The 72089-nt window shown below is 34.9% G+C and overlaps 1 protein-coding gene, 2 long non-coding RNA genes and 1 pseudogene across 3 annotated transcripts; 1 reads left to right on the forward strand and 3 right to left on the reverse strand.

The window, feature by feature from the left end:
* Window positions 1–12561: 12561 nt before the first annotated feature.
* On the reverse strand, window positions 12562–17209 carry LOC110811488 (uncharacterized; annotated as a pseudogene).
* An 11239-nt stretch (window positions 17210–28448) lies between these two features.
* On the reverse strand, window positions 28449–29578 carry LOC148270365 (uncharacterized). Its single transcript, XR_015819366.1, has 2 exons — window positions 29453–29578; window positions 28449–29345 (listed from the first exon to the last, which is right to left on the reverse strand). It is a non-coding gene; the product is annotated as an uncharacterized LOC148270365 (long non-coding RNA).
* On the forward strand, window positions 28563–32086 carry LOC110811477 (uncharacterized). Its single transcript, XR_002539155.2, has 2 exons — window positions 28563–29315; window positions 29530–32086. It is a non-coding gene; the product is annotated as an uncharacterized LOC110811477 (long non-coding RNA).
* Window positions 32087–57066: 24980 nt separating this feature from the next.
* On the reverse strand, window positions 57067–60968 carry KOR2 (Six-hairpin glycosidases superfamily protein). Its single transcript, XM_022038004.2, has 5 exons — window positions 60390–60968; window positions 58717–59024; window positions 58050–58647; window positions 57791–57963; window positions 57067–57701 (listed from the first exon to the last, which is right to left on the reverse strand). Exons 1-5 carry the CDS (start codon window positions 60781–60783, stop codon window positions 57300–57302), a joined length of 1875 nt encoding a protein of 624 aa, XP_021893696.1. The 5' UTR covers window positions 60784–60968; the 3' UTR covers window positions 57067–57299.
* Window positions 60969–72089: the final 11121 nt, after the last annotated feature.

Here is a 72089-nt window from a genome sequence, read left to right on the forward strand (position 1 = left end):
ACTTAGATAACATCATAAGATTTAAAAGGTGAATAATTATATCATAAACACTTACCATTAGGTCACATCAGAGTCCTATCATACCTTATGAAAATAATTTATTTATTAAAGAAACATCATGTCATAGTCATAATAATAAAAAACAAACAGCATACTTGACAATAGAAAAAATCAAACAAATCATGAATGATCAGATTTTCATGTTATGCTTCGCGAAGTCATTCCGACTTTTATCTCTTAGGGCAGATACAGATTTCTAACATCCTTGTGGAATGACTAGATAAGATACAGATAACGATAATTTGATCAGGCACATTTTCGGCTTGTAAAATCATGGTATGATCTATGACCACGGTCGTACCGACCATAGCAATCCTATCAGATATTCTATAGTCATGAAAGTACTTAGTCAAAGGTGACCCCTAACAGATATTTGCATCACCGCTCTTGTCAGAGGGTACACCGTCATTCGTAGGGAGCGGTCTTCTCATGTCTTTCCAGACTAGATGGGGGTGGAGAAAACAGATACTCCTCAGAGATAAAAAGCCTAACGAGATACATGATGCATTATGCATGTCAATACAGATACATACATACTTCGGACTATTCAAGCTTCATTCTACTTTTTTTTTTTGTTTTTATTTTTCAGATAACCTTACTAGTTTCATATTATTTTATTTACATGCAAATCATCAAGTGCCTACAAATCACATAGCATGCTTGAAATCAAGAACAATTCATTTTATTAAAACTATTAAACATAGAACATGCAAATTATACAAAATCATAGATTCATTATTTTAATTTCTAGAAATACTCCTTAACACGTTTAAAGAAATACCAAATTCCTTACCAAAACTTCGATAGTTTTTCCTACAACGTTCTTCTTCTCCTCCTCTCCTTTTCTCTCTAGATCACTTTTTCTCTCTCTCTCTCTAAACTCTTGGAAGGTGGAAGAATAGAAGTGATGAGAAAATGAGATGAAGGGCCCCTATTTATAAAAAATAGGGGTCGTTGGATTTGCGTCAAGTGGAAAAATTTAGTGAAAAGAAATAGTGTTAAAAATGAAATAGATGATTAATTTGACACGGTACAAATGAAAGAGATGTTTAATTTGACATCGGCGGTGACACACCCCAAGCAACAGCACGCCACCTAACGTGGGCGGCAGCACACTGCCCGAGGCAGCAGTGTGCCTCACCCACTCAGCGCACGCTGGAGGCCTAGCCTGCAGGCATCAGGCTACCCTCCCACACGCAGGGCCTACGACGCGATGGGCCGCCATACGCAGGCCTACTGCGCACAGGCCTATTCGCAGAGATCTGTTGTGCGGACGGTGTCTGCATAGTGAGTGGTACCAGCCCTGTCCGTGCACGATGTGATGTGCGCGAAAGGGCCTGCCTACGCGTGATAAGCCGCGAGCACAGGTTTGGTTCTGTGCCTCGCGTGGATGAGATGTTAGCACTGTGGGCATGTCTTGTGCTTGTCATGCACGCATGGGCACGCACAGCACCCGGTGACTGTGTGGGCAATCCTCTCCCACGGGTGTTCTCTCGCAGGATTTTCTCCCCTGGGATTTTTTCCCTTTTTTTGTTTTCTCCTGAAAATCATTTATTTAAAAAAATAATAATAATAAAATAATAAATCAAAACAAAATTAGGTAAAATAAAATAAAATCAAATCAAAATCAAAATAAAATATTAAAATTGGCAAAATTTACGAAAGCTGCGAAATAAAATTAAATGAGTTCAGTTCGGCCTTAAGGCCCAAATAAATAGGGTTTTCCGAATACAATTTAGTACAGCAGTGAGTGGGGTGTTACACATCATGTCATAGTCACAACAATCAAATCAAAATCATATTTAATAATAGTAAAAATAAAACAAATCATAAAATGCTCAGATTTTTGTATCATTCTTTGCGAAATCGTTCCGACTTTCATCTTTGAGGAAAAATACAGATTTCTGACCGCCCATGTGGAATGACCATATCAGATATATAATGGTAATTTATTCAAGTACATTTTCGGCTTACCAAACTATAGTACGATCTATGACCACAGTCGTACCAACACAATAGTCTTATCAAATATTCTATAACTACGGCAGTACTTAGCCAAATGTGACCCCTAATAGATATTTGCATCACTACTCTCATCAGAGGGTACATCGTCATCCATGGGGAATAGTTCTCTCATATCTTTTTAGACTAGACAAGGGAGGGAAAACAGAAATCCTTCAAAGATAAAAAGCTTAACAAGACATTTGATGCATTATGCATCTCAATACAGATATATATATTTTTCGGACCATTCAGGCTCATTCCCCTTTTTGTTTTTTTTATATTTTTTAGACAAATATCACCAAATTCATGTTATTTAATATACATGCAAATTATCAAGTGCCTATAAATCACATAGCATTGTTGAAATCAAGAACAAATCATTTTATTGGAAATATTAAATATAAAACATGCAAGCACAAAACACAAACTTCATAATTTTTTATTTTTCTAAAACTGCTCCTTAAGATATTTAAGGAAATACTAAATTCCTTATCGGAACCTCAAAATTTTCCTACAACTTTCTTCTTCTTCTTTTCTCCTTCTCTCTCTAAGCTATTGGAGGATGGAAGAATGAAATGGAAGTGACGAGAAAATGGAAGAAAAGGGTTTCTATTTATAGAAAATAGGGACTGTTGAATTTGTGCCAAGTGGCAATATTCAGTGAGAGAAAGAGAGAGTTGAATGGAAGATGAACGATTTGATACGACGCGATGGCGGCATAAAAAATAGAGGAAGAATCCTCCACCAGTGGCAGCTTTCCACCCAAGGTGGTGCATGGTGCCCAAGAGGGTGGCGGCCCACTGCCCAAGGTGATAGCGCATCTCACCAGGACGATCGCACACTGCAGGCGCCGGCCTACCCTACTACACCTAGGAGATATCCTGCGCACGTGCAGGACTATCCGTGTAGGCTTACCGAGTAGACGGTGCGCGCACAGGGTTTCCAGCGCTTGACATTGCCCACGCACAGATTAGCCTGTCTGCGTGCGATAAGATGTGCGCGCTGACTGGGCCCATACCCAGTGCAGATCGGAGGTGCACACAGTGCGCACTTCCTGCACTTGCTCTCTTGTGCACACACATGCACAGCACGCGGTGCCCGCACGAGCGAGCCTTTCCCATAGGCGTTTTCCTACGGGATTTCTCCCACTTTTTTTATTTTCTCTTGAAAATTATTTTTAGATAAAAAAAAGAAAGTATAATATATAAAATCAAATAAAAATAAATAAAATAAAGATAAAATAATGAAATCAGTATAAAATTAAAATTACCAATTAAAATCACTAATTACGATATAAAGCTACGGGATAAATTTAAATGAGTTCAGATGGCCTTAAGGCCCGAATAAATAAGGGTTTCCAGGTATAAATTTAGCGCGGTGGTGAGCGGGGTGTTACAGCACCCCATAGAGAGGTATTTGAACTGATGAAACCCTTATCCAAAAGTTCTTGTAATTAGTTATCCAACTCTTTGAGCTAAGTACAACTTATACGAAAAAGAGCTTTAGATATAGGAGGAGTCCCTTCTAGCAAATTGAAAGAGAACTCAATCTCTCTTTCGGGAGGCATCTTGGAAGATCGTCAGAAAATACATTTGAAAAGTCTTTCATTACCGTTATAGTCTGGAGTGTAATCTCTATATTCATTTTCCTTATTTTATAAATGAGCAATTACAGTTAAGAAGACTAAAAATATTTGGAATTTATGGAATAACTTTACTATTTACCAACTTTGGAAATAAAATAAAAGAAAAGAGGAAGAGATTATGAAATTAAAGATAAAGTTTTTTAAAAGGCAGTTTTCCACTCATCTCCAGATTTCATCCTAATCTGATGTTATCCACTCTTAAGATCCATCTTAGTGAAAATAGTAGATTCATTTAACTCATCCAACATATCATCTAACCTAGATGTCTATACTTTACTATAATCTTGTTGATGGCTCGGCAATCCACATACATCCTCCAAGAACCATCCTTTTTAGGTACAAGTACACCGGAATAGCATAAGGGCTCAAACTCTCTCTCACATGCCCCTTACCTAACAACTCCTCCACTTGCTGCTGAAATTCTTTTGTCTCATCGAGATTACTTCGATAGGTTGGGTGGTTGGTAATTGAAGCTCTAGGGATAAAGTTAATTTAATGTTCGGTCCCTTATAGTAGTGATAGACCATTTGGAATCTCCTTCAGAAACACATCTTCATATTCCTACAAAATAGAGAAAATAGAACTAGACAAAGAAGTGTCAAAGTTAGAAAATCTTAAATAGGCTTCCTTGTACTGAAGTACAATTAAGCTTTTCTTCTCACAGATCGCTCTTCTCACTTCTCTCTCCCTCAAATATAAACACTTTTTTCTTTTCTCTCTCTCACTTTCTCTCATTGGACCTTCTTTATTTTTCTTTTGGGTATTTATTATACTCAGTGGGCTTTCTTTATTATTTTTTCAACCTCTTTTCCTCTCAGTGGGCCATTCTTTTTTTCTCGGCCTCTTCTCTTTCTTTCTCTCTTTATTTTCTTTTTCTGAATGTTCTTCAAAAGATTTCTTGATTTTGATCTGATCAGCATAAACCTCTTTTGGGGATAAAGGTGTCAAAATGTGCTGGAAATCACCTAGACGTAAAGAGTATTGATTTTTAAACTCATGGTGATGGGTGTCTATCATACTGTCATAATGGTTTAAATAGGATATGACTAGCGTGCATGGGAACGACATCACAGCATACCTCATTTTTATATTTACTTATGGAGAAGGGAATCTTGACTTGCTTGTTTACCCTGACTTCTCCACACTCATTGAGCCAATGTAATCTATAAGGATTATGATGTTTAATACATGACAACCCTAACTTGTCAACTGATACGGTATTGGAAACATTGGCACAACTGCCCCTATCTATAATCAAACTGAATACCTTCCCATTCACATGACATCTGGTATGGAAGATGTTCTCTCTTTGATCATTATTCATTTCTTTGGATTGCATATTCAATGCTCTCTTGATAACTAGGATCTCACCTTGTACTAGGGCTGCTAAAGTTTCTTCATAGTCATTTGGTGATATTCTACTATCACCATCACTACTGTACTCATTGCACTTTCTATCTTACCATTGTCTCGCAATAACATGATCTTTTTATTGGAACATTACGAAGCGATGTGTCCAACTCCAAGGCACTTAAAACACTTAATAGAACTTTGTTTTTGAGTAATAGTAGGGGTTGAGGGTTACCTTTATATTTAATAGAGTTAGACTTGTCCCTCTTTTCTGCAAACCTCTTCCTATCCTCCTTTCTGTGCTATCTAGAACTATACTGAAGAGTAGAATGGTAATTTCCTTTAGAGGAACTCCTGTTCTTCAACTGCCTCTCAATCTTCATAGGTATGTGTATCATCTTTTTTAGATCTATGTAGTGGTGTAGCTCCACAGCATTAGCAATTTTAAACATTCAGCCCACTAAAAAATCTAGCCATGGTGGCATCTAGACTTTCATAAACTCTGGCCCTTATCTCTATCATCTCTATCTCCTTGTGGTAGTCTTCCACAAACATAGATCCTCGGTCAATCTTTGGAGCTTCTAGTGCAATTTCCTATGATAAAAAGATGGAACAAACCTTTTTCTCATGATAGACTTCATCTCTCTCTAGGTGGATATAGGTTGGTCTCCATCTCTTCTCCTGAGGGCTATCACTTGATCCCACCATACAAGTTTATAATCTGTAAACTCGACTACTATGAGCTTTACTTTCTTCACTTCACTATAGTTGTGGCAGTCAAATATTAACTCTACCTTTCGTTCCCACTCGAGATAAAACTTTGCATCATTCCTACTTCTGAACGGGAGTATCTATGTAACATCCCAAGTGCTAATTAAGGCAAATAGGTATCAGATACAAATTCATAATAATAAGTGCATGATAAAATTTATGCAGCATAACAAAATTATTACAAATCCCTTGCAAATACATATGAATTCCAATACATACATATATTGAGGCCATAAGTGGCTGCAAAATACAAAACAAAACATAAGGGTCACTTCTTTCATTATGCTATTGGACTCACCAGAGTGCGGGAACAGTCATGCACTCAGACTTGTACATCCACAAGATCCTCATAAATTTCCAAGGGTAGGTCAGCCTGCGGTTCCTCACTTTTTTTCTCATCTTGGGGAGGGGGGGCATGGAAATGGTAAGTTTCATATGCTCAGTAAGAAAAATAGTATTAAATTAACATCATAAGATTTCAAAAGTTAATTATTTTGACTTAAGAGCTTACCATTTAACCTCCTCGTTTACCAATCTCATATTATGAAAAATCATTTATTTATTAGGAAAATGGTATGTTAATACAAACAACCAAACATACATCATGCCAGATAATAGAAAAAATCAAATAAATCATGAAATACTTAGATTTTCATGTAATGCTTTGCGAAGTCGTTAAAACTTCCATCTCTGAGGGCAAATACAGATTTCTAACTACCCTAGTGGAATGACTATATTAGATATAGATACAACAATTAGCTCAAGCCCATTTTCGGCTGGCCAAACCATAGTACGATCTATGACTACAGTCGTACCAGCCATAGTGCCTATAATAGATATCTATTGTCACGACATTATTTAGCCATGGGTGACCCTTACAGATAGTGCGATACCGCTCTCGTCAGAGGGTACACCGTCATCCACTGGGAGTGGTCCTTTTACGTCTTTCCAGACCAGATACGAGAGAGAAAAATAGATACCTCGAAGGGTAAGGGGAACAGATACCCCTCAAAGATAAAAAGCCTAATGAGACACTTGATGCAATATGTATGTCAATATAGATACACTTCAGACCGTACAAGCTTTATTCTACTTTTCTCTTTTTCTTTTCTTTTATACTTTTTACTTTTACCGATTACATATTATATTTATTACATGTAAATTCATCAAGTATTTGCAATTCATATAGTATGCTTGAAAACAAGAACAATTCGACTTATCTGAAGACAGAGGCATACAAAACAGACAAAATTACAATCATATTAAATTAGCTTATTTAAACATACTCCTTAAGATGTCGAAAGAAATACTAGATTTCTTATCGAAACCTCGATATTTTCTCCTTCATAATTATCCGTTCTTTCTCTTCTTTTTTCACTAGACTACTATCTCTCTCTCTAAATCTTGAAAATGGAAGAATGAAAGTGCGGAGAGGAAGGGAATGGGAATGCCAATTTATAGAGTTTTGGAACCGTCGAATTCACACCAAGTGGCAAAATTTGATGAAAAGAGAGGACAAAAAGATGCTCAGCATGAAAAATAAGGAAGGAGGGCCTCCTCCACCGGCGGCAGCTACGCACTGTCTGAGGCAACGGTGGTGCATAGCTTGAGGTGGCAGTCCCCAAGCCAGTGCACTGCAGGCTAGCCTGCAGGTACACAGTCTTCCTGCCACGCGCGTAGGGGCTAGCCTACACATGCGCAGGGCGCCTCGTGCAGGGCCTAAGTGCACTGGGCCCCACACGCAAACCCTATGTGCATAGGGCCTATCCACGTAAACCTACTACACGAACGGAGCATGCATAGGGTGCAGCGCTTGTCTGCGCGTGAGGTGACGTACGAATGGCCCGCAAGTGCACGACAGGACTCAAGCAGGTTTTAACCCTGCACCGTACGCGCAGACGGGACGTGGGCATTGTGCGCACGTCCCGCGCGTGCGTGCGTGCGTGCGGACGGGACGTGCACGTTGGGTGCATTTCCCACAGCTACTATACATGAATGCGCGCGCACACAGTGCTCAGCACCTGCACGGGCAACTTGTCTCCCCGCAGAATTTTTCCCTATGAGATTTTCTTCTCGATTCGCCATTTTTTTTTACTTTTTTCAAATTTTCTATAATAAATTAAATGAGTTAAACTTAAAATTTAAATAATAATAAAATAAATTAGATAAAATCAAATAAAAGTAAAATAAATAAAAATTAATCAAAATTATGAAATATGATAAATATTAAGCAGAGTTATTTAATTAAGTTTAATGTGGCCAAAGGCCTGAATAAACAGAGTTTCTAAATCATTTAAGTACAGTGATGGGCGGGGCATTACATCCTCCCCCCCCCCCCCCTTTTAAAAAATTTTGTCCCCAAATTTGGCTTGAATAAATTTGGGTGCTTTTCCCTCATTTCGCCCTCCAACTCCCACGTCGCTTCATCCAGGGTATGATACTGTTGTTGTATCTTTACCATGGGAAATGTGTTGTTATGCAAGACCTTATCAGTCCACCCAAGAATCTCCACAGGAATCTTCTCATAAGTCATGTCAGCCTGTACCTGCACCTTATCACGAGGAATAATATGAAAAGCATCATGGTGCTACCTCTTGAGCATCGAGACATGAAAGACATCATGCAAACCCGTGAATTCTTGGGATAGAGTAAGGTGGTATGCCACGGGTCCAATGCACTCGATGATCGAAAAAAGTCCCGCATATCGATGGCTCAATTTCCCTCTCTTTCCAAACTGCATCTTACCTTTTTAGGGATAAACTTTTAAGAAAACTTGATCTCCCATGGCAAACTCAAAAGGTCGCCTACGATTATCGGTGTAACTCTTTTTACAGCTCTGGGCAATTGATAAGTTCTTGCAGATGATTGCGACCCTCTCAATGGTCTCCTGAATGAAGTCTTATCCTAAGTGTTGTTGGTTCCTGACTTCACTCCAGCAAGTAGGGGAACGGCATGGCCTTCTATACAAAGCTTCATACGGGGCCATACCGATGCTAGAATGATAACTGTTATTATAAGCGAATTCACAAAGAGAAAGATACTCATACTAGTTATCACCAAAGTCAAGAATGCAAGCAAGTAACATGTTTTTAAAAATCTGAATCGTACACTCTGACTGACAATTCGTCTGGGGATGATAAGCGGTGCAACCTAGACCTTATAGCTTCTTGGAAGTTGTCCCAAAAGTGAGAAGTGAACCGAGGATCGCAGTTGGACACAATGGATTAGGGAACTCCATGAAGTTGAACAATCTCATCAACATAGAGGCAGGCTAACTTACTAATGGAGTCTATGGTTCGAATAGGCAGGAAATGGGCAATCTTGGTTAGCCTATCCACGATGACTCAAATGGTGTTTCGACCAAAACAGGTCCTGGGCAATCCGGTGATAAAGTCCATAATCACATGCTCCCATTTTCATTCGGGAATCGAAAGACCTTGTAACAAGGCACCAGGTATCTGATGTTCTGTCTTTATCCATTGACAAGTGAGGCATCGGAAGACGTAGTCAACTATATTCTTCTTCATTCTTGGCCACCAATATTGTCACTTCAAGTCCTAATACATTTTCATACTCCCAAGATGAATGGATAACTTGGAAGCATAGACGATCTTGAGTACATTCGTACGTACAGTAATGGGGACCCAAATTCGGTTTTAGAATCTGAACAGTCCATCATCAGAGATCCTGAAATCAAAGGATTCATCAGAAGTGAACTTACCTAGATTCTTAGTGAGTTCTGGGTCCATGGCCTAGGCTTCCCAAATCTTCATAAAGAGATCTGGTATGGCTCGGATCTGGGCAAGATAGGTGCCCTTGCCATAGTAGCTTAGGCAGAGTGATTGTACAGCGTCCATCATTTTCCAACTAGAGACCATGGTTTGAGTCAACACGACAGACTCCTTTTGGCTTAATGCATCTACGACTACATTCCCTCTCCTGGGATGATAAATGATATGGCAATCATAATCCTTCAGAAGATCCATCCAGCGCTTCTGCCTCATGTTTAACTCCCGCGGTGAAAAGATATACTTGAGACTCTTATGGTCAGTGTAGATTCAAAAGTCTTATCATACAAGTAGTGCCCCTATATCTTCAGGGCAAAAATAATGGCTGTCAACTCCAGGTCATGGGTAGGGTAGTTCTGCTCATGAATTTTGAGATGTCAGGACTCAAAGGCGACTACTCTATCATATTGTATCAGGATACACCCCAACCCAATATGAGATGCGTCATAATAAACTTGGAATCTCCAAACATCCTCAATGAGGATTAACATAGGGGCAGAGGTGAGGTGACATTTAAGTTCCATGAAACTTTCACTGCACTCATAGTTCCAAACGAAGGGCACGCGCTTTCGGGTGAGTCGAGTCATAACGGCAGCAATCTTGGCGAATCCGTCAATAAACTGTTGGTAGTAGACTACTAAGCCAAGAAAACTAGTACCTCGGCCACATTGGTGGGCGGATTCCAGCTGAACACCATTTTCACCTTTTATGGGTCCACGAAAACTCCTTCACTTAAAATTACATGACCGAGAAAAGAAACTCGATCCAACCAAAAGAAGCACTTGCTTAGTTTTACATATAGTTAGTTTTAGCGGACAAATGTATAGTGTATTCTTTAAAGCTTTTAGAATATAATAGAATGTCATTAATAAAAATGATGATGTACTGATCTAGTGCGTGCCAGAAAACTCGATTCGTTAGATCCATGAAGGCTGCTAGAGCATTGGTCAATCCGAATGGCATCACCCTAAACTCGTATAAACTGTACCTACACTGAAAGGGAGTTTTTGGAACTTCTTCTTCTCTAACCCTTAATTGGTGATATCAAGTCCTGAGATCGATCTTAGAGAAGACTATGGCTCTTTGTAGTTGATCGAAGAGACCATCGATCCGGAGTAAGAGGTACTTGCTTTTAACGGTCACTCGGTTGAGTTTCCTTCCACACAGAGTCAAAGGGAACCATCCTTTTTCTTCACGAACAACACTGGAGTGCCCTAAGGAGAATGGCTAGGGTGAATAAATTTATGGATGATAAGGTCAAAAAACTGATGTTCTAGCTCTATTAGCTCAGCGTGACTCATATGATAAGTGGGCATTGAGATCAGCTGGGTTCGAGGCAACAATTCAATCAAGAACTCTACCTCACATGGGGGAGGTAGACCAGGAAGTTTGATGGGAAAGACATCCGAAAAATTACAAACAATTGGTATAGAACACACAACAAGATCAGCACCCATATTCCTATTCATTCAATTGTTAGGAAAATGATAACAATAATTTTATTCCTTTTTCGAGGATCGTAAAGTTACAGTTTTATTTTCACAGTCTATTATAATTTTATACTTTTCCAACTAGTCCATTCCTAATATTACATTAAATCCTATAAAATCTAACAGTATCAGATTTACACATACCTATATTCCTAAAGTTTTTATCCTACAATCTTTATATACATAGTGAGCTTCTAGTAGTCCCTTAGAGGGAGTTTCCACCACTAGTGTTTTTCCTAAAGTTCTGATCTAAACTCTATATTACAAGCAAATGCACAGGAAATAAAAGAGTGAGTTACACTTATATCGATCAAAGCCTTGACAAAAGTGTTATGAATAGAAAATATACCCTGGATAAAAACAGGGGCAAGAAAGGCACCAGATTCATCTAAGTGGTACGCTCAACTTTGTGCTATGGGTCAGGCTAAATCCTTTGGTCGCTGAGGTTAGTCTTTTATAAGGTGCTGGTTGCTTCCGCACCGATAGCAAGAGTTATCGATACGCTGATAGGGCAAGTCACCATACGAGCGACCACAATGTTGACAGGGTTGGTTAGCTCATGAAAATGGAGCTATAGGTGGGGGCAAAGTAGGAGGAAGCGCATGATAAACAACGGTTACCCGTTGATTAAGATCGTTCCTTGATGATCTAGTTCAACCAATCTTCAATCTTGGATGAACTCAACAACATTGAGCATATTAAACTCAACACCTTTGAATTACACCAAGAGAAAGAATTATGGAAATCTTCTAAGCAACCCAACCTATTTGAACCCAACAACAGTAGGTATATTAAACCTACCACTTTTGAATCATAAAAAGGTAGAAAAATTAAATTACTGTTACCCTCCCCTAAATCTAATGAACCCAACAATAATAGGTATATTAAACCTATTACCTTTGAATCACATAAGAGAAAGAAGAAAGGCCAAGGTGCCACAACTAGGAGGAAGAATCCTAGTTGATAAACCTAATAAGTTTTGCAAGCAACTTGCAAGACCTAAACTAGCTCAAAGAGACTAGCAAATTAAGAAAAACCCTTAACAAGTACGTAATTTCAATATGTTTTTTTTATAAGTAGAATGCACCCCTATTTATAGGTCAAGAAGCACGAAATTCAAAAGTAAATTACTTAAAATTAACTTTGGAAATAAAAACTAATAAAAACACAGAATTCAAGACTAATTAATGACTTGGGATTCTAGTCTTCTTTGAATTCATTTTTCCAAGGCTGACTTCTCTTTACTCCATGCTGATTTTCCCAATGAAGAGTTTTAATGCTTTTGAAGACTCCAATCTTGTTCATAAATGATCAGATTTATTGATGTCCTTCAACTTCAAAGTCAAGCTATTATTGTTGACTAGAATTGATAAAAGAGTGTAGTCTTGAACCAGGCATGCTTTTGCACGAATTTTAGGCCATATTATGGGTCAAAATGATTGTCTTGTTCAATTTAATATGATCCATTAGCCCTTATTGGCCCATGATCTGAAATGGTCATGAAATTCATAATTCTGGATTTCGCATTGTGGGCTTTGGAGCATTCTAGTGAAAGACTTATGCTAATCAAATTCTTCAAGACTTCTTGCGTTTTCTTTCTTCTTGAACGTATCATTGGACCAACAATGTTGATCAAATTATCATCTTCACAAACTTGAGCTTCCTGATTAGCAACATTTGAGCTTTTGTGCATTTGATCGCTATCAGTTCCCTCCCCCTTAAAAAGATTCGACCTCGAATCGTGTCCTGCATCATTTTCAAATGGAGAGAGATCAGAAACATTGAAAGTATTACTAATTCCAAACTCACCGGGCAAGTCCAACTTGTAGGCATTATTGTTGATTCTTTGAAGGACTTAAAATGGACCATCTCCACGAGGGTGTAACTTTATTTGTCTTTTGTTGGAAAATCTTTCCTTCCTCATATGAACCCAAACCCAATCTCTGGGTTCAAAGACAACTTCATTTCGTCCATGATTGATCCTTGTAGCAACTAGCTCACTTTTGTGTTTCAAACGTTCCTGAACTTTTTTATGCAAACTCTTGACTATCTCAGCCTTCTTAACCCCATCTAGATTCAAATATTCCTTTATGGGCAGAGGAGAAAGATCTAAAGGAGTTAGTGGAAAGGAGATAAACCTGTGGATGAATGCATAGTTCGGTTATATGCAAATTCAGCAATTGGTACACAATCCTCCCAACTCTTGAGATTCTTTTTTAGGATTGCCCTTAGGAGTATACCAAGAGTTCAATTTGTCACTTCCGTTTGTCCATCTGTTTGAGGATGACTTGTGGTTGAAAACAACAATTTGGTTCCCAATTTTCCCCAAAGTGTCTTCCAAAAGTAACTCAAGAATTTGACATCTCTATCGGACACTATGCTTCTAGGAACCCCATGTAGTCGAACCACTTCTCTAAAAAACAAATTGGCAACATGCTTTGCATCATCCGATTTCCTACAAGGAATAAAATGAGTCATTTTGGAAAAACGATCAACCACAACAAAAATACTGTCCATACCTCGTTGTGATCTAGGCAGCCCTATAATGAAATCCATGGATATGTCAATCCAAGGTGATTGAGGTATAGGCATTGGAGTATAAAGTCCGTGAGGAGGGGACTTGGATTTTGCTCGTTTGCACTCAACACATCTTCCACAAAGCTTTCCAACGTCTCTTTTCATGTGTGGCCAGTAGAAATGTTCATTTAAGACATCAAGAGTTTTAGGAATTCAAAAATGTCCCATTAATCCACCACTATGTGCCTCTCGCACAAGTAACTCCCTTAAAGAACAATGTGGAACACACAATCTATTTTCTCTAAACAAGAAACCATTATTTTTGTAGAACTTGTTAAAAGCTTCATTTTCACATGTTTCAAAAATTTGAGAAAAATCAGAATCATTAGCATACAATTCTTTAATGTACTCATATCCCATGATTTGCATCTAAAGTAACAAGAACTGTGTACCTTCGGGAGAGTGCATCAGCAACAATGTTTTCCTTACCCTTCTTGTACTTCACAACATAGGGAAAAGTCTCAATGAATGCTATCCACTTAGTATGCCTCTTATGCAAATTCTTTTGTTCCCTGAGATATTTGAGAGATTCATGGTCAGTGTGGATCACAAACTCTTTTGGCATGAGGTAATGCTGCCATGTTTCCAATGCCCTCACAATGGCATAAAGCTCCTTATCATAAGTTAGATAATTCAAATGAGCTCCTTTCAACTTTTCACTAAAGTATGCAAGTGGTCGGCCTTCTTGAAGCAAAACAGCACCTATTTTAATTCCTGAAGTGTCACATTCAACTTCAAAAATTTTAGAAAAATTAGGCAAAGCTAGAACGATTGCATTAGTCAAATCATGCTTCAATTGATCAAAATCTTTTTGTTGTGAATTACCCCATTCAAACTTTACATTCTTTTTTACCAACTCATTAAGAGGGGCTGCTTTTGTTGAAAAATCTTTAACAAACCTTCGATAAAAACTAGCAAGCCCATGGAAAGATCTTACCTCAGTCACACTTGTTGGAATTGGCCAGTCAAGAATAGCCTCAATCTTTGCTTCATCAACTCTCAAACCATTAGCACTTACCACATAGCCAAGAAAAATTACTTCTTCCACACAAAAAGTACATTTGTTCAAATTAGCATACAACTTTTCTTCACGCAAAGCAGCAAAACAAACTTAAGATGCTCAATATGATCACTCATATTCTTGCTATGAATCAGAATATCATCAAAATAAACAACCACAAATTTTCCAATGAAACACCTCAAAACATGATTCATCAATCTCATGAAAGTGCTGGAGGCATTAGTTAAACCAAAGGGCATAACAAGCCACTCATAAAGACCAAATTTTGTTTTGAAGGTCGTCTTCCATTCATCACCTTCTTTTAATCTAATTTGATGATATCCAGATTTCAAATCAATCTTTGTAAAAATGCATGCATCATGTAACTCATCAAACATATCATCTAATCTAGGAATTGGATGACGATACTTAATGGTGATTTTATTAACAGCCCTACAGTCAATGCACATGCGCCATGTACCATCTTTTTTTGGAACTAAAATCACAGGAACAGCACAAAGACTTAGAGACCCACGGATTTGTCCTTTAGATAACAATTCATCAACTTGCCTTTGGAGTTCTTTTGTTTCCTCCGGATTTGCTCAATATGCTGAATGGTTTAGAATAGTTGCACTGGGCTAGAAATCAATTTAATGCTCAATACCTCATATTGGAGGTAATCCATCGGGCACTTCCTCGGGTAGCACATCTGCAAAATCATTCAAAACACCAACAATTTCTAAAGGCAAATCGTTAGGTAACTCATTAGTAACCAAACAAGTTTCATGGTATAAAAGCATAATCACTGGTTTGTGAGAATTCATGGCCCTATCTACATCTCTCATGCTAGCAAAGAAAGTGCCTTTTTTCTCACTTGCTTTTGGCTTTTTCTCAACACACTCCTTAGGCTTTTTCAGCTCACTTTCATATTCTAGCATTTTATTCTCACTTGTTTTTACCTCTTTTTTAGCTCACTTTCATATTCAAGCCTTTTTCCCCTCATTCTCTTGTGACCTTTATGTACTTGCTGGGGTGTCAAAGGTACAAGGGTATAAGCCTTTTGTTTGTGAACAATTCGGTACTTGTTGGATCTGCCTTCATGATTGGCTTCACGATCAAACTCCCATGGTCGTCCAAGTAGAATATGACCTGCACTCATTGGTACTACATCACAAAGAACTTCATTCTCATATTTACCAATGGAAAATTTTACCATAGCTTGCCGATTCACCCTTATTTCTCCACTATCATTGAGCCATTGCAAGCGGTATGGTGTAGGATGTTTGATCATTGACAACTCCAGCTTGTCTAGAAGATAAGTGCTTATACATTTAGTACAACTTCTACCATCAATTATAAGCATGCATACCTTATCTTGCACTTTGCATCTTGCATGGAATATGTTGTGCCTTTGGGCCTCTTCTTCTTGAACTTGCATATTCAAAGCCCTCATAGTAACAAGAACTTCATCACCACTGAATTCACATTGATCACCTTCATCTTCACATGAATTGGCTTCCTTTTCATCTTCCCCTTCACTTTGACTCATATAAGATCCATCATCAAGCATAACCATGATTCTGGAATTAGGACATTGAGAAGCAATATGCCCATTTCCCAAACATTTAAAACATGTGAGTTTCAAAATAGAAGAGCTCTTACTTGAATCACCCTTTGAAAAACTCTTTGGCTCAAATTTCTTGGATTTTGCCTTCTTCACATCATCCTTTTTATTCACATTATTTCCTTTCCAAGATGATTGAGTAGAAGAAAACTTACTTGAACCACTCTTCCTTTTTAATTGCTTTTCTACCTTTTCAGCCATATGAAGCATTTCCTCCAAATCCATGTAGTGCTACAATTCAACAACATCAGCAATCTCCTTTTTCAAACCACCCAAGAAACATGCCATAGTAGCCTCAGGATCTTCTTCAATATTGGCTCTAGTCATAGCCATGTCTAACTCTTGATAGTACTCCTCCACACTCCTTGATCCTTGAGTTATGCCTTACAACTTATTGAACAAGTCCCTATAGTAATGAGGGGGCACAAATCTCTTCTTCATTACTGCCTTCATGTCCTCCCAAGTGCCAATAGGTCGTTCCCTATTTCTTCTTCTAGAGACATTCAACTTATCGCACCAAGTTAGTGCATAACCTTGGAATTCAGGAGACGCAAGTTTTACCTTTTTTTCTTCCGAGTAATTGTGGATTGAAAAGACTTTTTCCACCTTTGCTTCCCACTCCAAGTATGATTCGGGATCATTTCTGCCTTGAAATGTAGGAATGGTCATTTTGATGCTGTTGAGATTGTCATCAACTCTACCTCTATTCCATCTCTTCCTACTTCCTTGGGATATTTCGGATTGAACCTCTTCATCAGATTCATACCTACTTGCATTCCTTTGCAAATTTGCTTCAAGTTGATCCAGGCGCTCCATCACCATCTCCATTATTTGATTGAATTGTCTCAACAATTGTTGTCTCCAAGCCTTTTGTTCAAAGCTTTCTTGTGGTGCCTCCATTTCTGTTGTGTCCATAGGAAACGAAAAGTTTAAATCCTCACACCCTTGTTTCCCTTCCTAAAATGTCACTCCCTAAATGTAACTCTCGGCTTAATATAGTGGGGGATAGATTCACTCATTTCTTACCACTTTTTTTCTTATTGCAAGCCTTTAAGAATTCGTTCAAGTCTTACAAAAGCTAAAACAGCACTTACTAAGAAAAAACAACTAGAACAAAGAAGGACAAAGTGAATAAGGAAAATCAAGAAGAATGAAAGAAAAAAAAAAGGAAGAACTGATTCAAAAGTGTTGAAAACTTTTGTAACTCTTTATTTTCCCAATGATGAAACCTTCAAAACAAATGATGTTAGTACTACCAAAGATCAAATGAATCAATTTTTTTTTCACAGCTACTTTTGATCAAATGAATCAAGAAAAACTTAGCTCTGATACCAAAAATGATAAGCAACGGTGATCCGTTGATTAATATCATTCCTTGATGATCTAGTTCAGCCAATCTTCAATCTTAGATGAACTCAACAACATTGAGCATATCAAACTCAACACCTTTGAATTACACTAAGAGAAAGAATTATGGAAATCTTCTAAGCAACCCAACCTATTTGAACCCAACAATAGTAGGTATATTAAACCTACCATCTTTGAATCACAAAAAGGTAAAAAAATTAAATTACTGTTACCCACCCCTAAATCTAATGAACCCAACAATAATAGGTATATTAAACATGTCACCTTTGAATCACATAAGAGAAAGAAGAAAAGCCAAAGTGCCACAACTAGGAAGAAGAATCCTAGTTGATAAACCTAATAAGTTTTACAAGCAACTTGCAAGACCCAAACTAGCTCAAAGAGACTAACAAATTAAAGAAAACCCTTAACAAGTTCGTAATTTCAATCTATTTTTTTTTACAAGTAGAATGCACCCCTATTTATAGGTCATAGGAACCACGAAATTCAAAAGTAAATTACTTAAAATTAACTTTGGAAATAGAAACTAATAAAAAAAAGAATTCAAGACTAATTAATGACTTGGGATTTTAGTCTTCTTTGAATTCATTTTTCCAAGGCTAACTTCTCTTTACTCCATGCTGATTTTCCATCATCCAATGAAGAGTTTTAATGCTTTTGAAGACTCCAATCTTGTTCATAAATGATCAGATTTATTGATGTTCTTCAACTTCAAAGTCAAGCCATTATTGTTGACTAGAATTGATAAAAGAGTGTAGTCTTGAACCAGCCATACTTTTGCATGAAGTTTAGGCCATATTATGGTCCAAAATGATTGTCTTGATCAATTCAATATGATCCATTAGCCTTTATTGGCCCATGATCTGAAATGGTCATGAAATTAATAATTCTGGACTTCGCATTGTGGGCTTTGGAGCATTCTAGTGAAAGACTTGTGCTAATCAAATTCTTCAAGGCTTCTTGCATTTTCTTTCTTCTTGAACGTGTCATTGGACCAGCAATGTTGATCAAATTATCATCTTCACAAACTTGAGCTTCCTGATTAGTAACATTTGAGCTTTTGTGCATTTGATCGCTATCAGTGCAACTCTAGTTCATTTGTCTGGAGGGTTACTTATTGGTTCAAGCAATCTCTTTTTAAGCTGTTGAGGTTATTGTTGGGCATGGATTTGGGAAATATGTTGGTGTTTGGCCGAGATAAGGTCTTTGACCAACTGGGCATGTTCAAGCACCTCCGCATACAAGCTGGATATCAGTATCGCAACTCAATCATAAATGTCAGCACGAAGGACCTTGAGAAACTTTCTAGCTTTTCGACTTTTGGGGGTGACCATCAAAAGGGCAAACCTAGACAGTTGAATAAAATGGGTTACATACTGGGCAATAGACAGACTTCCTTGGTAAAGGTCCTGAAATTCCTCCTCTTTATTTTTTCGAACATAGGCAGGGAAAAATTTATCAAAGAAAGCATCCATAAAAACTACCCAGGTTAGGGGTAGGCAGGACTTCCTTCTTAAGTTGCCACCAGTGTTCTACTTCACCATTTAACATGAAAGCTGCAAAGAAAAATTTTTGTTCTTTAGTTAGGTCTAAGACAGATAAGAGCTTCTCTATACGTAGGATCCAAGCTTCGGCTACTAAAGGATCAAGGCCATTTCAAAGTGTGGGGGTTAAGTTTCTAAAATTTCACTATATTGTGGGAGATAGACTAATTTGTGTTTTAGTATTCAAGGGCAAGGGGTGGATAAGGGTTGGCCTGGTTTTATTTTATGGCTGCAATTAATCCTTGGATGGCTCAAGAAAGTTCTGTAAATTTTTCCCTGATCGGATGATCTGGGGCTTCAGGTCACTCAGCACGCTCTATAGATGGTCTTCTTCATGTCATTCCTACAAAAGAAAGGAAGACACAAGTTGGTGGTCTAGCTTGAGAAGAGGACTTATTTCTTTCCTAGGTATTCTTAAGGGTTCATCTACCTAAGGCCTCAATGCAAGGGATTTGATCTGCGAAATTCTACTCTGATACCATCTGTGACATCCCAAGTGCGAATTAAGGCAAATGGTTGTTAGATACATATTTGGATAATTAGTGCATGATAAAATTTATGCAACAAAACAAAATTATTACAAATCCCTTACAAATACATATTAATTCTAATACATACATATACTGAGGCCAAAAGTGATTACAAAATACAAAACAAAACATAAGGGTCACTTCTTTCATTATGCTATTAGACTCATCAGAATACGAGAACAGTCATGCACTCAGACTTGTGGATCTATGAGATCCTCATAGACTTTCAAGGGTAGGTCAGCCTACGGTTCCTCACTTTTTTTCTCATCTGGGGGGACATGGAAAAAGTGAGTTTCATATGCTCAATGAGGAAAAAAGTATTAAATTAACATCGTAAGATTTCAAAAGTTAATTATTTTGACTTAAGAGTTTACCATTTAACCTCCTCGTTTACCTATCTCACATTATGAAAAACTATTTATTTGTTAGGAAAACGGTACGTTAATACAGACAACCAAACATACATCATGCCAGATAATAGAAAAAATTAAATAAATCATGAAATGCTTAGATTTTCATGTCATACTTCGCAAAGTCATTACAACTTCCATCTCTAAGGGTAAATACAGATTTCCAACTACTCTAGTGGAATGACCAGATCAGATACAGATACGACAATTTGCTCAAATCCATTTTTGACTGGTAAAACTATGGTACGATCTATGACCACAATCGTACCAAACATAGTGACCCTAACAGATATCTATAGTCACAACATTACTTAGCTACGGGTGACCCCTACAGATAGTGCGATACCACTCTCGTTAAAGGGTACACCGTCATTCACTTGGAGTGGTCCTCTTACGTTTTTCCATACTAGGTAGGGGTGGAAAAAATAGATACCCTGAAGGGCAAGGGGAACAGATACCCCTCAGAGATAAAAATTCTAATGAGACACTTGATGCAATATGCATGTCAATACATATACATTTCGGACCATACAGTCTTCATTCCATTTTTCTCTTTTTCTTTTCTTTTATACTTTTTACTTTTACCGATTACATTTTATATTTATTACACACAAATTCATCAAGTGTCTGTAATCCATATAGCAAGCTTGAAAACAAGAACAATTCGACTCATCTGAATACAGAGGCATACAAAACAGACAAAATCACAATCATATTAAATTAGCTTATTTAAAAATACTTCTTAAAACGTAAAAAGAAATACTAGATTTCTTACTGAAACCTCAATATTTTCTCCTTCACCGTTCTCCTTTCTTTCTCTTCTTCTCTCACTAGACTACTATCTCTCTCTCTCTCTCTCTCTAAATCTTAAAAATGGAAGAATGGAAGTGTGGGGAGGAAGGCAAGGGGAAGGGCAATTTATAGAATTTTAGAATTGTCGAATTAGCTCCAAGTGGCAAAATTCGATGAAGAGAGAGAAGAAAAATATGCTCAGCACAAAAAATGAGGAAGAAGGGCCTCCTCCACCGGCAGTGCTGGCGCGCCACCAAAGGCGGCAGCGACGCACTGCCCGAGGTGGCAGTGCCTCGGCCGGCGCACTGCAGGCTAGCCTGCAAGCACACAGGGCCTAGATGCATTGGGCGTCGCGCGTAGGCCTACTGCGAACAGGCCCCAGGCTCACAGGGCCTTTCCACGCACGAGGTGACGTGCGGACAGCACACCTACGCACAATAGGATGTGCGCAGGTCCTAACCCTGCTCCATGCGCGCGGACGAGACATACGTGTTGTCCGCACGCGCAATATTTACGTGCGTGCGGATGGAACGTGCATGTTGTGTGCACGTCCCACGACAACTATGTGCGCATGCACCCGCGTATAGTGCCTAGCACCCGTGTAGGCAACTTGTCTCCCCACAGGATTTTTTCCCACGGGATTTTCTTCCTGATTCGTCGTTTTTTTTTTATTTCTTTCAATTTTTCTATAATTAATTGAATGAGTTAGACTTAAATTTTAAATAATAATAAAATAAATTAAATAAAATTAATTAAAGTTAAATAAAAATAAAATAAATAAAAATCAACTAAAATTATGAAGTATGATAAATATTAAGCTGAGTAAATTAATTAAGTTTAACATAGCCAAATGCTTGAATAAACAGAGTTTCTAAATCATTTAAGTACAATGATGGGCGAGGCATTACAATCTGCATCTTAATGGATATAATGTCATCATCCTCCCTTCAGACCTCTCTTCTATCGACCTCACTATTATACCATAGGAATCATCATCATCTTGATGGTGTTGGCATCTGGGATTGCTACAATCCCTACCTCTATCTCTCTCATCAATTCTTGTTGTTATACCTTCAATGGCTAAGCTCAATATGTTATACATGTCATCCATCCTAGCTTCCATGCATTCTTCTAAGGTCCTAAGTCAGTTAACTTCAGTAAATTATGACATATATGCAAAAAGATGTTAGTGAAAAAAAAATCACTCCTTCACTGTCACTCGTTTTTACTGCTCTCTATCTTCTTCTGCCAAGTTGAGTGTCAGAACTAGATCTCTTAAATCAAGACAAGTAAGATTATCTTCGGGACTCTGTAAAGAATCTTAGAAGGGATCTTATTCTCTAGAAGTTCATAGTTAATCACATAGAAGAAGAATATGTGATGTTTTTATGCTTATAACTAAATAGTTAAAATACAATTAACCATTTAGATGCGTAATGGAACTAGAGCACTCAAGGAAGAATGAAACTAGGAGTAGAAAGAAGACAATCCTAGACTTAAAACATCAAGGATCAGATCAATCCCTATAGATATAACTGGAATGCTACACCTAATTATTCTACCCCAATAACAATTGCGCTCTATGACTTACTTGAGTTTCTGTGATGCAAATATTAGAATACTGAATGCAATGTTGTAAAAAGAAAATAAATGAATCATGCACCTTTTTTTTCTGCTCGCTATTTTTTTCTCATAGATTGTGTTTTTTTTTCACAGATTATGTTTTTTTATAGAATCTCTCAATTTTTTTCTCACATATTTTGTTTTTTCTCATAAATTGTGTTTTTTTTTTCACAGAATCTCCCTATTTTTTTTCACAGAATCTCTCTATTTTTTTTTCACAGAATCTCTCTCTTTTTTTGCTCACAGAATTTTTTAATAATAATAACATTAAAAAAATTGTCGAAAAGTAACTAAATAAATTAGCACTTTTTGTAACGAGTGCTAATTTTATATAAGAAAATAAATACATATAGTAAATTAAAAGGATAATGATTTACCAAAGCCTAAGCTCTGATATCAACTAATACAGAACCAGAGATCAACAACGTAATCCAAAACCTCGCATATACATCAGCAACCAGAAACTCAAAACCCTAGGTAAACTCTCATTTCTTGACCTACACTCAACAGGGGAGTGAAAACCAAGATTATATGGAAATGAGAAAATTTGGAATTGAAGATGCTACGAAACTTATCTCGATAAGTGATCTCAATTCTTTGCTCAACAAATCAGTCGAAGACATGCTCACTGAACTCACTCTTAGAAGCTTGAAAGCTAAAGCAAGAAAATTTGAATATTATTGAAATTTGAATTGTCTACAAGATGGGGTGGTGGCCTCTATTTATGGAGTTGACCATCCTTATTTAACTAAAACTAGGAAATAAGAATTCTAAACATAGTTCTTAATTTTAATCTCAATAAAATACTAAATTTTAATTTAACTAAAACTTAAAAATATAAAGAAAATAGCAATAAAAAAATTCTGGAATTAACTAAGCTAGACTCCTCTTCTTTGATAGGCTTAGGCTCCCTTTTCCACTTTGACACTTGTCTTCCACATGGCTTCATCTTCTAATTTTTTATTATTTAATTCTTTATGGAGGTAGTGGCTGGACATATTACTTCTTCCAAAATTGTAAATAATTTGGGAATTTAGGAATCAAGTAGGACTCTACATCCTTTGGACCACTCATTCTCCCATGTTGTGTTGTCTTCTTCTTCTTTCTCTTTTTAGTTTCCTTCTTCTTCTCATCTTCAGCATCCTTCATCTCTTCTTTTTCTTATTGTGCAGCCATGCAAATTTTTCTTCTTGCTACAAATAAGGGGAAATAGCTTCAAAAAACTAGAAGATGGCTTGTAGCAAGGAGAATCCTTCTCTGGTTGCGGTATCTTTTTAGTCTCTATTATGCTTTTGTTTTGCATGTTAGTCAGAGTTCATGGAGAGGGCTTAAAGTCTCCTCAAAGAGAAACCTAACTCAGTCTTTCCTATTTTGGTGTAGTTCTCACGTGGGTAAACGGGACTGCAACTCCATTCTTTTCCTAAACTAGAACCATAAATGGTTAGGGCTTTTCTTACTTTCTTGGACCTGTTCTTGGAGCTTCTTGAGATTCAAATTCTATTTCGTGAGTGATCCAAGTTTGGACGAGCAAATTGAAGGCCTTTTAAAAGCCTTTGGCATGAGCTCGGGTAATAGGTCCCTTCAAAACTTGAGTCGTGCTTCCAACTTATCCCAAGTTGTCTTTTTGGTCGCTTATGTCCAGGTTTACATAAATGTGTTTTGTTTTTATCTTTGATATAATTATAGGTACTATGGAATTATGATAATTACAACTGCAATAGTTTATATGTAAGTAATAAATATATATTATAAGAAAGTATGCATATGCATAATTAGTATGAGTTTATGGTTGGATATAGTTGTGTTGATATAAATATATGTTTTTAATATGTGTAGGTATGGGTTGTGGTTGCTTATTGTTTGCATCATATGTTGGGCATATGCTTATTACGATATAAACCGTGTATGTTGGATATATATGTATGCATGAAATTGTTTGCTTAATATAATGTGTGTGTGTGTGTATGCGTAGTTGGATGTGAATTTTTCTTTTTAAAAAAATAAAATTTCAAGAATGTTTGAGTTTTTGAAGATGGGGGATGAAATAGAAATAACCCTTGAAGAGGTAAAAGGTTACCGGGTATCATGGAAGAAAGTGTACTGACTTAGTACATAGAGTGAACCCCTACCCTGGATGTGTTCTTAGTTGTACGAGACTGAAAAGTCCCATATCGGAAGGGATTGGGAGTTGATTTAATTGCGCTCATTACCGAACAGAGTATTGAGACTGTATAAAATTGTGACACCCATTACTAGACAGGGTATGGGGATGGCCGATGAATTATAAAAGAAATATTTTTTATATCCGTGTGTAGCGAGGATCCATATGGGCCCCCAATGATACTGGTAATAAAATAATAATTTGTATTGAAAATGGAAATGATCTGAATACATATATGATATGGTTGATAGAATTTATGAACGAAACGAAATTATCTGAATATGAATCTAATATGATATTATGATATTTATAGTATCTAAATATGAATATATTTAGAATGGGTAATGAAAAGGATGAGGTTATTGACTGTTTTTTTAGGTTATACTTTACGATAATAATGATGAGTATGATTGTCTTTCAAATTGGACTTCTTTAAATATAAAATCTGTATTTGTTTTATCAAATATGTATGACTGTTTGTTTGTATATCTTTGTCTGGATATTGCCCTATTCTTACTGAGTTTGTGAAGCTCACCCCAATTCACACCCCCTCCCACTGCAGATTAGTTCATATCAGGAGCAAGTTCAAGATGAAATGAAAACTTTAAAGGAACTTTTAATCATTTTGGAAGTTTTATTGTAAAGTGGATTTAGATATATTATAGTAATATAATTTAAAGATTTTTTTGAGCCTCATGAATGGTAACTCTATATGAGAGATGTATTGTTGATTTATAAATTTTAGCCTAATAATACGCAAACAATCAGGTTTTATGCGTATGATAACGCTCTTTTCTCAAAACAGAAGGCGAGATGTTATAGATGGTATCAGAGCTGCATTCCTTGGAACTATCCCTTGTGCCATGTGGTGTAGGATTCTTATGAGGTTTAGAGTCACAGGAAATTAGGTGGGCCAAAGAGTATTATTGTTGATTGTGTCATGACCTCAAGATCATGACAAAATAAAGAGCTTGGAGGTTTGTACCATTCTTTCAGAGCTTCACTATAATCTCAATTACCTGATTACTTATCTCATGGATACTATTGGATTTTCATCATAGATGATATTTTTACGAAGCGAGGCAGCAGTTAGCCTTCTACTTCCCCTATCAGTGCTTTTGCAAACACTTAAGTTATTAATGCTTTAATATTTCTATCTACAACAATATGCATTTCTAGGGATATTTTAGTTAATGGATAATTTATCCTCAATTGATTCCTTATGAGATGGAAGAGCTTTTAAAGACTAAGAAGAAAGAGAAATCCTAAAAACAAATACACTCATATGCAACATTTTGAAAGACCAAATAATTGTCCAATATTCTGATGAATTTTAGAATTCCCCATGAAATTTGCCTTAAAAATAACAGATATCCTATTTGTTGTGAATTCCCATCAAGGTTCCGCGTTGTAACTCATGTACCTCGTGGATAAAAACATTTTGGGAGATGGAATAAATCATGTGTTTGGTGAGTAAAAAAAAAAAAATGGTGCTAGTAGGTGAAACAAAGTACGCCTAATTAATATTTTTCTAAGCCTGCTACAAACTCAAAAAAAATACAATTCCTAAAGTCAATAGGCAGAATATTAAAATATTCAGAAGATTGAGTAACCATTCAAGATTTGAATAGATTTTGATGTTCTTTATGATTTTATTTTCTTTCTTCCTTTTTATGAGAAAGAAGATTTGACTTAGGTAATAATTGATCATATGAATGAGAAAAAGAAGATTACATTGAATGAGATAAAGTATACCCTATTAGTATTTTTATTCTTGAAAGTCTTTATTTATCCTAAATTAAGTTCTAATGAAGAAGATGTCCTAGGAACATGTTTTAACCCTAAATCATTAATAATATTAAAATAAATCCAGAATATAATTCTCTTATGCCAAAAGGGAACACAAAAAGAATGTAATATACCAAGATAAACTCTTAAAGCCAACATTGTCAGAGTGGCGCAATGAAAGTGTGGTGGGGATCCATGAACCATCACATATGAAAGCTTTCTCTTGTACGGACAAAGAGATCCATGAAGTATGACGGAATTTTACACAAACTTCCAGAGGTAATGTAGTTGTTTATTCTTTATTTAATTATAAAATCTTTAATACTGGCAAAAATAAATTCTTACAATTAATAATATTTTAATTATATTAATTAAATAAGATAATATGTATTTGAATTTATTGTCACTAATATATATATACGTATTGTATATTATATATTTAGTTATTAGGTCTTTAATAGTAATTAAGTTAAATTTTATTGCCAATAATAATATTTTACTATATCCGAGAATAGGTATTTAAATATGTAATAATTAATATTTATATATTGTATATAATAAGTTAAATTATAATATGTTTGATAATAACCAAAATATTTTCTTGTGAGTAGTAATTTAATTTATATAATATTCTCTTTGTTTTTCATAAAACATGTGAATTTAAATATATTTATATATACTTTATATTTATTTATTTTATGTTTTATTTATATTTTTAATTTATATATAATAAAAACTGTACGAATTAATGATAAGAAAAAAATATAAGTGATTGATCTATTTACAATTTAAAATATATATTTTTTTGCTAATGTTTCATTGAATTTTTTTGACATAACATATTTCAAAAATTTGAGAGTAAAATTATAAATAATTATAATTGAATATATTATATATTTTAACAAATTAAAAAGTTTTATATATATAATGTGTCAGGAAATTTTATAATATAAATATAATAAAATTTTAAATAATAATTTTTCAATTCTATAATTTATTTAATTTAAGTATTTCCGTAATTTATATTGATAAATAAGGATAAAAATTTGTCATTATAGAAATCAAACATATAACTCATATAATTTAATTATATAGCAAATATATAAATGACAAACTAAAATCTATCAAATAATTAATATATCATGTAAAAAACAACTAATATATGACAAACCAAATTTGTACCCTACTACACCCAAAATACTTTTTAGATAAATTATATATATATTATTATATATAAAAATTATCTAAAAGTGAAATAATTTCTTATAAAAATATAAAAATACCAAATACTAACTTTTAGTAGAAAATTCCCATTACGAATAAGATATGACAAAAAAAAAGTGATTAAAAATTTAAATAGTGAATAATTTTTAAGATTTATAATTAATTAAAAATTAATCATATAACAAATTTATCACATCATTTTTGTTTTTATATTTCAAAAATTATTTAGCATATACTTTATAGTTAATTAAAAATAACTATATTTTTAATTTAAAAAGATAACTATTATATTTATTATTACATTAATAATATTTAAATTTATTTAGTACGTAATAATATTTAATTAAAAATAAATTACCTTATTTATTTAAACATGTAAATAAATAACTAATATATATTTTAAGATTATTTATAATTCTTAAAACATTAATACAAAAATTTTGATTTTAATTATACATATAAAATAAATTTTGACTAAATACAATTAAGTGTAAAAAATATACAACATGAAATGATCTCTAAGACATAATTTTATTAGTTGAATATTGATTATGATTAGGTGAAAAGCACCAGCTAACTTCCCAATATGCTTCTGGGTGTCAGGTATCGAAAAGGCAATATTCCTAATTTGTCCGCACTTGAATTTATTTTATTACTAAAAAACTAGAGCGAGTACGTTCGGAAGAAGGTTCCTTGTCATTACATAAAAAGTTCCATTAATCTACCAATTTTATTTTTCCATTACAGGCCCCACCGATGGGGATTTAGCTGAAACGGATTAGATATGATATGTAATAATAAAGTAAAAGATAATGACATAAGCTTTTAATTGAATCTAAGATCTACCATCCGATTAGACTTGCCCGTCTCTGATTCGGTAAGCCTACCATTTAGTAGATCATCGAGACGGGGAGGATTCTTACCGTCCGCTCTTTTAAGACACAAACCAAAACGCGGATTTGCGCAGAGAGCCGAAAAAACAAAGACAGTATAAATGCGAAATATACAAAAGAGCGGATCCGCCAAATGGAAGCGACCAAATTAGCAGCGCTGATTCGGTTGCCATAGTTTCAGAGTCTGTAGATTCTCTCTTTTAGTCGTTGATCAACTCTGTGGCTCCTTTCTTTTCAGAATTTATTACAGAGGATTTTGTTACAGTGTATATAAGTCTACCATATCAAAAATAACAACAGTAGATATTATTCTTCGGTTCATATTCTAGTCTTTTCGGGTATCTCTTTGCTGTGCAACAGCGGGATGATTTTGTTTTGGTATCTACTCTTACAATCTTAAAATTGATGTTAATTTTCTAATTTTTTATTTTGTTTCGTGATGAAATTAGGAAAGGAGCAAAAATGGCGATGAGAGAAGCGAAACTCGCTTACCTTGTGTTGCTGTTTATGAGATTAGCGATGGTTTGATAAAACCCCATCCAGAAGATCTATCCGAGTGTCCATCAAGAATCCCAAGTATCTCTAATAACTGCCACTACCAGTAAAAGAAGCGGTCAACAAAACATCCTCAGTGAATCCCACGATTCCACTATCTGTTCTTCCACCAACCCCAGTATCTTTTCGCTTTTATCTATTTGAATTTCTAATAATTATATAGAAGCATAAGAGTAGGAAATGCAGTTGTAATATTTCTCTATTTAAGCACTTCAAAATCATGAATAAAGATATAGATATTTACAGAATTCTTACTGGTCTTTTCTCACCAAAAGAGAGAGCTTTTTATTGTAATTTTGTGCATCTGACTGGGACCAACCATTTGGTATCAGAGCACGGTTGTTATGGCTACAAGGAACGCATCGAGAGCTTGGAAGTGGGGCTCGGCGGCCTGCAAGACAGCTTCAACCGCATGGAGTTGGGACTAACCAAGCGAATGCGGATGCTAGAGGAAAATATTAACAGACTCTCGGACTCGATCACCATTGGCCGAGAAGTGTCCAGCAGCAATCACCACAGCTGACCCGGACTGCTTTGCCTAGATTACGACGAAGGTATAGAACGTGAAGAAGGTAGGCTCCCGACCTTCCCGCGATTGACTCGGCTCGAGTTTCCCTCATTTAGCAGAGGCGACCCCACCAAATGGCTCAATAGAGTGGGATAGTTTTTCGATTTCCAGGCGATGGCCAAGCACCACCGCGTCGCTCTGGCTTCCTTCCATCTTGAAGGGGAAGCCAATTGCTGGTGGCAATGGCTCAGCAAAACGTACAAGGAAGGACCGGATCGTGGATTGGACCAGTTTTGAAGAGGAGTTGTGGGCCTGTTTTGGGCCAACCGAATTTGAAGACTGTGATGAAGCCTTGACCTACATCAAACAGACTGGGTCGTTAAGGGATTATCAGCAGGAGTTCGAGAGGTTAGGCAATCGGGTCCGAGAATATACCCAAAAGGCCTTGGTGGGGGCTTTTATTGGCAGGCTCAAGCTCGAGCTCGCTGATGGAATCAAGATCTTCTGGCCTAGGAGCCTTAAGGACGCTATCGGCCTGGCCCGTATGCATGAAAAATAAGTGGATCATCAGAGAAAGATGAACCGACCTGAACGGTTCGTGACCGGTTCGTCTGCAAACCACATAGTCTCCAAAACACCAATCGGGCGCACTCAGCAAACCCTAGTTGCCCCGAACACAACAAAATGCAACTCCTGGGATAAGATGCAGCAGTGGCGAGCACAAGGATTGTGCTTCAACTACGATTTCTCGGCAGGCCATTGATGCCGCAAATTGCAGCTCCTACTCCTCGAAGGAGGTAGTGTCGGGGAAGAAAAAGTCAACAAAGAGGACCCAGAAATCTCTCCACGTCCTAACTGGGTAGTCCACAACCCGAACCATGAAAGTACCAGCTTCCGTTAGACGGCAAAAGGTCATCGTCCTCATCGACAGTGGATCTACCCATAATTTTATCAGTGATCGAATAGCGGGTCGCTTGCAGGTTCCTGTAATTCCGATGCCTGCATTTTCGATCAAGGTGGCCAACAGGGATCCGATGAAATGCTCCGACCGCTTCGAGCACGTGTCGATCTCCCTTCAAGGTATCCCCTTCTCCCTAACTTTTTACTCATTACCACTGATCGGGTTTGATGTTGTTTAGGAGTTCAGTGGCTTGAATCATTGGGACTGTTGCCTGTGATTGGAGGAAAATAACGATGAAATTTCTCTAGATGAACCAACCGCGGCGATTGTGCAGCCTGGGTGCCTCGCCACTCTTGGTGGCTTCCCCGGAGGAAATCAGCAAGTCTGTGGCCAAGCAACACTCTGCATATGCCATCTGTTTTATGAAAAAACACCAGGTCCCCTCTCCATTTGAGCAGCCCGAGTTACGACAGTTAATTGACCAGTTTTCTGATCTATTTGAATAACCCAAGTAGTTTCCTCCTCAAAGAGACATTGAACGCCGAATCCGAATCTCCCTCAAAGATGGCATTGAACCAGTAAATGTGCGTCCATACCGCTATACACATTTTTAGAAATCAGAAATTGAAAGATAAGTGTTTGACATGCTCAAAGGTGGCCTCATTCGGCCAAGTACAAGTCCATTTTCATCACCGGTGCTGTTAGTTCGTAAGAAGGATGGGACTTGGCAATTTTGTACTGATTATTGATCACTCAACACGGTGACCATCGAGGACCGTTTTCCTATTCCGACAATGGAAGATATGTTGGATGAGCTGCATGGGGCCGTATATTTCACCAAACTAGACCTCACTGCCGGATATCGTCAAGTCAGAGCCCACCATACAGACATATCGAAGAGTGCGTAGTGCCAGCTGGTTTTCTTTGGTGATATTCTAGTGTATAGTGCCAGCTGGGAATTACAACTCGTCCATGTCAAGACAGTTTTTGGGGTCCTCAAACATCATCAGTTTTTTGTGAAGCTCAAAAAGTGCACATTCAGGTGTCAAAAGCTAGAATACTTGGGTCATATCATTACCTCAGAAGGTGTCAAGGTAGACCAACAAAAAATTCAAGCTATGTTGGAATGGTCGAGACTTACTATGATCACAGAGCTCCGAGGTTTGTTAGGATTCACTGGTATGATCGCAAGTTTGTACAAAACTATGGAATAGTGGCTCGTCCTCACACCAACTTACTAAAAAAAATGACCTTCAAGTGGAGCACAAAGGTAGACATCGTATTTGGTTGATTTGTCCTATATGTGAAAATCTAAATCAGGCAAATCTTTACTCGGAGTAGAGCCTAAACCTACAAAAATTGAATACAAAATGAAAGAAGCCAATTCAGGAATACGAAAACACATCGCGATTTGGATTTTATCTCAATGAAAAAAGCATCAATGAGAAGTTAGTCCGATAATCTTAGTGAATTTTTTTTATATTGTAGGATTATAGAAAAAGGGCCAAAACTCATCTTTCTTTAAAAACAAAAGAAAAAAGGCTATTTTTAAAAAGTTATAAAAAGTCTGCTATTAAATATGAAAAAAGCAAGAGGGCTGAATCTACGCATTGATTTTGTTCGTAATTTTTGGCGAACCATATGCATCAAAAGGTGCTTGTACGGCTCCTAAAGGATATAATTTGATTTTATCCTAACCAACTAACTTTATCGAGAAAGATTGCTTTTTTTAGGCCAAGAGGTTGATAGCGAAATCTTAAATCAATTTATTGGTCTTATGGTATATCTCAGCATAGAGAGTGATACTAAAGATCTTTATTTGTTTATAAACTTTCCTAGCGGATGGGTAATATCTGGAGTGGCTATTTATGATACTATACAATTTGTGCAACCAGATATATAAACAATATGCATGGGATTGACTGCTTCAATGGGATCTTTTATTATAGTCGGAGGAGAAATTACTAAATGTCTAGCATTCCCTCATGCTTAGCGCCAATGATTTTTTTTCATTTGCAAGAAAAAAAAAGAAGACTATGCCTTCCCCATATGAAATATGAATTAATAAGTAATAATAGCATGGCACTTCGAGATGTAGAAACCGTCTTCACTGAATTGAAGCATGCCATGACCACCACCCCTACTCTGGCACTCCATAACTTCAATGAAGCCTTTCCCATAGAAACTAATGCATATGGAGAAGGAATTGGGGCAATCCTCACCCAACAAGGCAAGCCCATTGCATATATGAGTCGTGCTTTGGGAGCATCCAAGTTATCATGGTCCACCTATGCCAAAGAGTTAATGGCCATCATCGTCGCCATTCAAAATTGGAGGCCGTATCTACTGTGGTGCAAATATTTTATCAAAATTGATCAACGCGACTTAAAATACTTGATGGACCAACGGATCACTACCACAGAACAACAAAATGGGTCTCTTAGCTATTCGGCTATGATTATGAGATACTGTATAAGCTAGACAAAGAAAACCAAGCAGCGGATGCCTTATCCCCAAAATTCCATAATCCTACCATGCATGCTCTCTTTATTGCCAGCACAACTCTATGGGACCAGATTAGAAAGGAGTCTGAAAAAGACCCTTATGTCTAAAAAATTATAAAGAAAGTAAGAGAACAACCTGGTCAACCATATCTAGATAAGAATGGATTGGTCTACTACAAACACCGAGTTATCATCCCTCCTACATCATGTATTATTCAACAGCTTCTATAAGTCTATCATGATTCTCCTATGGGCAGTCACTGTAGTATTCTCCGTACTTATAAACGACTAGTGCAGCAATTCTATTGGCCATCCATGAGACGGACCATCCGAGACTATGTGGCCGTATGTGAGATCTACCAACAAACCAAGTTTGAAACTTTGTCTCCAGCAGGGCTCCTACAACCTTTACCAATTCCATGTCAGGTATGGGATGACATTATCATGGATTTCATTGAAGGCTTTCTGCCTTCTCAGGGAAAGAACACTATTTCAGTAGTTGTCGATCGACTTAGCCAATCTGTCAATTTCTTGGCATTGAGTCACCCGTACACCGCCAAAGTGGTAACAGAAAAATTCACAGAAAATACAGTCAAGCTCTATGGCATGCCTCGCTCCATTATAAGTGACTGGGATCCTATTTTCATTATTCATTTTTGGCAATAATTATTTAAACTTTCAGGGACCAAATTGAAGATGAGCTCAGCCTACCACTCTCAAACCGATGGTCAATCAGAGGTAGTCAACCGATGTGTCGAACAGTACCTCTGATGCCTTACACATCAGCGGTCAAATAAATGGTGCTCTTTCCTTCCATGGGCGGAATATTGGTATAACACCACCTACCACTCATCCATTGGAATGACGCACTTTCAAACACTATATGGGCGACCGCCACCCACTATCCCTCACTATATAAAAGGCATGACAACTGTGAATGAGGTGGACCAACAGTTAACTGCACGAGATGAGCTCCTTAACTAACTCAAGAATCACTTACAAGTAGCACAGAATCGCATGAAACAATCAGTAGATAACCATCGTCATCATGTGGAGTTTCAAGTTGGTGATTGGGTTTTCTTAAGCCTTCAACCTTACCGACAATAGACCATATTCAAGAGGACTATCCAAAAACTAGTTTGACGATTCTTTGGGCCATTTCAAATCGAAGCACGAATTGGGCTAGTGGCATATCGCCTTAAGTTACCACCCTTTTCCCGCATCCATCTAGTATTCCACGTTTCCCTTCATAAAAAACAAGTCAGAGACCACACAATCCCCATCAAAGACCTACCGGCAACAAATGAAGACGAAAACGTCATCATACAACCCGAAGAAATTTTGGATACCCGCTGGCTAAAAAAAGGGACACAAGTAGTGGAATAAAACCTAGTCAAATGGAAGCACCTGCCCGTAGATGATGCAACTTAGGAAAATATAGACGAATTAAGAGACCGCTTCTTTAAATTAAGCTTTGAAGACGAGTTCATTTTCAGGGAGAGAATGATGATAAAACCCCATCCAGAAGATCTAGCCAAGTGCCCATGAAAAATCCCAAGTATCTCCAGTAACTGCCACTACTAGCAAAAGAAGCGGTCAACAAAACATTCTCAGTGAATCCCACGCTTCCACGATCTATTCTTCCATCAACCCTGTTATTTTTTTACTTTTATCTATTTGATTTTTTTATAATTATCTAGAAGTATAAAAGTAGGAAATGCAGTTGTAATCTTTCTCTATTTAAGCGCTTCAAAATCATGAATAAAGACATAGATATTTGCAGAATTCTTGTTGGTCTTTTCTCACCAAAAAAGAGAGCTTTTTGCTGTTATCTTGTGCATTTGATTAGGACCAACCATGGTTATAATGTGTCGCAGAGAAATGGAGCAGGTAAAGATATGGCCAATGCCGAAGGAAGTGAAGTATGGGCGGAAGAGCTTTTACCTAGGCGAGGATTTCAAACTGGTAACTAAGCACGATGACTCATCGGGAATATTGAAGGAAGAGTTTGATAGGATGTTTGGTGTTGTCAAAATGAGTCACGTCGTTGCTGCTAATTTATCTGGTTTTGCTAAATCCAATATTCTTCAAGGACTGCATATCGTTATTTCTTCGCCCAATGATGAGGTTTTTCCTTTGCTATTTGTTCCCTTTTTGTTTTTTTTCCGTTGATTTTTCCTAATGATTTATGTAGGCATGCTTCTTTCCTTTCACAAATTAATTGAATTTGGGAATTTGTTTTTGGTTTTCTCATTCAGTTATTTGAATTTATTTTTGTCACGGAAACGATGAACCATACAAGTTACTGGTTCCTTCCTCCGAGAAACCATCTTATGCACATTTGGAGGCAAGTCCAACTAAACCTTCTCCTGTTCTACTATATTCTTACTGTTTATTACCATCTTCAAAGAGTTTTTAGTTACGAATCTACTCCTCACCCACTTATAAAAAATATATATCCCGGTTTCGGATCCTTCTTTTTAATCTAATTAGTGTTTTAGATAATCTCTGATATTTTATTTGATGAGAAGTTGTTGAACTTATCTTCGCATTATTATGGTCACGAAGACAGATACTTGGACGGTGGGGACATCTAGAGTTAGCCAGGAGCAGTATTTTTAATTTTTTTTTGGTGATAACGAAAAATAGTCTTTTAAAAGAGAACAAAAAATCATTTTTCGTAGACGGTTATTACTGATTTTTAGTAGATTAGTTTCCTTGTAGTTAATTTTAATTACTAAAATTAAGTTGGTTGTGTTGTGAGAATTTTCTGATAAGAATGTTATTACTATTATTGTTTAAGGTCCATTAAAACCCATTTAAAAGAGTATTGATTTTAGAAAAAGGAATCTGAATCTTCATTTGCTAATACTTGTTTAGTAGAATAAAATCCTGAATATAAATTATCATTTCATTGCATTATTTGACGTACTATGAATTATTTAAAGATTATCAATAGTATTCTTGGGAAAATAACAATAGCCCCACAACTTTTGTATTTTAAACGTCTACATTTAGCTGTCTACGTTAATAAAATATACTAACTTGAGTTACAGACTTAAATACCTTAGTTACTTTTTACAAAACACTAAAATATCATATCTTTTAAACAAAATTTAATATACATAAAATATCTAGTTGTGTAATATTACTAAAAACTATCATAAACTATCTAGTTGATAATATTAGTAAAAACTATATTGATGTAAACTAAATATATATTTTTTTGGTTTACATAAATATTAAAATATTGATATTAAAAAATATGATATGAATCACTAAATAATAAGAGTGTCTTTCTAATTTTTGCCTACTGGATAAATATAATAATTAAATTAAAATATGACTAATTTAGTACTATTTTTAGTTGACTATACGTAAAAGTTTTTAGTTTATTAAATATTTTTTGCCATTTAACATTAAAGTATGAAGTTATTAACTATAAAATAAAATACAATGCCAAACGATTTCAGAAATATATAAATGAAGAGTATTTTGGTAATTCTATATAAATGTAAAAGACAAGATAATCACATTCACATTATCATTTTCAGTCTATTCAAAATTGTTTCGTAGGTGAACAAAAATTCTGAAACTAATATAGTAAAAACAAGAATTAAAATTAACATAAAAATAAAAAATTCAGAAAATATTATGAAATGTTAGAAGCTTGAGAAATCAGTATGAATAACTTAGTATACTTTTTTTTTTTTTTGGAAAATTTTATCCTAACTTAGTTCCTTTTATTATTTTATAATAATTTATTAATACTACTTTCTGCTTTACAAATCTATCTAAATACTTTTATTATTTTTTACCATTTCTTTTCTGAATATTATTTAATCAATTATGATGGCAAGAATTATTAATTTATACCATTTATCTGGATTTTAAACTGTTTTATACTAACTTCTAATTGTTTATGCTTATTTTTGTACTAATTTATGAAGATTTTTAGTTATTCCATGCGGGTTGGTATCATATAATTAATGATAAATAATTTGATTTATCCCAACGATTTTGTTTCAGTTGGAGTTTTCTTATTTAACATGTACAAAGGGAATCACAAACATCAAATAAACAGTCTGTTGGGCTGATAGTGGCACGGGAAGAAGATTTTTCAGGGCATGTGATGAGATTTATAGCTAGCAATCCTTGCCCTTAGTTATGGAAAATAGATTCTCATTGACTTTTTATTAGGGTAACATTTTTATTTTTTTATTTTCATGAGAAACAAAGGTTTTCCATATATTTGATTACGAAACAAAATTACATTGCAATAAATGTTTTTATTTACTCAAAATGAAAAAAAGGTAATCATTATAGTAATAAAAAATTCTCCCAAAAAAATGTCTTTTTAATATAAAGAAAGAAGATATTCTACCAAAAAAAATGTGAAGAAATATGATAAGAGATGTTCTTCTGTTAAGAAGTTGATAAGTTATCGTCTGGTTAATAACCTAAGAAGATGGGTAATCAACACATTTTACTAAACAATAAAACCCAAAAAAAATGTCTACAAATATGGAGAGAGATGATAGGAATGTGGAGTGGTTGGTGTAATTTACAAGAACATGTTTGATGTGTCTATTGTTATCCAGTAATGAGAGGGTAACAATAGGTTATTAGGAGGAATAAATTCATAGATTTATAGTCAGATTTATAATCAAGTACTTCCCAGATTTATAACATGTCTCCTAATATTTAAATATTCTAATTGTATATTTATAATTAAGTTTTACTTTATTTGCTAGGTTATTGTAATTAGATAAATTCTTTACATATATATAGCCTTGTACTTTTCGAAAAATATATAGAACAACTATTACAGCTTTTCAAAGTTTATTATGGTATCAGAGCCTATCCTTTGAGCCTTGCTTCTGTAACACACTTTTGATAATTTTTTTGAGACTTTTCTTTTATCTTTTAGAGGATTTAGAGTAGTCTTGAACTTGTTTCCTTTTTTTCTCAATTTGTGTTCGATTGAAATATGGACAACAACAAGTTCCAATCCATATATGTCAAATTCAATGGAAAAAATTATGCTCTTAGGGAATTTCACTTTTAGATTTTTGTTGAAGGAAAATGACTCTTTGCTATTCTTGATGGATCTCAAAAGAAAATTGGTGATGAAGCAACAAAGAGTCTATGGAGAACCAAAAATGCTCAAATTGTTACCTGGATATTGAATTCAGTAGAACCTGATATTTCATTAAGTTTCATATCTTTTAAAACTGTTGCAGAAATGTGGAAATATCTTCAAATAATCTATTCTCAAGTTAATCAATTAAGGCTATTCGAACTTGAATATGAGATTGCAAACATTAGCCAAGAGGAAAAAAAATATTTGTAGTTTTTATGTTGACATATTGAAATAGTGGATTGAACATGATATGATATCATTAAATACCATTTCAAGTACAGCATATGAGGAGATTAAGAAAGAAAGAGATCGTGGAAGAGTGATGCAATTTCTCATGAAGTTTTGACCATAATTTAAAAATGCAAGGGCCATGTTGATCAATCGAGGGAATCTGACTATGGAATCTATTCTAGAAAATCTAGTTCATGAAAAAGCTCAACTAAATACACAGGTACAATTGGATACAAAATCCAATATAGTTGATATAGCCTTTATCACTTCAAGTGGTAAATTTCAGCCAAAATAGAAGCATGGATGTAGAGAAGATATGTGGTGCAGATATTGTAATGAACTTGGACATGTTTAGTCATATTGTAAGAAGTAAAATTTATATAACTATTGCAAGAAGCCAGGACACATCATTTTAAATTACAGAATTTTGAAAGATAAAACGTAGTCAATTTGCTTTTATTGCTATAAAGTCTGATCAAGAATAAGAAAGTTCTAATGAGACCCTCTTTACTCTTCAAGCAATCCAAAAGATGATTCAAGAAACACTGTAGTCAACTCTTTCAGGTGCAATCTCTTCTGTTTTTTTCTGTTGCTGGGTTATCAGGTAAAGGAATTAAATTTGTCCTTTGCTATCTTAACTCTACTGCCTTTAATTACATGACTGGAAAAAACCACTTATTTTCTGAAATCAAATCGTATTCTTTAAATCAGTCAATTACAACAGCTAATGGAAGAAAATTACCAATTAAAAGAGTTGGCACTGCATGCTTGCCTAATACATCCAAAAAATCCTTATATTTGCCGAATACATTTTATGTAGCACGTCTAATTGCCAACTGAGTTTTTGTTGGACAATTAACTGATCAAAATTGTTTGGTTAGCTTTTTTTCTCTTGGTTGTGATGTGCAAGACCTTCAAACGGGCCAAATGATCATGAAGAGGCATAAAAGTAGATGTTCGTTTAATTTTGACTTGGATCACACAAAGAAATCCCCGTTGTGTCTTTCTATTTCAGCATCACCATCATTTGTTTCATGTGCCAATGATACGTGGAGTCTATGGCACTATCGTCTTGGTCATCCACATGCTAGTAGGTTAGAGTATATGTTCAAGTCTCATTTTCTTCTAAGAAAATTGAATTTTCAGTATGTTTTAGTTAAAAATTGTCAAAGTTGTGCTCTTGAAAAATTAGCTAAATTGCCTTTGCTTCTAATAGTACACATGTTGACGTACTTTTTCATTTAGTTCATTGTGATTTATGGGGTCCCATGCCTGTTTTGTCTAAACTTAGTCATCAATATTTTGCTTATTTATTGAGCAATTTACACGATTCACTTGGACATATTTTTTAAGAGTAAAATCTAAATTAGCAAGCATAGTAAAGACTTTTATCACTATGATTAAGACACAAGTTTTCATTCAAATTCTTGTGGAGAATTTTGTGCATATGATTTTATCAATTTTTTTAAAAAAGGAATCTTAACTAAACAATCATGTCCTGGTACACCAGAACAAAATGGGGAAGTAGAGAAAAAATATCATTATATTTTGGAAATTGCCAGAACCTTTTTACTAGAATTCTTCTAAAGTTTTGGGTAGAGGCAGTCCTACAGTTGTCTACCTTATTAATCAACAAATTATTTCCATTCTTGATAATCAATCGTCATATTCTTGTCTTTATTAAAAATCACCAGACTACTTGTATCTTTGGATTTTTGGTTGTATTTGCTTTGTATTATTACCTCCACATGAGCGAACTAAGTTATCTGCAAAAACTGCCAAATGTGTTTTACTTAGTTATAGTGATAAACAAAAATGGTATGTTTGCTATGATCCCTACCATCAATGTATGTGTGTGTCTCATCATGTCATTTTTTTTAATATATTTTATTATGTGTCATCTTCTAGTCCAATGGATTTAGGTTATTCCAGTTCCTTTCATAAGATTTTTCTAATCATCAGACCAATGATAATGAAGCAACATCTACAATGCCACTTAATGATTCTAGTTTGAAGGTCCTTCCATAATTGCCATTAATAAACCAACGCCAAGTCTACCTTTGAAAAGATCCACCTATGTTAACTTTGGTAAGCCATCTGTTTGGTATACCTTATTTACTAATCTCAATTATGTCATGATTCCTTGTATTTTTAACCAGGAAACAGAACAAACATGTTACAGACAAGCAATGGAAGAAGAACTTGAGGTATTGGAGGAGAATTATTCTTGAGATTTAGTTCCTTGATAACCTGATACGTCGGTAATAGGGAGTAATTGGGTTTATACCATTAAGGTTAAACCTGATGGTATTTTAGATTGATATAAAACTTGCTTGGTTGTACAAGGATATAAGCAAGAATATGGGATTAACTTTGAAGAAATATTGGCTCTTGTGGCTAAGATGATGACTATCTGCACCCTATTTGCTGTAGCATCATGTAAGAAATGGACGGTGCACCAATTAGATGTGAAAAATGATTTTCTTCATGGAACTTTAAAAGAAATAGTTTATATGAAGTGCACTCTTGGTTATTCTCAAACAAATGCTAATATGGTTTGTTTACTCTATAAATCTCTTTATGGCCTTAAATAGACTCCTAGAGCATGCTTTAAAAAATTTTAGTTGACTGTTTGTTCAACTAGATTTTAACAAAGCTCTAATGATCACTCACTCTTTATTCGACATTATGATGATCCTATGGTTGTATTGGTTCTTTACGTGGATGATATGGTTATTTTTTATAGTGATCAATAAGGCATTGAAGAGTTCAAGAAATTTCTTAATGATTCCTTTCACATGAAAGATCTCGGCAAGCTCACTTATTTTCTCGGGTTAGGAGTTTCATACTCCTCTAATGGCATACTTCTCACCCAACGCAAGTACATCGAAGATTTACTCAAGCTGGCCAATCTTACTGATAATGAAATTTGTGCCACTCAAATGGAACAATATTTGAAACTAAAATGAGATGATGGTGAACTTATCTCATATCTCACTGTGTATCAACATCTGGTAGACATTTTAATTTATTTGACTATTACACATCCTGATATCTTGTTTGCTGTCCAAATTACGAGCTAGTTTGTTTCTCAACCTATACAATATTATCTTTAAGCTCTTTATCGTATTTTTCATTATTTAAAAGGTAATTGTGACCGTGGGCTATACTTTTTATCCCGTACATCATCACTCTCACTGCTTATGCAGATGCAGATTATGCTGGATGTGTTGATACCCGACGTTCTACTACAGGATGGTGTATTTTCTTGAGTGATTCTCCTATCTCTTAGAAGTGTAAGAAGTAAGATCGAGTCTCAAAATCTAGCATAGAGGCTAAGTATTGGTCCATGTCATCTGTAAGTGAGTTTGATAGTAATTATCCTCAACCAATCACACTCTTTGGAGACAACACTAGTGCAATTAGTATTGCCACTAATCTTGTGCATCATGAACAGATGAACATATAGAAGTAGACCGTCATTACATCCGTGAACTTGTTCATGATAAAATTCTTCATCTTGTTCACATCTCCTCTCATGATTAAATTGCTTATCTATTTACAAAAGCCATGCCTTCTACACAACATGCATATCTTGTGAGCAAATTGATGTTGGTTGACCAACACCATCAACTTGAGGGGGAATATCAAGAGGAATAAATTTACAGATTTGCAGTCAGGTTTATATCTAATCACTTTCCAGATTTGTTAGCTGTCTCCTTATATTTAGAGATTCTAGTTGTATATTTATAATTAAGTTTTCCTTTATTTGCTAGGTTACTATAATTAGACAAGTTTCTTTATATATATATATGGTCCAGTACTTTTCAAAAAATATATAAAATAACCATTGCTGCTCTTCAAAATTTATTATAGATTCCCAGTAATTTATAGTAATTTGGTGGCTTAAACTGAAAAATATTATCACGTTTTGTAAAGATTACTTCCACTATGTTGGATAGGCTGTAAAATTTTAAAATATTAAATAATTCATGTTTAGTATACTTTATATTGTTACCTGTTACTTATGAATTATGATTACCAATTTAACTTGAAGTGTTCATGGAATGATACAGGCACAGACTCTACATGGGGCTTTACATGGTCTTCAGGTTTGTTCTAATCATGATACAAAATTATAGATCTTCTGGAAATGTTTGAAAAATTATAAATTTTTTGTAGGAAAACCATAAATATTGGGTTTCCATCCATTGCTGACATTCAGCCAGTTATGCCATTTTAACTTTAAGATGACTACAATTAAAGTTGGTATGACTCCGTGGAATATCATTGACAAGCCAAGATTCCCTTATCGGGGCCTGTTAATAGGTGAGATTTTGTCCCCTCTAGTTTTATGAAATGTTCAACTAAACCTTATTGAAGTCATCCTGTTTGTATGATCTAATATTGCGCTTGGTTTCTAGTACTTATTAAAATTCTTAATTTGCTCTAATTTTTAGCATATAAAATAATTGAGTGCTTTAGTCTGGTAGCTTACTTGAGGTAAATAGTATCTCTAAAATCTATATATATATACATGTAAATTTGATTTATTGATTCGACTCTAAAATTATTCTCAAGATTACTTGTTTGTTCATTTATTGCACTCATTGTTGCTTCTTTTTATATTTTTCATAGAAACTAAAATGCTTGTATTTACTTTTTGTATTTTTGATAGTAGAATAGTATGTATTTTTTCAAGGAGATAACTTGTTCTGAAATCTTTATGTTTTTTCGTTACTATTTTACAGTGACATTACATATTTTATTATAATTTAATTTATGTTAAAAAAACCGGGTAAAAATTGAAAGATATGTTTACTTTGTAAGACACATATTGTTGTTATCTAAAAAATAATAGATTCAACTACAATTATATCTACACCTCAAGAATCTCCATGTAGTTAACCTCTCTTTATAAATGTGAAAAATTTTAATGAACTTTGATAAAACTGTTGCAGATACATCTCGACATTATTTGCCGTTGCCAGTGCTTAAGAATGTCATTGATTCTATGACCTATGCAAAGCTGGTATGTAAAACATAATGAAAGGTTGGTATTGAGAATTGATTAAAAGCTTTATTTTGGTTCCATATATGTTTATATTGTTCTATAAGTTATCTTTTATCACGCGCATTACTAATCATATCCAATTCATCTTTGACTTTGTTTGAGTTTTCATATTATTTTGGGCGTCTGTTGAAAAATGATTTGATTTGATTAGTAATGCATCTTAGGTTTTGGCATCTTCTAGACACTCGAGCTTTAAAGGTCACATATATATCTATTATAATTCAGGGTCCAAATTAGGGTACACAAATTATGTATATATGCATGTTTACATAGTTTCTAAAAGGCAACTATAGATACATATCCCTAACTTTAAGGCTTTATGTTATGTAGAAAATACATAAAGAATCAATAATGTAGCTTTTCTCAATAATCTTGGCAGTTGACAATCCATCTCAAGATGGTGCCCACATATCTCTAATGTTATATTGTAAATCAATTCATAAAACTAGTTCCTTGCAAATCTCTTATGAAGAATCTTCAAGTAGTTTTGTGGAAGTGAAGTGATGTGATGTGATAATAACTGAGGAGAAGCCTTATGACGAGTAGGAGATTCCCGTAATAACAAAAGGGTGGAACGATCAAGTAATAGTGTGCTTTCAGGGTACACTAGGAAGTGTTCCAAAACTGAAAGTACTCAAATAGGCTCCACTCATGTCCAAGTCCAAGACTCGTAGGAACATAAGTCAAGAACCCATAAGGAATAAATGGAGTTGAACCTTGGCCTAAGAAAAGGAATAATAAGAAAAGACAGGAAACAAGAAAGTTATTGGATCTCATGGCCAAGGAGAGGCTCGACCCACGAATCCCAGCTTAAGTGGAAGCCCAAAATGTAATTTGGGTGTGGGTATCCATTGGATACAAAAGTGTGGCTGTATACACATGCGAGGTAAGGTACTTGCACATGTGGGATTTTTGCACGCGCAGATAAGCACGCGAGGCATGTGAGTAGCAGCAGTTGCATGCCACAACGAGCGCACACAAGTGTGCCTCCAGTCAGCCGCATACGCAACTTGTCCGCATGTGTGGACACGCCTAGTGCACGGCCAGGAAGCCCCGTGTGGGCAAGGAGCAACTGTGTGCCCCTTGCGCGCAACCCGCGTGCCAGAAGCACGTGACCTACGCGCTCGAATGGCTGCATCATGCGACCCAAGTGCCGTTTTGAAGCTTCCCACATGGGACTGGTGGGAAACAGCTGTGTGAGTCCTTTTAGACTCCTTTTTCTCACATTTTTTTAATTTTTCAAGGATTCCAGCAAGTAAAGGACTTCTATAAATATTTCCATGTGCTTCAAGAACAAAATAGGAGGAGAAATTTTATTCAAATTGGAAGTACAAAGGAGATCAAACCACATGGTGATTTGGATAGGGATAGAAGATTATTTTATTATTTTGACTATTTTTTATTATTTTATTAAGTTTAGATAAAGACTTAATTATTTTAATATTTTTGTGTAAGTATTTTGGTGAAATTTTGTTTATGAGTTTAAGTAAGAATTTGTAATTTTACTTCGAGTCGAATTAATAAATAAAAGTTTATATAAAAATTTTAGTCCTTAGGTTGTAAACACAATTCAATTATTCAATTAAGTTCAAATCTTTTGCTTTCTTGAAATTACTTGGTTAATTTTTTAGTGTTTTTCAAGATTCTTCAAGGTAGAGAGCTTCTGAAAACTTGTTGAGTCAAGGAATTAAAATTGACTTATCCGGTAAGTCGTGACGTCCTTCCTTATTCTTTTTATTTCTTTATCCGAATGAGTCACTATGAGGTAATTAACTCTCTCGACTAATCATCTATACCTCTTTGGATCATCAAGGGGTTCACTATCATCTTTAACCAGATATACATTTGGTACCATTAGTGTGTTGCATAACTTTTTCCCCAACTTTCCAGTTTCTACAAGTAGATCAAGTATATATTGCCTCTTAAATAAGAAAATCTCTTTCTTATTTCTTGTTACTTCTACTCTCAAAAGGTATTTTAATAGACCCAAGTTTTTAGTGTGAAACTTGATATGTAAGAATGTCTTGAGAAATGATATTTTTGCACAGTTATCTTCTGTAATGACAATATCATCAACATACACAATAAAAAGTATAAGACCAGCTACTGACTATCTATAAAAAACTAAGTGAGTGATCACACTTGCTCTTTTTCAGCCTAAAGTCTAGTTACTTCCCTAAATTTGCCAAATCACGTACGGGTACCATATATAGATTCCTTTAAATGACAGATTTTTTGTACTCCTCCTGAGTAACAAATCCAGGTAGCTATTTCATATACACTTCTTCTAAGAGAGTACTATGAAGGAATTCATTCTTGATATTCAACTGGTGTAAGAGCCAATTTCGAGATGCCGCAATAAAGATGAAAACGGACAAATGTAAATTTGGCTACTGGAGAGAAGGTAATAGATTAATCCACCCCATAATTTTGAGTATTACTATAAGTCTAGCTTTAAGTCTTATCACTGGGTCATCTAGGTTTACTTTGACTAAAAATACCCATTTGCACCCCACAACCATTTTTCTTTTGGGTAAATCTACCATATCCCAAGTATAATTTTCATCAAGAATATTTATCTCCTTAAGCATTGAATTATGTCAACTAGGATGATTTAAAACTTTCTTAACTGTCTTGGGTATGTAAATTGAATCTATAAAAGTAATAAAAGAGTTAAATGAGAGTGATAAATGATCATATGAAATAAAATTAGTAATGGGATAGTTGGGGAAGGATTGGTGCACTAACCTTTACCTTTACAAAGACTAATGACAAGATTAAGGTCATGTGACGTAGAATCAAATGACATGGGAGCTGGTGCAGGACATGTATCATTAGTCTATTGTCTTTTTAAATAAACATAAATAACTGGTGGTGGTACTTGGGTTAGGGCACAATAACACTATCATCAACTTGTTCAAGTAGAGATGGAAGCACATCATATGGAGAAACATTATTATTTGTTTGCTCAGTAGTGTGAACCTATAAATGAGCCACTCATCGTTCACCCTTTGACTTGTAGAATTGGGTAATGAAGAGAAGAACAATGCATTCTCTGAAAAGACTACATCATCATCTATAGGGACCGGTTCTCTCATGTTTTTTCAGAGTAAATGAGGGAGGAATAGAACCCTTAGAGATAAAAAGTCTAAAAAATCATTACATTTATAAACCATGCATGCCAATATCAATAACTATTTCGCATATTTACGATACAACTTATGTTTCATCATTTTATCAAGACATCACATATACTTTATTTACTTATCTATAAATATAATATTGACATGCCTTAACACATAACATTTGCATAAGTACTATTAAATCATAAAGATAATTAAGCATGCAACCAACTGATTCATATTCCATTTAATTATTATAGAAATACTCTTTAGAATGTAAAGATAAATACCAAATTCCTCATTGGAACTTGAAGTTTTTTCTAAGTCCTTTTTTCTTCTCTCTCTAACTCTCTCTTTTCTCTCTCTAGAATTTCTTTGGTGAATGGAAGAATGAAGTTGGAGTGGTGAAGAAACGGTGGAGGGTCCTTTCTATAGAAAATGGGAATCGTTGGATTTTTGCCAAGTGGCAAAATCCTGTGAGGAAAGAGGGAGGGAACAAAGTGACTTGATGTGATGCGACTGATGGATGACCAATGCGACGATGGCATTATAAAAAATGAAAACATGTCGAAAAAGGGACGAACACGCTTCCCAAACGGCAGCGGCTCGTCCCCCAAGGGGTGGCACGCATTGGCCAAGGGCCTGCCCCCGCAAGCATGCACACAAGGCCCGCGGAGCCTCGTACCTTTCTGCGCATGATGCGATGCACGTAGACTGCGTGCCTTACAAGCATAGGGCGTCGGCCAACAAATATCCTACAAAGTTTACACATAAGTGGTTATCAAAAGGAGTCGTTAATCCCTGGGATTCTCGCATTTTCCTATTTCTTTTTGTTATAATATTATAGAATATATGACAAAATATTCTCATGTACTCATTAGCAGATTTCCTATATATATATTAGCATTAATAAAGTGATTTATATTACCATATATATATTCCTCTTCTGTATATATATATATTCCTAACCTATTGGAATAAAATATAAAAAATATATTTTCCTATTTTCTCTATTATTTTATATGATATCAGAGATAGGGTGATGTGAGCATGGAAATGAATCAAGTTGGAGGAAATGTTATCTCAATGCTAAGTGGGCCTATTACAAAGGGGAGAGCTAAAAGATTACAACAAGTCTTTTAACTATTTGTCCAAGCATGGATCAATGAGGAAGATGAGTTTGGACCCACTAAACAAGCTCAAGGAAAGAAGATAACAAGGCTATTAATCTAAGGGTATAATGGTATATACTATTCACCCCAAGTGCATAAAGGAAATAAATAAGAAGAAAAAAGAAATAAATTCTCCAGAACATGAACAATAAAAATTCCCATGGGATTTTATTTCCTAATCTTGTAGGAAATCTTAACAATTAAAGATCAGTCAAGAGGGAAAATTGCTCCTAAATTGCACGCTATCTTTAGAAAGATGAAAACTCTTTAAATGTCAAATCTTTCACAGAAAATGAAAACACTTGAGAAAGAGGAAAATATCTCGGTAGAATTTCTTCCCTTAAATTAGCCACAATTAATTAAGATATTCCCTATTCAAAAAATTTTTCTCATAGAGAAATCATATCTATCCTAGTTTAGTTGTAATCTTTTTAATTTTTACTAGTTTCTCATTATAATCTAGATTTAATTTCATATGTAATTTTTACCATTAATTAGGAGATTATTTTTTTCTTATTATTCGCATGGCCTAACTATAAATAGGCTTTCAATTTAGAATTGTAATTCATTCAAAAATTTCAACTTACTAATAAAATTTAGATATTTTTGGTCTAAATGTCTAACCTTGCAAGAGTGGTAAGTGGGTTTTCGACCGACTTGTTATGCTACAAATTGGAATCACTTATCGAGGTAAGTCTCGTGCCTTCTTTTCAATTCTCGTTCTTTATTTTTTTTCCCAGTTATCTTGATTTTACTCTCCTGTTCAGTGCGGGTCAAATATGAAGGGTTTACTTAGAGTTTTGAGTTTCTGGTTGCTGATATATATGCTGGGTTTTGGATTCCATTATTGATCCTGGGTTTTGCATCATAGAGTTTAAGAAAGAGCCAGATTAGACTATTCTTGGTGCTAGTGGCAGTTGATAGAGCTAATTTTAGACAAACTTTGGCAACCAAACATGAAGAAGGTGTGTTGCGCGGTTGCCAAAGCTAACACAGATGAGCTCTGGCAACCACACACACACGAAAGTGAGTCACTTGACCAATTTGTTGACAAACATGCGACGGATGCAACAGAGGGCAGATTGGGTGCATAGAAGGAGATAGATCTACACAAAAAAAGGCAAATCAACACTAAAACGGAGTTGCTTGACTAATCTGTTGGCAAGTGCACGACGACCGCGATAGAGGGCAAATCAAGTGCGTGGAAGGTGGAAGATTAGCACGAAACAAAGTTATGTGACGATCTCCTCATGCACGTCTAGACTGCTGCTTGATTGGTATGTGTGTGAAACCAGAAGGCTAGAGAAGAGGAAGACAAAGCAATGGCCAAATCGCGCGAAAGCCATATTCCAGTAGGTCTTCGGTGCAATTTTGCGAAGATCCTTTCCGAATTTGGTTGTGTCATGGCTCTGTGGTGATTTCCAGTCAAAGGAACGTTGCTTGGGACTTTTGGCAGCGACACGTGGTATTCTGGTAGTGGTGCAAGGTCGATGCGTGGTCTATACTGGTGGTGTGTGCGACAGCGCATGGTTTTCTGGTGGTTATCATGAGCTTCCAGTGGTTTTTCAATGGGTTTAGGTACTTCGTTTATGTCTGAATTTCTGGTGACATCTTAATTTTTTAATTAAAATGAGTGATAATTGTAACATCGCAAAAACTTTTGTGCTCAATTTTTGTGTAAAGCTTCTAATTATTTAGGCCCTAACACCATTAACTCTTTAAATTTATTTTATTTTGAATTTTGAATGAAAATGGATTTAAAATATTAATTTTATATTTTACGAACAAATTTAATTTTTATACATTTATTTTGCCTATATACGTATTTATTTTTATCATTTATTAAGTTTAAAAATTTCAAGAAAAAACAGAGAAAAAAATGGCAAAAAAATCCTGCGAAAAGGGGCCACGGGAAACTTTTCTCCCATCTGCGTGGGCCCTGCAAGCCGCGCACAAATGCACATGTGCGCAGTTAGCACGAGATGTACGCCTGCGTGCACGTCCCATTTGCGTGGAGTAAATTTGTCATATCATTATCAAATAAGAATTCTTGATCTTCCATGTCTTTAATATGCTTTTTAATTCCACCCAAACTATCCATGATAAGAGGAATGAGTGGCAAGGAGATTACTTGGCCAAGAGTCCAAGATTTTGATGACTCTTTATGTCTATCATGTGGATAATTACTTGGCCGAGTGTCCTTAACCTTTAAGACATCTTGAGGCTCCTGAGCTTCCATTTAAGCTCCTATATTGTCATGAACTCCCATGTGGGCTTCCATGTGAACTTGTATTTCATCTTAAAAATGGGATCTCCTATAACTTAGTGTATATAGGAGCCCAAGATTTTAATGACTCATGATGTCCATCATGTGGATAATTACTCGGTCGAGTGTCGTTAAGCTTTAAGACATCTTGAGGCTCATGAGTTTGTATATAAGCTCCAATTTTGCCATGAACTCCCATGTGAGCTTATGTTTTATTTTGGTTATGAGATCTCATGTAATTTAGTCTGTTCTACCTCCCTTTTTCTTGCATCATCTCCCCCTTCTTCAAAATAATTTGTTCTCGAGTTGGGACCTTATCATGTGGGGCTTTAACCATCTCAGCTTTGTTAGAATTCTATAAGAAAGACACAATACCTCCTTTTAGATTTGGCCCTTAGCTTTTGATGAAGTAGGAGATCCTTGCCTTACTTCTACTCAGTCGAGCTCTTTAAGTTTTCTTTGCAACTTTTCCATATAACACTTTATATCGACTAGTTCACTAAGCAAAGATATTATGAAAACTTACAATAAAGATTAGAAAATAACACTCTCTCACGTATTTCACTCTTGTGCTTCATTCACTCTCTCAATTTTCTCCCCTTAAGTTTAATATCATAATTAAATTTTCTCAAATCAAATAATCAAGTTTTGTTTAGAACACTTTAAGAAATCGTAGGAAAAGAAAATTGTAACATAATTCTAGATGCAATAAAAGTTAAGTATACAGGTGAAGATGATGTGTGTTTATGTATGATGCTAAGTAACTAAGATGCAATTAACTACTTAATAATGTAATGTAACAAAAGTACAACGAAAAAAAAAAAAATTTAAAGTGCAAGAAAAGACACTACAGATATGATATTTTTTATTTTTGTTTTTGTTGTGTGATATGTATGAGCGAATACGAGGATATGCAAGGAGAAAATAACTGAATAGAATAAATACGCAAGGATAGATAATGCAAAATAGTAAGATCTATCTAAAGTCTAAACTCTTATGCCAAATAATGTGGAACCATGGATCGACAAGCACAATTGAAAATCCATGCATGCAATTAAGCATACAAAACTTAAATCTCTAAATAATCGTTCTCTATTTAATCCACACTCAACCTGTGAATGTAAACTAAAATAATATAAAAATGAAAATAAAAAATGATAAACACCACAAGAATACCTCAATAAGTAAAACCAATTCTCCACTCAATAAAATAGTTAAAGAACTATCTCAAAGAGCACTCATAATAGCCGAAAGCTATCAAACAAAAGCTTGTATTTTATTGATTTGACTTGAATTCATTACAACAAAAAAAGTGAGACCTTTTTATAGGCATAGGCCTAAAGAATTACAATAGAACTCAAAGTCTAAAATTTAGAAAAGATATATTAAATTCCTATTTAGGACTCTAATAAAAATAACGAGATAAGAACTTGTAACTAAATATAAATTATGACTCTTCTCTCTTGAATAGTTATTGAAATCTTCAAGAATTGTGCCAACTCCTTCTTGAAGTATTGTGCTCAGTTTGGACTCTTTGTTTTTATGTTTTTTGGTTTTGAGAATTAAATAAGATCCAATCCTTGACCTTGAAGGATAAGGAGTCTTATCTTTGGTTTAGTTGGAATAAAAATCTGTTCATGAAGTGTAAGAGAGTGTAGTCCCATCCATGACTTGTAGTAACAGGGTTCTCCATCTTCTATCTTAGCAAGGACTCTAAATTGAAGAAGACTCTTAGTTTTAATGATATAAAACTTTTGAAACTTGGTCATGCTTGATAAGATAAGAATTCTTGAATCTAAAAGGCTTACTTGAAGTTGAATTTCACATCTTAATCAAGAGAATGTGTGGCAAAGATTGTATTTATAAAGAGTTAGGAAAATATTGAATATTTCTTATATTTTATTCAAATAGGGTTAGAGGTATATATACACATAAATGAATTAATATATGGTAACTAACATAAATTACCCTATTAATTTTCTTTCTAATTATGTTAATATATTTGGAAAGATAAGCACAATAGAATTGAAGCTTTAGATACAGAAAATATTTTATAATATTCTAACACTCTTTCTCAAGCTATAGCATATATATTAATCATACTCAGTTTGTTACGAAAATACTCAATTCGCTTATTTAGAAGCTTTGGGAATATATCACCAAGTTGTTCTCCTATCTTCACACAACCAGTAAATATAAAATTTTTCTGAATCTTCTATTAGATGAAGTGACAATCAATCTCGATATGTTTAGTTCTTTCATGATACACCGAATTTGAGGCAATATGAAGTCCAGTCTGATTATCATACTAGAGTTTTGTAAGAGATGTGGGCTTTAAACCTACTTCATCTAAAAGATGATGTATCCATAAGACTTAGCATGTGGACTGGGTTATAACTTTATATTTGAACTATGCACTTGAATGAGATATGACTCTCTACTTTTTATGTTTTCATGATACGAGATTCCCACCTACAAAAACATAATAGCCTATAATAGATCTCTTATCAATTTTAGATCCAATATAATTAGTATTTATAAAGTATTCAATGTGAGTATGGCCATGATTGTTTAATAATATATCAAGTTCCGAAAAAATATGTTCCAGAACCTCCTAGTATTTAACTGTAGGTGCAGACATAAATTGACTCGTAACAGTGACAGAATATACAATATATGAAGGAGTCATAGTGAAATAGTTCAGTTTTCCTACTAATTGTCTGTATTTTTCTGGATCATCAAGATCACCATTATCTTTTATAAAATGTACATTTGGCACCATTAGTGTATTGTATGGCTTAGCTCTCAGCTTTCCTTTTTTTTCAAGTAGTTCAAGTACATACTTCATCTGAGATAACAAAATCTCTTTCTTATTTTTTATTACTTTAGCTCTCTAGAAATATTTTAACTGTTCAAGTCTTTAATATAAAACTTGGTATGCAAGAATGACTTGAGAGAAGATATTCATGCATGATCATCTCTTGTAATCACAATATTATCAACATAAATAATAAGAAGTATAATATAGAATATTGAATGATCACACTTAGTTTTTTTCAATCCAAACTTACAAACTACTTAACTAAACTTGTCAAATCACACATGGAGACTCTGATTCAAACTATATAAAGATTTCTTCAAATGACAAGTACTTCTCTTATACAACAAACTCATGTGGTTGTTTCATATACACCTCTTCTAAGATATCACTGTGAAGAAATGTATTTTTAATGTCCAACTGGTACAAGGGCTAGTCTCGGGAGGCAGCAATAGAGGTGACTAAATAGAAAGAGGTAAGTTTGTTCACTAGAGAGAATATATCAGAATAAGTCACTTTATAATTCTGAGCATAATCTTTCGCTATCAGTCGAGTTTTAATTCTCACCACAGAGCCATCTGTATTCACTTTGACTGGAAATACCCATTTGCATTCCATATCCTTTTTTTCTTTCGGTAAATCCACCAAATTTTAAATATGATTATCATCAAGAGCATTTATCTCCTCAAACATGACATTATGCCAAGTAGGGTGATTCAGAGTCTCCCTAACTATCTTGTATATAGAAGTTGAATCTATACAGGTAATTAAAGAGTTAGACAAAGGAGACAAATGATCATATGAAATGAAATTAGTAATGGAATAAGTAAAGTTAGGAATGATGCATTGACGTGTACCTGTACGAAGATTGATGGAAATATTAAGATTATGTGTAGAAGGATTAGATGATGAAGAAGCTGGTGCAGAATATGTATCATTAGTCTGTTGTCTTCTGAAATAAACACAGACAATTGGTGGTTGTCCTTGAGTTGGAGGCACACTATCATCAGTTTGCTTAACTAGAACAGAAGGCACATAAAGAGAAATACTATTATTTGGTTGCTACGTAGAGGTATTGCGATGTACCTATAGATGAGCCACTCATCGTCATTCACCTGATCTGTATAATTGGACAGTGAGAAGAAGAATGATACATTATCTGAAAAGATTATATTGGTTAATACCAGATATTTATTTAGATACGAAGAATAACACTGATATCCCTTTTTTAGACGAGAATATTCCAAAAAAAAACACACTTCAAAGTTTTTGTATCCAATTTAGTAATAGTAGGTCACACATCTCGAATATAATAAGTGTTATTAAATACCTGCGGTTGTATTGAAAATAATGACTTGTTTAGAAAAAAAATATTGTAAGCAATATCACCTACAAATACTATAGATGGTAGATGATTAATTAAGAAATAGGCAGTGGATACCACATCAGCCTAAAATTGTTAGGAACCTATGTTTGGAACAAAAGTGTTCGAGAAATCTCAAGTAAATGTATGTTTTTTCTCTTAGCAACCCTATTTTGAGATGGTGTATCACTACAAGAAGACAATTGAAAAATTCCTTATTGAGTTATATAATTATAAAATGAGTTTGACATATATTCTTTTACATTATCACTTGTCATGAGTAAATCTGCCATATTATTATCAAAGAAGAATTATTGATCCTCCATGTGTTTAATATGCTTTATAATTCCACCCATGCTTTATAAGAGGGGGGAATGGCAAGTAGATTACTTGGGTAAGAGTCCAAGATTTTGATGACTATCAATGTTTATTATGTGGATTATTATTTCACCGAGTGTCCTTAACCTTTAAGACACCTTGAGGCTCGTGAGCTTCAATGTAAGCTCCCATATTGCTACGAACTCCTATGTGGTCTTCCAAGTAAATTTATGTTTCATCTTGGTCATGGGATATCATGTAATATAATGTGTCTTCCCCCTCCTTTGCTCGCATCAGGTTTCATCTGCGTGAAAGAGAAACAGAGCAAGGAGGAGTGATCTATTGGGAGCAAAGTAAAAGTTGAGAGAGGATTACATTGAGGGGAGACAGAATTTATGGAGGGGGAAGACCTCTGTCAGTTGGTAAAATGAAGGGAAAAAGATGAGTGAGGCTGTGATTTTTTCAGTTATATCTTCATTTGGGGATGATATCAAGTTTTGCAGTACTGAATTGTTATTTTAGAAGATTTGGTTTGTATCTATGTTGTTTTGGTTAAACAAATATCTATTTGATTTCAAAAATAAAAGTTTCAAGAAAGAAAGAGTCTGACTGTTGAGAGACTTGGATTTGAAGGAAACTAGCAACGTCGTTAATTCTAAAACTAAATATTTTTATTTTTTACTTTATTCTAATTTAATTTTTTTGGTAAACCATAAGTTAATAAGTTTTTTTCTCCCAAAACAATCCTCAACTTCTTTCTTCATTTCTTAGAACTAATAGTATTTATATTTTTTAAAAAATTAAAAAATTCAAGAACTGTTTTGTAAATAAAAAGTTATTAGGACTAAAAAAATATAATTCAAAATTGGAGAACTAAAATATTGATTTGTATGATAATTTACTAGCCTTTATCTAGGCATTAGATGCATATAATAAGAATGATATTAAAATAACTAAAGCAGAAATAAAAAACTTTTATCAACTTAACATCAATCTAAATAACCAAAGTTTCTAACTAACTTACTAAATAGCTAAATAAACAAAAAGATACTAGTAATTATAATAATTACACAAAATTTCTTTAATATAAAACTTATTGCAAATAAAAGTTTTCTTGTTATGCATGACTTATAATTATCACACAAGATTATTGTTCAATTCTATTCTATTCTCATTTACTTCAAAAATTAAACTCCCAACCAGATCATGATAATCAATTCGGGAGGGGGATTTCCCTAACTGTAATCAGTCTAGGAAACAATGATTTGATGTATTTTCTACCTATAAGATGCTGAAGAACTCAAGCAAGCATTTTAGTGTATTGTATGCATGCAGCAAACTTTGTGCAAGATGTACATTAGCATCCCAAACAAAGTATCATCATATAAGTATGTAACATTTTTTCTGATGGGAAAAATGAAATAATGCACCTGGATTTTAACAGAGCGATGGCCTATAATGCAAGCGGTCAAGTTTTAGCTTTAGTAAAACAAAAGGTTTTTCTGCTAATGATCAGTGGATATGGTGTTGAGGAAATTGGATTTGATTGATGAAGATTTCCTATTATTGTCTATAAAATATTAAAATGATTTGACTGAATTTCTTAGGGATATAACTCTCTCAAGGACTAATAAATGGAATTGTATTTGTATTTGCAGTTGTGTATGTTTATATTTTTTACTAGTAATAATTAATTGTTTATTTTCCCTTTCCAATCTCTTTGAAGAGCGGCTATGGACACCTTATGTCAAGTTGGCTAAAGATCCAGCGCAAGTTACAGGAAGGTTGGCACATTTCAGATGTTTACTGAATCAAAGAGGAATTGCTGCTGTTCCACTTGCAGGACCAGGCCATGTGGCCCTGAAGAGCCTGGTTCTTGTTACATACAATGATATGATCCTTAAATGGCCACCTGATAAAATTTAGTCTCTTTTAGGCCACAATTACCTCAGTCTGTACTGTCCTGACATAATAAGTTTCATTTGAGAAAATAATAAGGTAATTTTATGATTTAGTGAAATTCCCAATACAATACAGCCAAAATGGTCTTGTACAGCATCTCATGTCAATCCCTTGGATGTGTCTTCGCCAATGAAGGCTAGAGCATAGAAGAATGGAAATTAAGGCCATGTTCAATTGTAGAGAATTGCTTTGATGTCTATTTTTTATGTTCATTTAAGTTTGTTACTAAAAGTACATGTAGCTGAATGATGGTGAACAATATGACATGCTTGAAAACGACCTTCTCTTTTTCAACTCATGCTACATATTTTTTATTATTTTTTTAATTTTATTCATTTTCAACAATTTGAAGTACAAGTAAATGAATTTAGACAATAAAAACTTCAAAATGTCTTCTAAAATTAAATTTCTTTCTTCTTTGTGGAACATATCTGATAATGTGCCAGTAATATTTGAATTGAATTAGTCATCATTTAGGACTTTGATGTGTTGTGGAAGTCTTTGGCATGACTTCCTCTAGAACTTAGTACAAGCTTTATTGTAATCTAAAGAGATTTCAAACAGACATTTGTAGTAACTTATGATGTCAACAACAAATCTCACATGAATAGACATATCGGATCGATGTACTTTCCTATGAACAATAATCTAAGAATAAAAATTCTCATTGCATGAACAATATAATAAGGTGAGAGCCATGAAGGTTATTAGAGCAACAAATTACGGCTTCCAAGGTGCTGGCGGTGGTGGAGTTCTAGGGTAAAGTGGAGGGACTGCAGAAAAGATAGAATTTTTGTCAATCCCAGAGGGACCACTGCTTGTGAGGGACACAAGTGCAGCAACAAGTCCTGCATTTCCGACTAAAGTTGGCTCGGTGTAGCTATAATTGCCACGAACATCATGGAAGTGATCGAACCGATCGGGCCCTCCAACCATGGCTCCTATTATATTATTAGGGTTAGGATTACGGGTGTCACGCCATCTCCATCCTCCGGTGCACGAGTATCTTTTCTTGTCATGAGGTATGGATGCACCACGATGGTGCACATGTCTGGGAAACTTGCTTCCGTAACCAACAAGATAGCTCATTTTCAATGGGTTTTTACCTAGAATATAGGCAATCTGCAATAAAAAAGAAACTAGAATAAGCTTATGAATAATAGAAATATAGAATAGAAGGGGAAATGAGAGAATTAATCTATGTAAGAAACCTGTGAGGTTGCAAATCTCCGAAGAACATCTAAAGGAAAAAATTTATCACCACAATCCCATCCTGGGACACCTGTAGCATTCAAATAGTCAACAAATAGAGATGCCAAGAAAGAAGCATGAGCAGCATACTGAAGAGGTTGGGGTCTTCCATGGTTCAATTGGATTAATCCTCCTGCAAATTTTTACCATAAGTACTCTTTATTCTAAGTAATCAATCTGTATTTCACTTTAAAAGTCATTGGAAAAGACAAAACAAACCTTTAGTCCAATTGAAGACTTGAAATTCCTGAAGATAAGAACACATATTGAGACCGGTTGTATTATGATACATGCGTAACATGTCCTCATAAGGGTAACCCGGATTCAAGAATATCCTATACCTGGTCAATAACAACATGGCAGCAGGTAACTTGTTATCCCAGCTGGGCACCCTTAGATCAGGAACATTGAAGAATGCTTTGGCATTTTTAGGCATTCCAGGATTAGTAGCCAACAAAATGTAGGAGATATTCCCTGTGGCATAATATAACCAGGTAGCACCCCACATGTACTCATCATAGATACTAGTTGAGTTATAATAAGGTTCAATGTAAGGGTTGCCACGACAGTATGCTCGACGTCTTCCTGTCTCCCTAGCAAAGGCATATAGTGTTTCAGCACCTCTAACTAACTTTTTAGAATAAGCATTGTTGTCCCGAAACACAATAGAGGCTGCTGCTAAGGCTGCTGCCATTTCTCCTGCAAGATCAGGCGCTGAAGTTGCAGTCTGAACATCTCGTTTGTAAGTCATGTCTTCTGGTCTTTGCCAACAATAATGATCATCTGGTGTAGTTGAGCCATTTAAACTCCCACCAACCTAAAGATAAATTCAGTATCGAGTATACGATAGTAGATATAAATAAAATGAATAAATATAAAAGAAAACCTGAGAATAAACTTTGTCAATTTTGGTGGCAGTGCTGTTGAAAGTCAATAGCAAGTAATCAGTACCCCATTTGATGAGCTCCCTCACATGATCATACTCATCAATAGCTATATATTTGTGACTGTATTCAATAACACTCCAGCTTAGCATTGTCATGGAGAATGCCATGGGAAAATGGAACTTGATGTTGTCTCCTGCGTCGTAATAGCCTCCGACCAACCCTCCTTTAACGTCCGGCAACTCATTTCCATCCTTCAGCCCTGAATTCCCTCTCCATGGTATGCCATTATTCTTAGGCAACTTTCCAGCTGCCCACATAACAGTCAATATTTAATTATTTCTTATTTTATTTTAAAGTTTTGAAGAACAAAAAAAAAAAAAACAGAAGCTGCAAATAAAAAAATAATTAAATTAAATTAACTTTAAAAGAAAAAGGATGTGCACAGTAATGGTAAAGAGGAATTATTTTTTTTCTCTTTAAATTATTTCCCAAAGTCAACAGTTTTCATGCATCTATAGCTCAACTAGTCAGTTGGTTGACGAATTTAAGTGTTAGAAAAAATGGCAATGCCAAGCACATGAGTACATCATTATTAAATGATATATATATATATGTATATATGTATATATAATGTTTCTGGACTTCCATTCCATGTGAATTCACTCAGCAGCATTAATCAAATTTTCTTCTTGACCTGTAATTATCTGAAAAAAAAAAAAAAACACATCTTTGCTACATTCTGAAAATTCCAGCCTATTTATATTTATCTAAAAAGAAAGATTCTTGTCGATCTTTTCTAGTTGTATATTCAATGAAGGATTAAATTTTTATTTGTCTAATTATAATTTTTATAGACGTTAGTTATTCTGTCATGCATAAAACTATTGATCCATTATTAAAAAGACTATTAAAATTCAAAGACTTTTTAAAATTTTATGAGGTATAAATTTAACGCAATAATTAAAATTAAGACTAAAAGAAATAAAAATTTGTTCCATTCATTTTGTTTATTTTATAATAATTTACTGTGAGATTTCATAATTAAAAAAATGAATAATTTTGTTAACCGTTTTAAGTCAGATTAATAATTTACACAAAAAATTAAAAGTAAAATTTTCAATATTTTTTCTTTATTCTGGAGAATAATTACATCGATAAAAAAATAAAATTCGTTTCTACAAAATACTCAAAATCTATCAATTAAATTCTTATTTTTTATTAAAATGATACATGATTTAGTCATGGAAAAATATATAATTGTTGAAATCACGTTGTGAAGAAAATAGGAGCATTGTAACAAACAAGGAAGGAATTAGAGAGAGTAGACCAAAACGGGTAGAGATTAAGAGAAAAAGGCCGGGGAAGTAGGACCCACACGGAATTGAAACGGCTAAAGTCAAACTCTCTTGCGTAATTCCAGCACTACAATGCACTTGTTTACTTTACAAATCAAGGACAAACTAACAATTTATCCTATTCAAACATATATATACATTTATTATATTTAAATCTGTAATTAAAACCAATGGGTATGTTACAGGTCTAATTTCAGGAAAACAAAATTAATTAAAAATCTATGTAAATTAGCTAATTAATTAATCTTTATATGATACAATGAACAAGCACAGAAATTACTTAATCAATTAATCTGTGAAGAAATTAGTGAACTTACATTTCTGGGCATTGAAAAAGAGGAGAGCCTTGTGGAGTGCAAGAGTGTAATTATCAGGAGGAGGAGGAGAAGGCTTATGTTTGGGCACTGACTTGACGATGACAGTGGGAAGAGCAATAACCAGAAACCCTATAAGGATCGAGAGAAGACTCCATTTAAGAACACGATGACTAACGAGAATACACCCTAAATCCATATACTTTTTGTTTTTCCTCTTGTTTTCTTTGGGTCCAAGCAGCCAACTCTGTTGCGTCTCGTCAAGTTCGTGCACGTACTGCCTCTGTGATTGTAGAGCTCCTCGATCCCACTCCATCTTGCGACTTCTATCACCCTCCGTCGACGTGTCTCCTTGCACTATGTCTAATGAACCTCCCCAGTGATTCCCTGGATTCATCTTGATTGTTAATTCTTGTTTCTCCTTCGATTAATCGATCTTAGTCTATGTAGGGTTTTAATATGAGCTTTGTTTCAGGCATTAATGGTAAGAAGAAACCCAGCTCACTTCTGGCTATTCACCACCTCTCTCTCTCTCTCTCTCTCTCTCTCTCTCTCTCTCTATCTTTCTATCTATCTATCTATATCTGTATATATAATAAGAGTCGAAGTCATGTAGAGACAAGAATATGAGATGGGTTGACTCAGATGATAGAGAAGTTTCCATTTTTATTATTATTATTATATGACTATATATAGATATTATGTATGAAATATTAAGGTGGGTTGCTGCATATTTTGATATTCCAAAATGGGTTGATTTTTGATTTTTTGGTTTCCAAGGATGGGATTGGATGGTTTGAATATGAAACTGTGAGTGAAAGCTAGCTGTTGAAAGATAGCTCTATTTGGAAATCCAAACCTACCTTCTTCTTTCATTAAACTTCTCACCCAGCTGTCAAAAAGTGGTTCTAAAATATGTTAATTGTTGCCGGCGGCTACCAAAACGGGTTTACTTCATACATGAATTTAGGCCTGTTATATTTGTCTCATATGTTTAAATAGTTTTAATTTTATTTTTAAAACATGTCTGCTAAAACTAGAGAAATTAATTTGATTAATACATTGTAAGATTACTGAATATTAAATATTTTATGGATGGGAAACAATAAAAAGAAATTTCGAATATAAGAGGGTGAAGCATTGCAAGAAAAAACACTAAAATTGGCATAAATGGTTACTTGTTGTATGTATTATTTTGTTTTAATCAAATAACCGTTTTTTCATTGAAATATAAATTAAATTTTGAAAATTGGTTCAAATTAACTTCTCTCTTATCAGTTAAGATTATTATTTTTTATTTCTACATTATGCAGTGGATAACATGATCATGAAATATAATTTTTTAATAATCAAATGCCACATGGTAGCTAGGCATTTGTTACATAAAAGTCTATTAATTAAAAAATTAAGTAATTTAGTGTAATAGGAATTAATATAGTAATATTAAATTATATAGACACGCGTACACACACTTGATAAAATAACATAAACTAAATTTTGTTTTATTTTTTCTTCTTTTTTATCTTTCCTTCTCCTTCTTCCCACTCATGAAACTTATTCTCCATATTTAATCTCCACCAACATTAAACCATATTAAAGCATTATCAGAAAAACATCAACTTTCAGAAGAGAAAACTTCATAACTCCAGGCTCCCTCAATTTTTTTTAAAAAGTTTCAAGGCGAGGGGAGCAAGTTTTTTTTTTTTCTTAAGCTTTCTCGACAAGCTTCCACAAAGCTTCCCCAAGGAGCTTGTGTGTTACATATATATATATATATATATATGTAAACGAAAATATGTATATAAACGAAAGAAAAAATATGTAGGATAAATATTTTTATTTTTTATAAAATAATATCAAATTATCAAAATGAAAAAAAAAATAAAAATCCAATATACATCTTTTATATAAAAAAAACATTTATTTATATTTTTATACTAATTAAATTATAAATTAAATATAAAAGTATCATATAATATTAAATTATACACGTATATACATGCTTAAAAGAAAATCCTACATACATTAACCTTCATCTTCTCCTCTCAGCTTCAGACAATGGGGCACCTGTTCCTTCTGTTCTTTTCTTCCTCTTTCCTTCTTCTTCCTTTCTAAGCTTCCACTCTTATGATTTTTTGGTTTTCTTTTTCTTTTCCTCTCCTCCATTTCTCATTAGGAATAGCCATATGAGCAGTTCAGAAAGGGTTCAGGTTCCTTTCTACTTCCTACAATGGTCCCATAAAAACACGAACTCGTATCTCCGAGCGGGTTTATAATTTTTTTTATTGTTCAAATTGTCTCTCATTTGTAAATTATTCGATCCGCACTCTGTCCAATCATTATGTTATGTTAATATTACGATAATTATATTTATAATACTTTTGTATATTTATATTTATATATTTTGATGTACATATACCGGGTCAGATTCGGAAAGGATTTTGGCAAGCAAAAGCTGAATCTGACTTACCCACTCTTATTTACTCATCAATCCAAAACAGCCCCAACCTAAACCTAGATATGACATAGCAAACCTTTATCTACTTAATCTGATCCATCCGAATTTGATTGGATGCAGTTGTTTTGTTCAAATGCGAGTTCAGATCTGGCCGGATTTGAGTTGCGTGAAAAGACGCAGCAGGTCAGGATGAATTTAGGTTTGACATTTAAAACCCCTCCAAACTTGACCTAGTTTATGCATATATATATATATATATTTATTATTATTTATTAATATATTTATTATAAATATAAATATATCATATTAATAAATATAGTAATAGTTATCTTGATAAATGTAATTAATATATATTATTATACATGAATAAATATTTTTTTTATTTTTTATTAATATAAATAAAATTATATATATTAATATAATCTAATGATAGGGTCAGGATTCAAATTGAATAATCTGCAAATTTGACATGACTCAAAAAAATAAATAAAAAAGAATTTAAACTCAATCCAGGTTAGAATGAGTTAGATTTTAATTTAGTAAAGTTCATCTCAAACCCACCTTGTTTCTATTCCTACAACAATTGAAAATTTGGGTGCTTTGCATCATACGTTGCATTGTACCACATATAGTGTTAAATTTAATTAATTATATTACAAAATTAACAACAAAAAGATAATCATGTAAAAATAAAATATAATTATTATAGTTTTTAATTATTCTTTAAAAGTTATTTTACTAATTTAAATTATCTTAAAGTATTTGTTTTAGTTTATTTTATTTAATATAAAATATCAACTTTAAATTATTATTATTTAAATTTAAAGTAAATATTATTTAAGTAATTTATGATATATATAAAATTATCACTAATAAGTTGTATAACAACCCGAACTTTAGGTAAGTCGCGAGCATCATTTGGATTATCTATTTATAGTTATCATACATTCAACAATATACCACATAAATGTATAATCATTGATCTTTTTATCACATGTATGTTAATGGAATTAAATGAAATGAAATGCCATAAATTCTAAAAAACAAATCGACATAAATGGAAGTCTTCTCATTTTTCACACACTTTTCACTTGGCTCTACTATTCCAATGGTTCCCAAGCTTGATCTTGACCCTCCTGTTTTGGAAATAAGATGGGGTGAGCTACACGTACTCAGTAAGAAAAATTTAATACTCTAATGTACCGATCTAAGACATAGTATAATTAAGAATCCTTGTTATGTTTTACAGACATTTCATAAAGATAATATCATAAAGCCTGATTTAACTCCCTATTCCCCCCTTAATGTAACTGGTTTAACTAACATAATGTACATGAGTACACCCATGGACGCTACTCATTTTATATCTAATTATATAATTCTCCATTGTCAGTACGAAAATATCCACAATACACAATCATATATATTACACTTGTTTTTTGAAACTTATAGTCATATGATTCGTTTTTTACAATCACAACTAATAATTCGAGGGCCACACAAACACAAAATCTTTAAAACTTCATCATACGATGTTATTTTTAATCATTATCAAAGAAGGCAATAGGGATTCCTACTATCAATATTGATCTAATCATAGTTACGATCGATATGTCGTCCACGGGCATAATCATAGTTACAATCATAGTTTCAATCATAGTTAAAGTTATAGTTACAATACACTAGATAGTTCATGAGATAGGGTTCACCCTCACTTCAATCAGATCTCGGTCATACCCATACGCACTCCTCCTTGATGTGAGATCAAATGATATTAATATATTAACATATTAAGACAACTTTTACACTTTACACTTACACAGGTGCTTGTTTATTCTTTCTAACCTAAATTCCCATGGACTTGCTACCAAAAGTTAATTTTATTTCCTTTTTAAGGTTTACCATACATTTCTAATACTCGTTCTAATTAAGTCTTTAACGTTGCTCATTCCACTATTAATTTCGCATCATTGCCTTTGATTTACCTATTTAATATCTAAACTTTAATTTTGTGCAAGCCTTATTTCTTTATTTAATTACCCAAATTTATCAAATTATAAATTAGAACCCATCCCATTTGGCCTTTTTACTTGGTTGGCCTAGCCCACTTTTCCAAATTTTCTTAGCTAATTGACTATTTCTTGGGACCATCAGCCTGATCCATCACATTGCCACCACCACTAATTTTCCTAACGAATTTATTCTCACCCTTTTTTGTTTACACTTGGGCCAGGGGCCCAATATTAAGCTTTAACCTATTTAAGCTCTATTTAAGCTCGTTTTATTTCTTTTATTAATTTTGTTGGCTATAGTACATGTATATTCATTTGTATTCATTCATTTACTTCGCTTTAATTAGTGTTCTTTATTTATTTATTTTTTAGTACTTCTATTATTTTTATTGATTTTTTTTTCATTTATTTGGCTAATCCCATTTTATTTGGGTCCGGTCCATAAAGGATGGGCTCGGCCCAACTCAAGCTTTGGCTTTCGGCTCGTACGATATATCGACCTAACCCATTTCCCCTGTCCTCCCCAGGAACCCTAAACACGTTTCTCAAACCCTAACCTTCTATCATTCCCCCCAAACATGCATTTTCCTACTGATAATAATATGCATTCATTTATAATTGGTGTAAGTTTCGATGCATTAACAAAAATAAATACTTGAAACTACATAAATTTATAGTTATAACATGAGAATTAACCCTATAATCATGTTGTAACACCCCGCTCACCATCGCGCTAAATTAGTATATGAAAACTCTTATTTATTCAGGCCTTAAAGCCACTTGAACTTATTTAAATTTATCTCGTAGTTTTATATCGTATTTCGTTATTTAAATTCATGATTTTAATTTCATTCTGATTTCTTTATTTTATTTTTATTTTATTTTATTTTATTTTTGTTATTTTTATTAAAATAATTTTCAGGAGAAAAGATAGAAAAAAGGGGCGGAATCTTGGAGGAAAATGCTCGCGAGAAAGACCCGCCCACGCGGGCATCACACACTGTGTGCATGCGTGCGTGCGTGCTAGCACAGGATATAAGCACTATACGCATGTCCCGTCTGTGCGGGGCGTGAGATCAGCCTGCACGTACATCCCATCAACCTCAGATCAGGGTACTACCAGTTGAGAGTTAAGGAAGAAGATACTCTGAAGACCATTTTTTGGTGTAGATACTGTCTGTATGAGTTCAAGGTGATGTCGGTCTTAACTTAATGCCCCCACTACCTTCATAGATCTCATGAACAGGATTTTTCGACATGTATTGGATCAGTACGTTATCATATTCACTGATAACATCCTAATATACTCTAAAAGCCTAGAGGAACATATAGTCCACCTATCTGAAGTGCTAGAGACACTTCATCGGAATTAACTATTTGTTAAACTTAACAAATGCTCCTTCTAGTTGGGTTGAATCTCTTTTCTTGGTCACATGATTTCAAGTAAAGGAGTTTTTGTGGATCCGGACAACGTTGAAACGGTGATCAACTGGAACCCGCCCACCAATGTAACTAAGGTACGTAATTTTCTTGGCTTGATAAGTTACTACCGGCGATTCATCGATGGATTTTCTAAGACTGTTGTTTCGTTGACTCGTCTCACTTGGAAGGGTGTACTATTTATCTGGGATTACGAATGTGGTGAAAGATTTATAGAATTAAAGCACCGTTTTACCTCTACTCTAGTGTTGATTCTCCCCGACAACACTAGAAGATTTCAGGTCTACTACGATACATCTCATGTTGGTTTAGGGTGTGTTTGATGCAACATTAGAGAGTGGTCGTTTATGGATCCAAATAGTTGAAACCCCATGAGTGGAACTACCCTACTCACGACCTGGAATTGGTGACCATTATCTTTGCCTTGAAGAGATGGTGTCATTACTTGTTTGGTCAGACCTTTGAAATTTATACTGACCACGAAAGTTTAAAGTACATCTTCTCACACAGAGAGTTGAACATGAGATAGAGACGTTGGATGGACCTCCTCAAGGTCTACGACTACAAGATCATCTACCATCCCGGTAGAGGGAATGTAGCCATTAATGCACTAAGCCGGAAGGAGTCCGCTGTGTTGGCCCAAAACCATGGCCTCTAATTAGAATTTAGTAGATGTTATGCAAACATTCAGCCTCAACCACTATGACAATGGTGCCAGTCTCGGTTAGATCCAAGTTTTGCCTGATCTTTTCATGAAGATTTGGGAAACTCAGTCCACAAACCTAAGAAATCACCAAAAATTTAAGTAAGTTCACTTCTGACGATTTTCTTAATTTCAAGCTCTCAGATGATAGGTTGTGTAGATTTCAGGGTCGAATTTGGGTCTCTGTCACTGCCAGGACAGATGCTCTTCTGGGATTACGAATGTGGTGAAATCTTTATGGAATTAAAGCATCGTTTTACCTTTACTCCAGTGTTGATCCTCCCCGACAACACTGGAAGATTTCAGGTCTGCTACAATACATCTCATGTTGGTTCAGGGTGCGTTTGATGCAATATTATAGAGTGGTAGTTTATGGATCTAGACAATTAGAATCCCATGAACGGAACTACCCTACTCACAGCCTGGAGTTGGTGACCATTATCTTTGCCTTGAAGATACAGCGTCATTACTTATTTTGTCAGACCTTTGAAATTTACACGAACCATGAAAATTTAAAGTACATCTTCTCACAGAGAGAGCTGAACATGAGATAGAGATGTTGGATGGATCTCCTGAAGGACTACGACTGCAAGATCATCTATCATCCCGATAGAATGAATGTAGTTGTTGATGCACTAAGCTGAAAGGAGTTCGCTTTGTTGGCCCAAAACCATGGCCTTTAGTTGGAAGTTAGTAGATGTTATGTAGGCACTCAGCCTCAACCACTGTGACAATGGTGCCTGTCTCGCTTCGATCCGAGTTTTGCATGATCTTTTCATGAAGATTTGGGAAGCTCAATCCACAGACCAAGAAATCACCAAAAATTTAAGTAAATTCACTTCTGACGAGTTTCCTAATTTCAGGCTCTTAGATAATGGGTTGTGTAGATTTCGAGATCAAATTTGGGTGCCTGTCGTTGTCAGGACGGATGTTCTTAAGACTGTCTATGCCTTTAAACTGTCCATCAATCCCAGGAGCACCAAGATGTGCCAGGATCTGAAGCACCAATACTGGTGGCCAAGAATGAAGAAGGATATTATTGATTATGTCTCCTGATGCCTTATTTGTGAACGAGTTAAGACAGAACACTAGTGACCCAATGATTTATTATAGAGCGTCCCGATTCTAGAATAGAATTGGGAGCATGTAACCATGAATTTTGTCACTGGTCTACCCAGGACCTGTTCTGGTCGTAATGTTATTTGAGTTATCGTTGACAGACTAACCAAGACTGCCTATTTCTTGCCCATTAGGATCACTGACTCCACTAGCAGATTAGCTTGCCTGTATATCCATGAAATTATTCGACTCTATGGCGTTCTCTCATCCATTGTATTTGATCGAGATCCTCAATTCACATTTCACTTTTGGGATAGCTTCCAAGAAGTGCTTGGGTCTGGATTGTACTTCAGTATTGCTTATTATTTTCAAATTAATGATCAATCTGAACACACTATTCAGACGTTAGAAGACATGTTGCGTGCTTGCGTCATCGATTTTGGCGATAACTGGTATGGGTATCTATCTTTTTCAATGTGAATTTGCTTATAATAACAGTTATCATTCCAGCATCGGCATGGCTCTGTATGATGTCTTGTATGGTAGGCCCTGCTATTCTCCCACTTGCTGGAGTGAAGTCAGAAATTAACATCATTTAGGACCCCACTTCGTACAGAAGACTATTGAAAAAGTTGCGATCATTTGTAAGAACTTGGCTAATGCCCAAAGTCGCTAGATGAGTTACACTAATAATTGTAGAAGACCTCTGGAATTCGCCATTGAGACCAAGTCTTCCTCAAGATTTTGCTGTACAAGAGAAAAATACAGTTCAGAAAAAGAGAGAAGTTGAGCCCCCGTTATGTGGGACCTTTTCGAATTGTAGAGTGTGTTGGACTCGTGGCGTACTGCCTTACTCTGCCTCGAGAGTTTGCAGGTCTACATGATATTTTTCATGTCTCCATGCTCAAAAAGTACCACACTGACCCTTCTCATATCATTCATCAAGATGAGACGCAGGTACAAGTCGATATAACTTACGAGGAACTCCCTGCAGAAATTCTGGAATGGACCAACAAAGTTTTACGCAACAACAAGATTCCCACACTGAGGATACAGTGACAGCACCACACTCAGGAATAGGCGACGTAGGAGTTGGAGAGCGAAATGAGAGAAAAGTTCTGAGACCTATTTGAAATAAATTTGGGGGACCAGATTTTTTAAGGTGGGGGGATGTAACACCCCGCTCACCATCGCGCTAAATTTGTATATGAAAACCCCTATTTATTCGAGCCTTAAGGCCACTTGAACTTCTTTAAATTTATCTCGTAGTTTTACATCGTATTTTGTTATTTAAATTCATAATTTTAATTTTATTCTGATTTTGTCATTTTATTTTATTTTTATTAAAATAATTTTCAAGAAAAAAAGACGAAAAAAAAGAGGAATCTTGCAAGAAAACGCCCGCGAGAAAGACCCGCCTATGCAGATATCGCATGTTGTGCACTGCGGCCAGTGCAGGACATGCGCACTATGCTCACGTCCCATCTACATGGGTAAAGGCCAATTTACGCGTGTATCCCATCGCACGCAGACAAGCCAATCCACGGGCATGTCCCATTGCGTGTAGATAGCTAGTCTGCGTGCGTCACATCATAGTGAATAGGGCCAGGCATCGTGCGACCTGTGCGCGTGCCGTCTGCGCAGTAGGCCTACGCGGATAGGCCTGTGCGCATGGGCCTGCACGCAGTAGGCCTGTGCGCAACGCCCTGCGCACTATAGGCACTGCATGCGCGTAGGCTAGCCCTATGTGCTGTAGGATAGGTCGGTGCTTGCAGGCTCGCCCTGCAGTGGGCAGCTAGCTTGGGGAAGTGCATTGTTCCCTCGAGTAGTGTGTCGCCACCCCTTGGGCACTATGGGCCCCCTTGAGCGGTGCTTCATCGCGGCCTTGGGTGGAGAGCCACAACTGATTGGAGGATTCTTTCTCTATTTTTGCATCGGCATCACGTCGCGTCACATCACTCTTTTTTCACTCAACTTTCTCTCTCTTTACCAGATTTTGTCACTTGACGTAAATCCAACGGTCCCATTTTCTATAAATAGAGACCCCTTTTTTCCAATTTTCTCTTCACTTCAATTTCATTCTTCTATCCTCCAAGAGTTTAGAAAGAGAGGGAATGGTGTAGAGAGAAGGAGAGCAGAAGAAGAAAAAAAGTGTAAGAAAACTTCAAGGTTTCAGTAAAAAATTTAATATTTTCTTAAACATCTTAAAAAGCATTTTTAGAAGTCAAAATTATGAAGTTTGAGATTTATGATTTGCATGATTTATGTTTAATTGTTCCAGTGAAGTGAATTGTTCTTGATTAAGCATGTTATGAGATTTTATAGGCACTTGATGATTTTCATGTAATTTAAATAACATAATGTTGGTGATAATTTTCTGAAATATGAAAAGAGGAATGAGCCTGAAATAGTCCAAAAAATAAATGTATCTGTATTGGCATGCGTAATGTATCAAGTATCTTGTTAGGCTTTTTATCTCTGAGGAGTTTTTATTTTTTCCTCTCCCATCTGGTCTGGAAAGGCGTGAGAGGATCACTCCCTGTGGATGACGGCACATTCTCTGACGGGAACAGTGACATGAATATCTATTAAGGGTTACTTTTGGCTAAGCACTGTCGTGACTATAGAATATATGATAGTACCGTTGTAGTTGGTATGACTGTGGTCATAGATCGTACCATGATTGGCAAGTTGAAAATGTGTCGTGAGTAAATTACCATTATATATCTGATCTAGTCATTCCATATAGGTAGTTAGAAATTCGTATTTGCCCTCAGTAGATGGAAGTCGGAATGACTTCGTGAAGCATGACACAAAAATCTGAGCATTGCATGATTTATTTGATTTTCTCTATTATCAAACATGATTTGATTATGATTAATATGACTATGATATGATGGATCTGATGTTTTTCTTTAATAAATAAATTATTTTTATAAAGTAATAAAGGACCCTGACATGACCCCGATGGTAAGTGTTGATGACATAACTATTCACTTTTAAAATCTTATGATGTTATTTAAATATTATTTTCCTTACTAAGTATATAAAACTCACCTCTTTCTATGCCCTCCAGATGAGAAAGATAGTGAGGAACCGATCACTAACCTACTCCTTGAAGTTTATGAGGATCCCGCAGATCCACAAACCTTGAGTGCATAACTTGTCCCGCACTCTGATGAGTCCATTCACATAGTGAAAGAAGTGGTCATTTTTATATTTTGATATTTTGTATTTTGTTGCCCCTTATGGCCTCAGTTATATATGTGTAATTAGAACTCATATATATTTTGGTAAGGAATTTGTAATAATTTGCTCCACTGCATACAATTTTTATCATGCACTTGTAATATATTTTTATATCTAGCACTCTTATGTCTTAAGTAGCATTTGAGATGTCATATATGCACCATATCAAAGATAAGGGGATTTAAGGTCCAAATCAATCTTACCATTCCCAAACCTTAGATGAAGTAATTAATTTGTGGAAAATGGAGTTTCTTCTTCACCTATTTCTATATACACACACGCAATGCACATGGGTTGCCTCCACATTCTACCTAGAATGGCGAGGGTTTATCTGGTTCGGAATTATTAAGTAAATGAATAATTGAATAATGATGATTACCTTATGTCATTTTTGGGTTGCCAGAGGTTGGGAAAGACACTCTGCCTCCCGAAAAATGCTCATTTCTTCTCCCATTCTCCATCAACCCTAAGGTTCAGCTCTTCTCCCTTTTTAAAAAAAATTATCTTCCTATTCATAGTGGTCACTAGTTAATCACGATCGTTAATTTTAGGGAAGTGTTTTAGGTCATTGGATCTAAATTTTTCACCTTTCGACTGCTCAATCTACAACTTGATGTGTGTGTGGTACGATCCCATCAGTCCCTTCCTAAATAATTCATTGATGACATGTTCTACTTTCGTAGCTTCCCTTGATTGGCTCTTCAAGACATCTCATGATGCAAAATCTAAGACAAATAGTGCAACCAAAACCCTGCATATAACATCCGCAATCAAAATCATAA

This window comes from Carica papaya, chromosome 1, assembly GCF_054855325.1.
Source record: "Carica papaya isolate Zhongbai chromosome 1, ASM5485532v1, whole genome shotgun sequence".
In the NCBI taxonomy this organism is placed as follows: Eukaryota; Viridiplantae; Streptophyta; class Magnoliopsida; order Brassicales; family Caricaceae; genus Carica; species Carica papaya.

Bases quoted from the DNA above. Each gene is read 5' to 3' on its own strand.
- KOR2 (XM_022038004.2), bottom strand. From the start codon at position 60,783: ATGAATCCAGGGAATCACTGGGGAGGTTCATTAGACATAGTGCAAGGA. The intron at 59,025-60,389 runs GTAAGTTCACTA...TTATGTGGGCAG, and splicing joins CTTTTTCAATGCCCAGAAAT to CTGGAAAGTTGCCTAAGAAT. The intron at 57,964-58,049 runs GTTTGTTTTGTC...AAAAATTTGCAG, and splicing joins AGTCTTCAATTGGACTAAAG to GAGGATTAATCCAATTGAAC.